Raw genomic sequence first — 58,400 nt, 5'->3', positions numbered from 1 at the left:
TTTATGCACCCCTTGCTTGCCCTACCAATCCTCCTCCTTTGATCAGTGTCAGCGGGGCGGTGACTCTTTAGTCCCTGCCACACAGGAGAGCTGCCTTCATCCTCACCAGTGTCCCAAACACAGCCAGAATGGCACCCCTCCCAAACCAGACAGGGTCAGGCCAGGCTGCTCCCCCTCCACTGCCCTCACCTCACAACAGCCCCTCTGGGTCCCACTTCCTGTCAAAATATTGCAAACAACAGCTGGTTTCATTTTCTATTAAGACTCTCAGGGGGGCTGCCTCTCAGCCCTGAGGCTCTTTCCCTGGTGCAAAGACCCCACTTTGCTCTCCCCACACCTGGTCCCACTGTTCCCAGGAGGTCCCAGGATGGGCAATACTAGCCTCTGTTCTCCGCCTTGAGCCTGCTGGGAGGCCTGGCATCCCCAGTGGCCCAGACAGAGCCCTCCACACCCTCCCACCACGTCTCACCCCACCCTCTCTCCCAGCTCCTCACTGCAAAGCTGCCACCACTGCAGCCTCCAGAGGGAACTTGCCTGGCTCCACAGGCCTCAGGACCTTTGCACACCCCTTCCTGAACAACCTCCTCTGCCCTCTCACCCTTAGGGTACTCAGTTTAAGTGTCATGTCCTCAGGAGCCCCACTCCCACCCCCACCCTCACGCGGTCACAATCGCGTGGCCCTCTTGAACGTTCATCGGGCTCGTTACTCCCTGAAATGATCTACTGGTCACTTGTTTCTCGGCTCTGCGGGTGTGCAACCGTGGTCCCCATTGAGGGAAGTTCCTGGACCTGGCACCCCATAGGTGCGCGGGAGATGTCAAGGCCGCGCAGGGGGCCTGGCCGCCTTCTCCCCAGGAGGGGCTGGGACGGGGAGGGTCGGACCGTTGGCGCCCAAGGGCTAGAGCCCTCATCGCCCCGCAGGACTCGCTCCAGCCCGGCTCTCGGTTTAGCGCACCCAGCCCTTGCCTCGCGTCTCTCCCTCTCCCGCCCTCCCCTGCCCTCCTCTCCCCTCCGTGCGCCCCGGTTTGTTATTGTGCGGGCGCCCGCGGCGAGGGGGAGAGGGGGTGCGTGCCTAGCTGGCGCGTGCCCGTGGGCGCCGCCGCGGGAGCGCGCTGTGCACGCGGGAGGGCTCGGCGAGGCGGGGCACCGCTCCGCATCCTCGGCGCCCCCGCCCGGGCTCGCCAACCCGGATTGGCTACCGGCGCCGGGAGCGCGCGAGGGCGCGGCGCGTAAGGCCGGGCGGGGGGCGGGCGCGGCGCCGCCGGCGGCCGCGGAGGAGCGCGGGGAGGAGGGCGGAGGAGGAGCGCGGGGAGGAGGGCGAGGGGAGGGAGGAGGCGTCTGCCTGGCTCCCTGCAAAGCGGCCTTATTTATCTGGGCACAGCCTCAGCCTCCCCGGTGGGAGGCTCCGGGTAGCCGATCCTCTCCCACCGGGGAGCTCCTCTCGGGGCGCGGCGGAGGGGGCCCGGCCAGGCCGGGTGCGGGGCGCGGGGCTCGGGGCGCGGCCGGGCCCTGCTGGCCAGGCCAGCACCTCAGCCGCCTCCCCGCTTCGCCGGTGCCCATGCCGGGCTCCCCATGACGGGAGGACGCCGGGTGGACAGCGTGGCATGAGCCAGGAACCCGGGCCGAGGTAAGGTGCCGGGCCAGCCTACAGGGCGGGGAGGGGGCCAGGCCACAACACTGCGGAGGCCACAATGAGGAGAAGGCGGGGAGGGGGTTTGGGGCCGCACCGCCGCCACCCCTGGAGGGCTTATGTAACCGCAGCCCCTTCCCTGGCTGCTGCAGCTGGGCTTCCAGCCCTGACAGGCCTTCCCACAGCCCTTCACCCCAATGGCTGGCCTGTTCGAGGCCCCATCCCCATGGCAACTGGACCAAGGCTGTGGGTTGGTGCTACCATGCTGTTTCCTTGTGGAAGCCGAATTGCAGGCCCTAAGCTGCGCTGGCTGGGTGAGGTCCTAGAACCCACTGCACTCGGGGTTCCCCACCCCAGCACCATGAGCCCCTGAGCCTGTGAGACAGGTGTTAGATAGAATTACACTCTGGGAGGAGCTTGTGAACGCGTGGCCCAGTGGCTGATCTGTCCCTGGACACCTGAACCCGGCCCTGTATGGAGCTGCCACAGTGGGAGGACAAGGCGAAGGGAGGGGGATGGCCACATGCCTGGCTCTGGAGGAGGGGTCAGGCGCGCTGGCCAAGGCTGGAGGGCCCCAGAAGGAGAACTGGGCACCCTGAGACTTGCTGGGGGAGGGTCCTGTCCTTCTGGGAGTTTGAGTGGGTGGGAAGAGTCCCCCACCTGTGACCCCAGAAGGAGAGAAGGCCTGGTTGTTGGAGCCTCAGGGAACCCACAGCCCAGTGGCCGCTCCTCCAGCCCCTCCCAGCCTCTGCACAGGAAGCCTTCCCTCCATGGAGCGAACAGATGGCAGATGGCTGCTTCACCTGCCACCTCCCAGGGCCCACTGACCATGGTCAACTCAGGCTTCCCTGGCGCCAGGTGGGGCATGGGGCCCTTTCTTCTAGCAGACTCTTTGGAGGGATACTGGACAGCAGCCTTAGAGCAGAAGGCCCAAGTTGGGTCGGGACCCTGAGAGGTTTGGGGTCCCATGGGCCAGGGCAGCAGCCTGATGGAGACCCACTGGCTCTGCAGGAGGTGGCCATGGGGCCGGACTGAGGGCTTTCTGGGGAGGAGGGAAATTCAAGTCCTGGTCATAAACACGGGCAGAGCAGGGAAGGCTGTTCAGGCCTCAGGGGGCTCCAGGACTCATCTGGCCCCATGCCTGCTGCCTCCACGGCCTGGCTCCTCCACCTCTGCCACCCCTTGCCCTGGGTCAGGCCTACAGGCACCTCTAACGCTGGGGAGGTTCACAGAACAGATGCCACCTTCCAGCTCACACCCACTTCCAGGGCACTTGTACAAGTCCTGTCTCCACTGGTCAGAAGGAAACAAGTGGCGCCAAGGTCAGAGCACCTGGGACACTCAAGACAGCTGGGCCTGGCCTCGGGAAGATCTGCTCTGCTGAGAGCCAGGGAGACACCTCACCTAGAGGTTGGGGAAGGATTCCTTGGCTGGCACTGTCAGCTGTCCGCAGCCCCCATCTTGTCACACGTGGGAGCTTGCTGCTGTGTCTCAGAGGCTGGCTTGGGGGAAGAGTGGAGGTGGCAGCAAAGGAAGCACTACGGGGTAAGTGGGTACCCAGAACCTTCCCTACCAGTGGCCTGGGAGTAGCCTTAGCCAGACCAGCTGCAGAGGGTGGGCCTGGGCCACATTCCTTCCCTTGGCAGTGTTTGAGGCACTAGACGCCCCAGGAGGCCCTGGAGGGCTCAGGTCCTTCGGAGCAGAGAGCCTAAGATGAGAGCTGGAGCCCAACCCCCACCCCCAGGGTGCCCAGCCCCACATGGCTGAGCTGCCCTGAGTTTGGCCGCAGGACTTGGTCTGCTGAGCACGAGCTCAGGTCTCTCCTGAGGCCCACGTGCTCCCTTTCCAGAGCCCCTGGTGCACGGGTGGGGCAGCCCGCACCCCAGAAGCCTCTCGAGCTGGGGGCAGAAGGGGAGCGCTGCTGCTGGGATGTGTGCAAAGTGGCAGGGATGTGAATGTGCCTGAGTCACAGGGCTTGTCATGGAATTTGTCAGCCTGCGCTGTGTCCCCAATCCCAACCTACCTCAATTGTCACCACAGCCCCTGGGGCCGCCACTGCAGATCAACCTGATGTGAGTTTTTCTGGCTACCCATGCCCTGTCCAGCTCCATGGCCCTCAGCTAGCAGGGAGAACTGGTCAGTGAAGGTTCTAGTGGGGCAAGGCCCCCCAGCATCCAGGGCACACTGCATTACCTAGGGGCATCAGGGATGGAGGAAGAGACCTCTGAGCTGAGGGCCATGAGGGGTGGGGGTGGGGGGTTTCCTGGGCATGAGCAGTCCAAAAGAGGAGTGTCCCAGTGGTTGACATCATCTTGCAGCCTCTGGAAGGAGAGCAGGGGCATGACAGGGGCATGCTGGGAGAGACCCCAGCCCAGGGCCCGAGGCTGGGAAGGCACAGGGACTGAAGCAGAACAGGCAGAGAAAGGTGGCAGCAGCAGGCTGGTGGGGGCCCAGGATTGCCCTCTGGACCACCATGTGTGGCCTGAGTTTTGGGAGTCAGACAGATGGGGGTCTTGGGGTCAAATCCCAGCTTTGTGCAACTTCTGAAAATCCTCTCTCTGAGCCTCTCTCTCCCCATTTGTGATCAGGCAGTGTGTGATGGGCTCAGACCAGTAATGGGGGTGGGGAGGTGGTGCTGGGAAGAACAGAGCAGGACCAGGCCTTCCTCCCTCTGGTGTTTCCCATCTGACCCTGGGTCTGGCCAGATTATGGGGAACAGGCAGCCAGCTTCCTTAACCCTGCAGCTCTCAAGGGAGTACTCAGCCGAAAAGGAGACACGAGCCATCCTCTTCCCAAAGGTCTGAATAATGGCAAGGCCCACCCCAAGCCCCAGGGTCTTGGGAGCCTTCTCAGGGACTCTGGCACCAACCTCTCCCTCCTCTATGGACACTGGTCCTGTCACAACCAGGATTGACAAGTTGAGCTACAGCTCTTCCACTAACCCTCCATCCTGCCTCCTGGGCCTCTGGCAGCTTCACCCCTTTCTGCATGACCCTGATAAATGGACTGTCATCCTTCATTCATTCAGCAAGCACTCAAGAGGCCACTCACTAGTCATGCTGTCTGTCCTCAAGGAGTCCCCAGCCAAGGAGAGGCAGACAGGTAGACAGTGATGGTACTCCATGGGATGGTGGAGACTCTGGAGATGCTTTTTTAGTGCTGGGGATCCCACAGGCAGAGGCAGGGGCAGTGCTCACACTGAAGGATAGAAGAGGAACTTGCAGGGTTAAGGAGCAGGGAGGCCTACTGAGCAAATAGGGGGACCAGCATGTGCCCAGGCAGAGAGGAGGAGGGGAGGAAGAATGCAGGACAGAGGGTCTGGCTGAACTGCAGGATCAGGGCTGGAAAGAGGCCAGAAGTGAGGCTGTAAAGTGGATTTGCTGGGTCACAGGGCCCAGTGACTTGACCTGCAGAAGAGGCAGCTCTTTATGAAGCCCCAGCATGGCAATCTGCAGACTCTTAGCCTGAAAGTCACCAAGGTCTGGAGTCCTCCCAGGAGCCCCCAGGACGTCCCCCCCCCATGCTCCCCAGGTCCACTCTGGCCCCCATGCTTCACATGAGTCTGGTGGGGAAACACAGAGGCATAGTTAGCTCTCCCAGGTGGCACCCTGATCCAGCTCTGGCTCAGGGTGATGAGGACAAGACAACTAAAGTAGTGACCATCCACTCCCTTCTTGTCCTGGGGTGAACCCAGAACCTTGAGCCCCTGCAGCCTATCCCAGGAGGAGACCTCCCCCAGAACTCCACACAGAGACACAACATACTGGGGGCCAAGGCTAAGATAGTGCAAGCCTGACCATCTTATTTTAAAAGCCTCTTTCTCTGGTGTTAGCTCCTGGTGCATATTCCTAAAGGGGAAAGTAGTCCCCAGTGGACTAGCAGCTGCCCCTGCTCCATCCTGGCATGAAAATCCAAGCAGATCCTCTTAGCTCCACTAGGTGCAGCGGGGGCAGGTACCAAGAAGGTGGGAGGCTCTGCAACCTGTCTGGCTGGGTGGGTGGGTTGGGCCAGGGTCAGGGCCAGGCAGAGGGACCCTCATCCCAGCCTCCCAGGGACCTCTTGCCTAACTGGCATGAAGACCCATTTCCGATGTAAGCATTCTCCTAAAGCCCTGATCCCTGGGCTAGGTGTGGCTGTTTCTTTTTGAGCTTAAGAGCCAGGGCTCAGGCTGGGTCAATGAGGCTGGAAGATGAAGAGCAGCTGGAGCACAGGCAGACCATGGACAAGATTGGGGAGCAGCAGGGCTGACTCTATGGAAAGGCAGCCCCAACCTAGGGCGGGTGAGGGGGTTGGGGAAGGTGCTGAAAGACAGGCCACCAGTGCCCTCTGGCCGGGGATGGTGTGGGGTGAGGGGCAGCCAGGCCTCAGACACTCCCTGCAGGCTGCTGAGGGCCATCCTTGGCGTGGCTTCTCTGTGGGCTCTTTTCCATGGGCCAGCTCCACTCTGAGGTCTGGGGGGTGGGGATGGGACTGTGGGTGTATGCAAATGTGAGCTCCTGTGGGGGACGGGAAGGGAGCCACGCAGATGCCCCGGGGGCATACACGTGATCCCCCCCAACTCAGGCGCTCCACGTGCACACCCATGGCTGGGAGAATTTTCAACCTAAATCGGCACTGCTCTTGAGTTATTTCTCCCCTGGTGCCGCCTCCGCCGCCTCCTCCTCCGGATCTTAGCCGAGCGGGCGTCTCCTCCCCCCACCCCAAGCCTCCAGGACCCCTCCCAGCTGAGCTGGGCTTGCCGGGCCTTCCTCCTCCCAACCCCATCCAGCCGCTGTCCGTGGTGGAGCGGGCCTGGCCTGGCCTCCCAGCCTGCGCGAGGCGGCTGGAGGGGCGCTGTCCATGGTGCTGCCGTCTGGCGTCAGGCCGGCCGCGCATGGTCTGAGGGAAGCTGGCGCGCCCTGCTCTGGGGGCACAGAAGGTGTTAAGGCTGGGGCTGCCCCTCTGTACCCAGCACAGCCCACAGGAGGGAGTTGCCAGGATAGCCTCTCCCCGGCCCCAGGAGTGGGAGAGGGGGAGTGCAATTGTAGGCGTCATCCTGTCCCTCCATGAGGCACTGCTGTCCCAGGATGGTCCCCTCCTATGCACTGGCATTAAGGGATCTGGGGCAGCCCTCATGTCAGGCCACCCCTGCCACTTTGGGCAAACTGTAACTCCTGGGAGACTCAGATTCCTAATCTGAAAACGGTGGTAACAGTAGTGCTTTCCCCTAAGCCCCCGACCTGGGCTGCTGTGAGGTTGAAATACACAATTATGCCGGTGGGTATTCAGCAAATGTTGTTAGGGATGTCGTGTATCAGCAGTGTGAGGCTGCTACTACCTGTCTTTAGCTGCAGTGAAGGGGCAGCCAAGGTGCGGGAGCCTCCTCTGGGGAGGGAGACTCTGGGGTGGAATGCCAGCCTGGAGGTTCATGGCCAAAGGGCAGGAAGGCCTTTGGACTCAAAGCTGGGTTGGCAGCCATGAGGGTTACATGTTCCAGTAAGAACTTTGGGTCCAGCCCAGGATGCACCCCCCTCCCCAGATGTGGAGTACCGGCAAGTGTTGTCCTGTCCAGGGCTTAGAAGCCAGTCGATGTGGTGCTGAGAAGAGCAGGGCAGGACCACCGGCTCCCCTCCCTCCAGGGGGGCCGCTGTCCTGTTCCCCTTGGGCTAGCAAGCTCACTGTGAGCCATGCACTGCACTTAGTCCTTTTCACATGCTGTCCTGCGGGGCAGTATCATCACCTCCCAGGCTTTGAAGTGAGGCTTGGAGAAGGGAAGAGTCTCCCCAAGGCCAGACAGCCAGGGTAGGGTGAGCCACTGGGTACCTTACCTCTTTGCTGAATGTATGAGGTGGGGATGGGCAAGAGATCTAAAATGTGGGACAGATGGTAGTACTGTGAGGGCCCTCTGCCCCTTCTCTCCAGGGTTGTCTGTGCTCAGTGCCATCTGCCACCCTTTCACAGCCTTGGAGGCCTGAGAAAGGGAGTCGGGGTGGGGGTTGGTCTCAGGCCCCACCCTGTAGGAAGCTTCCTACACAAAGCCTTCCACAGCCACCTCAGTGTCCACGTCTTGGCTCCATCACTCACTGTGACCTCAGGCAAATAACTCATGCTGCCTCGGGCATGATTTCCTCATCTGTACAATGGGTTCAATCATGAGAGCATCGTCCTCAAAGGGCTGAGTGAAGGATTAAATAAACAGTATGTGTGCAGGGCTCACTGTGCTGCCATCACGGTAAGCATCCTGGGAAGACACCTGCCTTTTATTTAGTAGATTCTGAGCCACAGAATCTCCTGTAGCCACTGAGATTCTCAGGGGCTGCTCTGTGAGCCTCAGATGGAGTACTCAAACCACTCCAGAGAGCTACACTGGCACCCTATAGAGGAGTGGCCAGAGAATGCCCCAAAACCTCAGTTCCCCAGCCCCTGCCCAGCAGAGGAGGCCTGGCAGGCACTGACGGTGGGCAGCCAAGGTAAAGGGAGCAGTCACGGGCAAGTGTCTCTTCACCTCTGTTCTGTCATCTGTAAAATGGAAGCCACAGTACCTAGGTATTGAAAAGCTCTGTGAGTGGGTGGAGGTTGAGCTCAGCGCATATAGCAGGTGCTCAAGGAGTGTCTTGGTCATGACCAGCCCTGCCTTCCTGTAACTGCTCAGTCAGGGAGGGAGAGACTTACACTCAGATCTTTTTTGTTGGATGGTTCTGGGAATGGTATGGGAGGGGACACCCAGGGATGGAAAGGAGCCCAGTTCTGCCCTGGCAGCAGACTAACTGCGCCCCTCCTGGACCCTGTCTGCAGACCGAGCGAGGAAGATGTCGAGCCCGGGTGTCAACGGCGACCCCAAGCCTCCATGCTTGCCTCGCAATGGCCTGGTGAAGCTGCCGGGCCAGCCAAATGGCCTGGGTGCAGCCAGCATCACCAAGGGCACGCCAGCTGCCAAGAACCGCCCCTGCCAGCCACCCCCACCCACCCTCCCACCACCCAGCCTGGCTGCCCCGCCACCCCGGGCTGCTCTGGCCGGGGGCCTGTGCCCCCAGGTAGGGCTCCCCCTTGGTGGACCAGCCTTAGCCCCGGTGCCTGGGCCCCCGGCAGAGCGGCCACCACTGGCCACAGATGAGAAGATCCTCAATGGCCTCTTCTGGTACTTCTCGGCCTGTGAGAGGTGTGTGTTGGCCCAGGTGTGCAAGGCCTGGAGGCGTGTGCTCTACCAGCCCAAGTTCTGGGCAGGCCTCACGCCTGTGCTGCACGCCAAGGAGCTCTACACAGTGCTGCCTGGAGGTGAGAAGGAGTTCGTGAACCTGCAGGGCTTCGCAGCACGCGGCTTTGAGGGTTTCTGCCTGGTCGGCGTCTCCGACCTGGACATCTGTGAGTTCATCGACAACTATGCCCTCTCCAAAAAGGGCGTCAAGGCCATGAGCCTCAAGCGCTCCACCATCACTGATGCCGGCCTGGAGGTGCGCACCGCCACTGGCCTAGAAGGGCAGGGATGGGGGGCAGGGCCAGGCAACAGCCACTCAGCACATGCAGGGGGGAGTAGGAAGCTGCTTGGGCACACCAGCAGCAAAGCAGCTGAGGGTGGGGCCAGTGCCCTGAGGAGGAATGTGGTTCTGGGGTGGGGGGAGCAGGACTGGCTACATAATTTGGGGGACCTAGTCCAAAATGAAAATTCGGGTCCCTTGTTCAAAGATGACTAAGAATTTCAAGATAGCAACAGCCAAACAGTCAATTAAATGTGAGGCCCTGCATGCCAGAGAAGCTCGCCTTGGGCAGGGAGGATGCTGGAGGAGGTAGGAGGAGGAGGGGCAAAGGTCAGAGGAGCAGATGTGGAGGCAGCCCCTTCCAAGGACCTGGACTCTATTAGCATCATTAACACCAATGGCTCTGAGCACCTGCTCTGGCCAGGCCCAGGACTCCCAGGCCCCCCACGCCCTGCCTCCTCTTTTAGATGTTCAAGTGTTATGATCACACTGTAAAGTGCACTTGTCAGAGTGCAACTTGATGCATGTTTATACTGTCTACACACCCAAGAACACAGCTTCCTGCCCCTTGGTGGGCTCCTTCTGCCCTGTCTCCTACCAGCCTCACCACACCCATCGGGGAGGGGCATGCCTGGGGAAACCGTGCTAGGCTTGCACCCTGGCGAGGGTGAGGTCGGCACCTCCTGACCCCACGGCTGCCCACCTGCAGGTGATGCTGGAGCAGATGCAGGGCGTGGTGCGCCTTGAGCTTTCGGGCTGCAACGACTTCACCGAGGCTGGGCTGTGGTCCAGCCTGAGTGCGCGCATCACCTCACTGAGCGTGAGCGACTGCATCAACGTGGCCGACGACGCCATCGCAGCCATCTCACAGCTGCTGCCCAACCTGGCCGAGCTGAGCTTGCAGGCCTACCACGTGACGGACACAGCCCTGGCCTACTTCACAGCACGCCAGGGCCACAGCACACACACGCTGCGCCTGCTCTCCTGCTGGGAGATCACCAATCATGGCGTAGTCAACGTAGTACACAGCTTGCCCAACCTCACCGCGCTCAGCCTCTCTGGCTGCTCCAAGGTCACCGATGATGGTGTCGAGCTCGTGGCTGAGAACCTGCGTAAGCTACGCAGCCTTGACCTCTCGTGGTGCCCACGCATCACCGACATGGCGCTCGAGTACGTGGCCTGCGACCTGCACCGCCTGGAGGAGCTCGTGCTGGACAGGTGTGAGCTTCCCCCACCCCTGGGCCATGGAGGGCTGGGGCAGGCAAGGCCTGCTGGACCTCTAAGCCGGGAGCCTAGTGGACTAGTAGACAGGCCTGTAGCTAGACTGAGGCTGCAGCAAGGCGGGCGGGGCCTTCGTAAGAGGCCACCCTAGTGTGGGCTGTAACGAGGGCAGGGCTGAGCTGTGTCCTCCCAGTAGGGATTACCACCAAGGGGTCAGGTGGGGGTGGAGCCTTGATGGGGCAGGGCTATGGGAAGGGTGGGGCAGGAGGGGAGCTCACGCCGGGAAACTTTGGGCAGAGGAGAAAGGGGTCGGGTGTTTTGGAGGTGGGCAGCCCCCTTATGTTGCGACCACAGGTGTGTACGCATCACGGACACTGGCCTCAGCTATTTGTCCACCATGTCGTCCCTCCGCAGCCTCTACCTGCGATGGTGCTGCCAGGTATCAGCCCTCCACGCCTCCGGAGATTGGGGTGTAGGCAGGGGAGGTGGGGGGCGTGGGGAAAGCCCCCACCCAGACAAGCCACTGACCTGCACCCGGCCCACTCAGATCCTGTAAGGAAGTCTGGGATCCCACCACACTCAAGCGGCCGACGTAAGCGGAGCGCACGGAGTCCCCAGGGCGCTCACCGACTCCGTGGGGAGCTGAGAACCCCCCGTTTTGAACCCACCTCCTGCCCCCTATGGCCTGACCTCAGGAGTGGGGCTCCCTCAGGGGGCGAACGGAAATAGTTAACTCGCCCCGCCCTCCCGCCCAGGTGCAGGACTTCGGGCTGAAGCACCTCCTGGCCATGAGGAGTTTGCGTCTCTTGTCTCTGGCAGGTGAGACCCCCCCCCGCGCCGCCCTCCGGGACAGTGACCACCCACCCCCATTAGTCTAACTCCGCCACCCCTGCCAGGTCGCCTGTGCAGGCCCATACCTGGTGCTGACTCGCTGCGTCCCAAGTCCGGGTCAGAGGGTGGAGACGCCCGGCAAAATTTAACCCGTCCCGGCCAGGCGCGGCCCCGAGCCCCGCCCCCCGGAGCCCTCGGGCCGCGCCCACTCAGCCACCGCCCCTCCTTCCGCCCGCCGCAGGCTGCCCGCTGCTGACCGCCACGGGGCTGTCGGGCCTGGTGCAGCTGCAGGAGCTGGAGGAGCTGGAGCTGACCAACTGCCCCGGGGCCACTCCCGAGCTCTTCAAGTACTTCTCGCAGCACCTGCCCCGCTGTCTCGTCGTCGAGTAGCGTGGGGCCTCCCCGCCCCTCGGCCCCTCGCTCTCCTCCCGGCCCCGCCCCAAGCAGGGAGGGCGGCGGGCGGGCCAGCCCCGCGCACGCACGCACGCACGCTCGGGGAATTTGTGCATGCCCCTCGCGCCCGCAACTGCACGCCCGCCCTCCACCGCGCCACAGCCGCCTCCATCGTTCGCCTGCCCGTTGGGGGCTGGGGGCTGGGGCTCAGTCCTGCGGGCGCTTTGAGCTCGCCAGAACGGCCGCCCCTGCTGCCTTCCCCGCCACACCCCGCTCTGTCTCCCCGCTGTTCCCCCACCCCGGGCAGGGCCCAGGGGGATTGAGGGGAGCTGGGTTCCCCAGGACACAGGGGCCCGGAAGAGCCCCCAGGGCTTCCCGCATCTTCCACTGCACCGCGCCTGGAGCCCTCCGAGGGGTGCGAGGGGAAACAGGCCGCCGCCAAAGCCATGGCCCGTCCAGGAGCCCAAGTCCCACCCTCCCTTCTCCCACTCATACCAGCCAGAACCCAGCGACCTCCCCTCTTCCTTGCCGCTGTGAGAGACAGGCCCTGCTCGCCCCACCCCCACCCACAGGCCTAAGGTCCTTGGGCCCTGGCCAGGCTAGGGCAGAATTGGTTTAGGAGAGGGACAGCCAGGCTGACAGTAACCTTGGCATAATCAACATTAGCCCAGCTGGCTCCAGTCCACCTCAGCCCAGGGATGGTACAGCTACCTTGAGAGGCCTGAAGCTGGAGCGACCATCCATCAGGGCCTGCAGGCCTTGGGAGCAGTCCTGGGTGGACTCTGCCCCGCAGTCACTGTAGCCAGCTGGGCCCAGGCCCCTCAGCGTCACACTTCACCCAGGGCAGGTCTCCGTCAGGTGAAATCTGGAAAAGGGGGCCCCAGCCAGCAGCTCTCATCTTCCAGTGGCCAGCTCACCCTCAACACCCCAGAGGAGGGAGGGCTCCTTTCTAGCCGCACCCTCCTCCCCAGCTTCCCAAACTTATACCTGCCCACATGGGCTCCCCGTGTTCTGTCCAATCCCAAGACATTGGGAAGTCCTGGGGGTGCTGGCACATCTTGGCAATTGCTGAGGAGGGGGCTGGGACCCCTTTCCATCCCAACCTTGAGCCCCAGGATATACAGCACCCATATCCAATCTTGGGACACCGTCCCCCCCACTCCCCCCCACCCCCGCAATCCGGTTGGAAGAGAGTAACCAGTATCCAGAGAGCCAGAGAGTGAGAGAGAGAGAGAGAGAGAGAGAGAAAGCGAGCGAGACATGCTGTTGAAGAGAAACAGTTCAACAGCCCAAAGATTTCCCTGTCCCTGGAGCACTGGCCAGAGGCTCCAGGGCTGAGGTGGTCAGGAGCCAGTATCTTCAGCCCCTCCTCCCCACAGCTCCCTAGTGGGGAGGGGCAGCTGTCCATTTGTCCAAAGTATTAATGCAACTGAAGCTGTGATATTTCCAACGACTGTAGGAGGAAAAATTAGGGGGAGAGAGGAAAACAAAACCAACCAACCCCTAAAATCATTTTCTTATTGTACATAACGACCTCATTCTCCTGTATATGCGGAAGATATAACCTTATATTTGGTAAGTGTTTCTTGTGCTATTTTATCACGTGACCTGTTTATAAAAATATATATTAAAAAAGTTGTAAAAACACGTCTGAATTGTTTTTAGCTCATGACACTATGGTGGGGGGAAGGTGTATCTGTCCTTAGTGGCCAAAGTCTGAATTTTTGTGCACCTCTCAAGTCATCAGACTTACTGGTTCTTTCAACAAACATGCAGAGGCTGGCAACACTGTGCCAGAGTGGAAACCCAGCAGCGACCAACACAGAAGGTCCCTAACCTCTCCCTGCTTCAGGGGGGAGAGACACTAAAATCATTACACATAACATTCCCTCCAAAATATCTAGGATCTAGCCCATCCTTCCAGAAGGGCAAAAATGAGGCGTGTTTCATGCACAGGGTAACTGAGGATAGGAAAGGGTCAGGGATATCCTAAAAGATTACACAGTGCAGCAAGGACAGACCAGGGCTCATACCCAGGAGAGAAAGGGAGGCTCAGCGAGAGTCACTGATTGAGCCAGCCGCTTGTGTGAAAGGGTCGTGTCAGGCACTGGAGTTCTTGCAGACTGAGACAGATGTGATCCCAGCCTCGTGGAGTTCACACTCGTGTGCAACAGATGATAACCAGTATGCAAAGGAACAGGTGGTGACAGGCGCTGTGGAGGTGACAGTGGCTGGAGACACCACATTAGATGGGGTGGCCAGGGAAGGCCTCTAAGAACTCTGAAGGATGAGAAGAAGCGTTCTGGAGAGGAGAGCGAGCGAGCACGTGCGATGGTCGTGAGGCAGGGAAGAGCTTGCCAGGCTGGAAGAAGGGCTGGAAGCCGCCATGGTTGGAGGTGCGCGGAGAGAGGAAGAGGCCGGGAGTTTGGGGTTTACTCACAGCGCGGTGGGAACTTACGGGGGACCTTAGGCCAAAGAGTGGCTCCTGGCTGCCGTGCGGGGTTCAGATCATGGGGAATGAGGGACCGAGGGAGAGCCATTAGAAGGCTGCTCCTGGGGTCCGGGGAAGGGCAGGAAAGGAGGCAGAGACGATGGAGGGATTAGGGACTAGCTTAGGGATGCCTGGACTTGCTCATGGACTTTGGGGCAGAGATGAGCACTAGCATTAAAATACTGCGATTAAAAAATATATATGTATATATATATATACTGCGATAAAAAAAAGAACAACACCCGAGGTGGAACCGGGAGATCCCCTCTACCCTAGTCCTGATCAACCCCTCCGCCTCCACCAGCGCAGCTCCCTGATCCGGAACTTTTGTGGTGTGGGCACCCGCTTCCGGCGCGGGGCTGGCAAGAAAAGGACCACGTCCGGCGGGGGGCGGGAAAGAGACAGGCTGCTTCCGGCGCGGCAGTTCCCTCCCTGCCCGGCAATTTTACGAAATGGTTCGGGTGCTCTAAGAAGGAGAGACTTCTCCGTTCCTCTGGCTCTGTTCCTGCTGCCTCTGCTCCCCCGCAACCTCCGCGCCGCCGGCCTCTCCTGCCTCCGGTCCCGCCAGACCCCCTCAGGCTCCTTAAACAGCTCGGTCCTTGAAGTCCCTGTGTGTCCCTCGCGCCTCTAAAGCCTGTTCTCCCGGCCCCTCTAGTCCTTCTGCCTCCTTTCCAGAGGCCGACTGTGTCGACGGTGGGAACCACCTGGATTCCCTGGGGGGATTGACTGACCGAAGGTCCAGTTAACCATCCTGATCTGGCAGTTAGGGGCTTGGAGAGGTGGCCTGGCCTGGGACTGACCAGGTAGGGGCTTCCCCAGAAGTCAGACATGGGACTGACTAGCCTCAGGGCAGCTATGGCGCCTTCTGACTGCCCAGCCAGGGTGATGGAACTTGCCTATCAGACTGACTGACTAATGGTGTACTGCCCTGGACTAAACAGTTTGGGAGGAACCAACCAGGGTAAAGGGTCTGAACTGACAGGCTCCTGCCCCCAGGCTGACCAGGCCTGCCTACTTCACTGACCTATTCCCACCACCCGTACAGCCATGGAGAAGATGTCCCGCGTGACTACAGCCCTGAGTGGCAGCGCGCTGACAGGCCGCACCATGCACTGCCACCTGGACGCACCTGCCAACGCCATCAGTGTGTGTCGTGATGCGGCCCAGGTGGTTGTGGCGGGCCGCAGCATCTTCAAGATCTATGCCATTGAGGAGGAGCAGTTTGTGGAGAAGCTGAACCTGCGTGTGGGCCGCAAGCCCTCGCTCAACCTGAGCTGCGCAGATGTTGTCTGGCACCAGATGGACGAGAACCTGCTGGCCACGGCAGCCACCAACGGCGTGGTGGTCACCTGGAACCTGGGCCGGCCGTCCCGCAACAAGCAGGACCAGCTGTTTACTGAGCACAAGCGCACAGTGAACAAAGTCTGCTTCCACCCTACTGAAGCCCACGTGCTGCTCAGTGGCTCCCAGGATGGCTTCATGAAGTGCTTCGACCTTCGCAGGAAGGACTCTGTCAGCACCTTCTCGGGTGAGGCCCTTGGAGGCGGATTGGGCAGGTGTGCATCTCTGCAGGCAGCTGGCCTGTCTAGGCAGGTTGAGAAATGCTGTGTGCATCAGAGGCCCTCAGATGTGCTCGCAGAGGGCTTCCTGGAGGAGGAGCCAGCCGAGCTGGCACTGGAAGAGTGGGTGGAGGTCAGCAGGGGTGGGCCTGGTGGAAGTGTGAGGGGCACCTGGAGTGTGGTCACAGCTCTGATGCACCTATGGGGCCAGCAGGAGTCGAAGCTGGGTGTGGGACTGGGGAGGGCAGAGCCTGAGCAGATCCACAGCCAACCTGTCCAGATGAGCAGAGGCTTTGTTTTGCTGCCTCCTTTCCTTGCCTCAGAGCTCTGGGCACCTCACCGCATGAAGTTCACCTCCAGGGCCCTCACCCTAGGGGAGCAGTGGGGAGTCTGGTCCCCCCCCAGTTCTTTGCCCAGCAGGCGCAGCTTCCTGACAACCCCCCATGGAGCCAGCTCTTGCTTTTCAGCTTGATGATATCAAGTGAAGCACAGGGCAGAGCCCTGGGAGAATCTGAGGGCCTCTTAAGAGCTACCTGTGCTGGGGAAAAGCTAGGCACTGCATTCGAAGGCTCTTGGTGTGGTGGTCCACAGGAGTGGACATGTACCCTCAAGGTCTTCAGTCCTCTGGGGCTGACCTGGCAGTTCCAGCCCAAGGTGTAGGGACTAGGCAGATCCTGGGATATCCCATCCATGCCTCCTTGGGCCTGCGGCCCCTGAAGGGTTGTATTTGGCCCACTGAGGTTCCTGTTCACTCAGTGCTCTGATACCTGGTCTTGAAGCTGGCCACAGCTTCACACAAGGACTGATGTCAGACACGGAATCCAGGGAAAATCGAGGTCCACAAGTCTGAGTCAAACACCACCTGATGCCTGGTGTCCAAGTCACCAGCCCAGGCTATTATGTCTGCTCTGTCAGGCCTCTCCTCACCCCTCTCCGCCCTGGGCAGGTCTTGGCAGTGTCTACTCCACCCTCTAGGCCTCCTGGCCTGGGCCACGGGCAGGCATGTGACACCAGTCCACATCCATTCCCCTTGGTTGCTTTCCCTCCTGGAGTCCCTATGGACTACCCCCTCCCCCGCCCCCAACCTTCTCCCTCCACTAATGTCCTACCCACAGGCCAGTCTGAGAGTGTGCGTGACGTCCAGTTCAGCATCCGGGACTACTTCACCTTCGCCTCCACCTTCGAGAACGGCAACGTGCAGCTCTGGGACATTCGGCGGCCTGACCGCTGTGAGAGAATGTTCACAGCCCACAATGGGCCTGTCTTCTGCTGCGACTGGCACCCTGAGGACAGGTGTGAGGTGGGGTGGGGGCCGAGGCAGTGGGGCAAGATGGGTGGGGCTTATGGACAGGCTCTCTCACTGCCTCAAGACCTGTGAGACAGTGGGGTGCCCTCCCACCCCAAAATAGGTAACTAAGGCCTTCATGTGCCTTCTACAGGGGCTGGTTGGCCACAGGTGGGCGTGACAAGATGGTAAAGGTCTGGGACATGACCACACACCGTGCTAAGGAGGTGCACTGTGTGCAAACCATCGCATCCGTGGCTAGAGTCAAGTGGCGACCTGAGTGCCGCCACCACCTTGCCACATGCTCGATGATGGTGGACCACAACATCTACGTGTGGGATGTGCGCCGGCCCTTCGTGCCAGCCGCCATGTTTGAGGAGCACCGCGATGTCACAACAGGCATTGCCTGGCGCCACCCGCATGACTCCTCCTTCCTGCTCTCTGGCTCCAAGGACAGCACCCTATGCCAGCACCTGTTCCGCGACGCCAGTCAGCCTGTTGAGCGCGCCAACCCTGAGGGCCTCTGCTATGGCCTCTTTGGTGATCTGGCCTTTGCAGCCAAGGAGAGCCTAGTGGCCACTGACTCGGGGCGCAAGCCCTACCCTGGGGATCGGCGCCACCCAATCTTCTTCAAGCGCAAGGTGGACTCTGCTGAGCCCTTCGCGGGCCTCGCCTCCAGTGCCCTTAGTGTCTTTGAGATGGAGCCTGGCAGCGGTAGCATGAGCTGGTTTGTGGACACGGCTGAGCGTTATGCCCTGGCTGGCCGGCCATTGGCTGAGCTTTGTGACCACAATGCGAAAGTGGCTCGGGAGCTTGGCCGCAACCAGGTACATGGGGCTGGACTGAGGGACATGATGCAGGGTCAGGGAGCTCCTCTGACTTCTGTGCCCAGACACTGCCCTGAGTTCAGTGGTCAGTTCTGGTTGAGGCCACCAGCAGCTCTTGCCCCAGTAACTAAGGGTGCCCCAGAGTGGGGCAGATGCCAGTGCCATTCCTGAGGCACAGGTCTGGGGTACTGTGGGGCTGGAGCCCCATATTCTGGCTTATCCTTGCTTTTAGACTTCCCAAGGTGTGCAGCCCTACAGAGAAGGTCCATGCTATGTCACTCATTACCTCTCTGAGACCCCAGACTCATTTCCACATTTCCTTCTGTGCCCCTACAGGATTGAGGCTAGGGTTTTTGTCTTTCCGTGGGCCTTGGTTTCCCACCTGGGGCAGCTGAAAGCTGAGAGTCTGTGGTTCCATCCAGGCAGAGGGGGGCCTGCACGGGGCACCAGGGACCCAGGACCCCTGTGAGTGACTAGTGCCCACCCTTAGGTGGCGCAGACATGGACCATGCTACGGATCATCTACTGTAGTCCTGGTCTGGTGCCCACCACCAACCTCAACCACAGCGTGGGCAAGGGCAGCTCCTGTGGCCTGCCACTCATGAACAGGTAGACACCTGGGGGCGGCTCTCCCCTGAGGGTGGGATTGCTGGAGCCCACCCACCCATTGGCCCTCCCTGCCCCCAGTTTCAACCTTAAGGATATGGCCCCAGGGCTGGGCAGTGAGACTCGGCTGGACCGCAGCAAGGGTGACACACGGAGTGACACAGTGCTGCTGGACTCCTCAGCCACGCTCATCACAAATGAAGGTAGGCTGAGAGCAGGCTAAGGGCGTTCACAGGAGTGGGCCTGGGGCCTCCCAGAGTGAGCCAGCCTTGCAATGCCCTCCCTCCCTCGGGCAGATAATGAGGAGACCGAGGGCAGCGATGTGCCAGCCGATTACCTGTTGGGCGATGTGGAAGGTGAGGACGACGAGCTGTACCTGCTGGACCCGGAACATGCGCACTGTAAGTGGAGGCTTGGGGAGGGGGTGGGGCTGGGAGGCGGGGCCAGAGGCGCAGACCCTGCCTACACCCCCGCCCCTGCATCGCAGCCGAGGAGCCCGAGTATGTGCTGCCCCAGGAGGCCTTCCCGCTCCGCCACGAGATTGTGGACACCCCGCCCGGGCCTGAGCACCTCCAGGACAAAGCCGACTCGCCCCACGTGAGCGGCAGTGAGGCAGATGCAGCCTCCCTAGTGCCTGTGAACTCTTCCTTCTCACTCATCTCCGTCTCGCACGCACTGTATGACAGCCGCCTGCCACCTGACTTCTTCAGCGCCCTGGTGTGCGACATGCTGCGCTTCTATGCCGAGCAGGGCGACGTGCAGATGGCCGTATCCGTGCTCATCGTGCTGGGTGAACGCGTGCGCAAGGACATCGACGAGCAGACCCAGGTGGGTGACAGGGTCTGGAGGATCTCTCTGGAGCGGCTGCAGCCCCCAGGACTGCCTCTGCACGCCCACCTGCACCAGCACCCCTGTCTGTGCCCAGCACACTTGGGGTAAGCCCCTCAGTGTGCCCGAAACCCTAGTCTCTTACCTTCTTTCTCCCTTCCCCGCACCACCAGGAGCACTGGTACACGTCCTACATCGACCTGCTACAGCGCTTCTGCCTCTGGAACGTGTCCAACCAGGTGGTCAAACTCAGCACCAGCCGCGCCATCAGCTGCCTCAACCAGGCCTCCACCACCCTGCACGTCAACTGCAGTCACTGCAAGCGTCCCATGAGCAGCCGGGGCTGGGTCTGCGACAGGTGCCACCGCTGCGCCAGCATGTGTGCCGTCTGTCACCACGTGGTCAAGGGTCTGTTCGTGTGGTGCCAGGGCTGCAGTCACGGCGGCCACCTGCAGCACATCATGAAGTGGCTGGAGGGCAGCTCCCACTGCCCTGCCGGCTGCGGCCACCTGTGCGAGTACTCCTGACCCGCCTGCCAGACCCGGATGGGTGGCTGGGGCTTGTGAACCAAATAAAGGAAGCCAGAGACGCATCCTGAGGCTGCTTGTCACCCGGTCGCGTCGCTTACGGTCCGGTCCCCACGCGGGCGACTCTGGTGGGCGGGAGGCAGTATCTCCACGGAAGCTGGCGGTAGCCAATAGCAGCTCCTGGTGTGGCCTTCTTCCCACCCTCCGGAAGTGCCCCTTTTCCGGGACGGGCTAAAGGAAGCCGCTTCCTGGAGCCGGCCTGTTACCATGACGACGGAGCTCCCGGCATGCCTCGCAGCGGCGGGCTCATGGCGCCGGGGGCGCGGCTATTTCTGTTGCTCGCGCTCTGGGCGCTGGCGGTTCAGGCCCGGAGTCCAGGGGAGGCAGGCGACGGAGGGTGGTGAGCGGCGCAGGGCGGCCAGGGGGGGCGGGGCGGGGCGGGGCAGGCCTAGGGCACTGACCCGCTATGTCGGCAGGCGGTGGCCCGAGCCCGGGACGTCGGCGGCCGTGGCGGAGGAGGAGCGCTGCACTGTGGAGCGGCGGACGGACCTCGGCTACGCCGAGTTCGTGCAGTAGTACGTGCGTTCTCCCGTGTGGCCACACCTCTCACGCCCGAAAACCCGTCCCTGGAGCCCTGTCACCATGCACGGCTGAGGCCGCGCGCCGATCTCCGACCCGTCTCCCAGACCTCCCTAGGCCGCTTCCCCTTGAGCTCTTGCGAGCGCGTGTGGGCGGGGACGGAGGGTCGGCGCGGGTCAGACTTGGCCGTGACCCTGCTCTTCCTTGTAGCTACGCCTTCTCCAGACCTGTCATTTTGCAGGGGCTCACAGACAACTCGGTGAGTGCTCACGCCCCTCGCGACCACCACTCGCCCGTGCTGGGCCTGGCTCCTAAGTCCTTTCCCCACCCCCGCAGCGGTTCCGGGACCTGTGCTCCCGTCAAAGGCTGCTGGCCTCCTTTGGGGACAACGTGGTCCGGTTGAGCACTGCAAATACCTACTCCTACCAGAAAGGTGAGGTGCCCCACCCTACAGCCCAGCCTGCTTGCCAGCATCCTGCAGGCAGCACCAACCAGTCCTGACCAGTCTCTTTCAAACTGCAGTGGACCTGCCCCTCCAGGAGTATGTGGAGCAGATGCTGCACCCCCAGGATCCCTTCTCCATGGGCAACGGTGAGCGAGATGGGTGGCTGTGGGGTGCGGTGACTTAGGAGTGCCTGGGTGCCAAGATCCCTGCATCCTCCCTTGTTTTCTGCTGGCAGACACCCTGTATTTCTTTGGGGACAACAATTTCACTGAATGGGCATCACTTTTTCGGCACTACTCTCCACCTCCGTTCAGCCTGCTAGGTACCACTCCTGCTTACAGCTTTGGAATTGCAGGTGGGTGCCTTGTAGGACCAGGGGACTTGGGGACTGGGTGGGGGAGGATTAGATTTGGTAACCAGCTGCTCATAACTCACCCCACAGGAGCCGGCTCTGGGGTTCCCTTCCACTGGCACGGACCCGGGTTCTCGGAGGTGATCTACGGCCGCAAGGTCAGCACAGGGTGGGGGCTGAGACTTTGGGTTCACTGACCATAACACAAACAGTGACCTTGCCACTCCCACCTTTAGCGCTGGTTCCTGTATCCTCCTGAGAAGACACCCGAATTCCACCCCAACAAGACCACACTGGCCTGGCTCCGGGACACATACCCGGCCCTGGCACCATCAGCACGGCCCCTGGAATGCACCATCCACGCTGGTGAGGTCAGTGGCTGGCAGGCAGGGGCCAGGCTGGGCCAAGCCAAGGGCCCCCAGTCAATCCCTGTGTACCCCCGCCCCCAACAGGTGCTGTATTTCCCTGACCGATGGTGGCATGCCACACTCAACCTTGACACCAGTGTCTTCATCTCTACCTTCCTCAGCTAGCCAAAGGGGGTGGCTGGCGAGCCCGTCGCACACCAGCACACGCCCCCTATAGTGCTCACAGATTTTATTACAGGGACGGAGGTGGCAGCAGCAGCCTCAGCCCAGCCCACCCTCACCTGCTGTTTCCGGCCCAGGAGGAGGATGGGGGCGGCTCATGGCCCAGCAGAACTGATGGGAGTGGGGTTGGGAACACCAGGATAGGGATCCAGGGACACAAACTATGTACAGAGGCTAGGGGCTACTGCCCCAAGGCCCTTCTGAGCTAGGGTACTGGGCAAGGCTGGTGAGTGGCCCACACACCCGCCCTGCCTCAGTAGTCCTCCACCCAGCCATTCTCGGAGATGAACGCATCGATGACCTCTTTCATGGCCAGGTTGGGGATGAGCTGTTCTTGGGTCAGAGGGCTCCGAGTCACAGGGTCAAAATGGCCCACGCGCTGCAGTGACAACAGGATCAGTATTAGGAAGTGCTCAGTGGGTATGGGTCCTGCTCCCAACTCCCATGGGCCCTCACCTGCAGGTGCTCCTCAATGTCCTTGCGGTCGTAGGTGATGCCACTCGGTGTGATGCAGGGTTCCCGCATCAGCTCAAAGCTGATCTTGCCACACAGGTAGTCGGGGATGTCTCGCTTCTACAGCACACAAGGTCAGGTCAGGGGCTGAGAGAGAGCACTACTCCAACTCCTCTAACCACAAGCCCCAGAAGGCAGCTCACCTTTCTCTTCTCATCTACCTGGGAGAAGAGCTCATCCATGTCTGCTAAGTACTTGTCCTGCAAAGAACCAAGCAGCTACACGTGGGCCTGACACCCTCTCTCCGTTCCCCAGACACCGAAACACACAGACCCAACAGGAGCCAGGGACACTTCACATCACACGCATGCAAATACACACAGGATCCACACTTGGGCTGGGGCACTCTCACATGCTTGGCCTCGATGCAGGCCTGCTGGGCCCGGATGTGGCTATCATCCTCATTGCCCTCATGGTTCCGCTGACACTCTTCCAGCTCCCTGGGGGTTGACCAAAAGCTGGTCAGAGATGGATCTGGCCACGGGAGGTCAGACTCCACTCCAATCTCGGGCTCATTCAGGCCTCATTCCCCTCCATCTCGGGTATGCCAGGGTTAGGCTTCAATAAACACTTGTGTTCACAACTCATAGTTAACCTAAGAGTGGTGACTTGTGGGGGGAGCCTGTCACCACCACAGCCCACCTCTCACGCTCGGCCACAATGAGCCGTGTGAGGTAAGAGTGCAACTCATTCTCCTGATGGATGCGCCGCTCCTCGATGCTGTTCCAGCGCTTCTTCTTCGCTATGCGCAGAGCACTGGGGATGTCGTCCCCAAAGTTGAGCCGCTGTTCCTTGGCCAGGTTGTAGGCTGGGGGGATACAGAGGATTCCGGTAAACCTTCAGCCAGCCCACCCGCCTGGTCCCAGGCACCCTGGAACCAGCCAGCCTGTAAGCCCACCTCGCTGCAGGTTGGCAATAGCCTCATCATAGCTCTCCATCTCCAACTGGCATTGCCCCAGGAAGAAGTGTGCCTTCACAGACTGCCCGTCCAGCTCCAGGGCGCGCCGGCAGTCAGCCAGGGCTTGCTCGTGCTGCTGCATCTTCAGGTAGCACAGTGCCCGGTTGGTGTAATACACCGCCACCAAGGGATTCCGGGTCTGGGGACCAAGGCCGGACCAGCCAGCATGAGGGAGTGAGCTCAGCCTGCCCGCTCTGTCCTAGCTTGAAGCCGGAATCAAGACGCTACAGATTTCTCAGCTTCCAAGACCCTGGGTTCTGAGGGAGGGCAGCGCCTACCCGAGCCCACCCTCTGGACTTCAATGAGTCTTGTGAAGGTAGCTTTTCCAGATCTGTGGAAATTCCCAACTTTAGGCTTGGACTCCTCAAGGGGCAAAGGTCCCTGGCCCCCAGCCCACTGGGCCTCAAGTACCCTGAAGCTCCCACCCACCACAGTTCTCTGGCAACTAGCGCTGACACGGGAGCCGCGGCCTTGGCCCCTCATCATCATCACTGAGTCCTCAGAGCCCAAGCACCACCCCCTCCGAAAGTCCGGCGGGGGCGACCAGACAGGGGCTCCGGGGAGGATGCGGGGCCGAAGCCGCAGCCCGGCCCCTCCCCTGGCCCAGACGCCGGCCCCCTCCCGCGGCGCCGACGCACTCACGATGGCGCGGCCGTAGCAGGCCGCCGCCTCCGGGTACTTGCGACCCACGAAGAGCCGGTTGCCCTGTTCCTTGAGCTCCTGCGCGCTTGGGCTCTTCTCGGGGCTGCTGCCGCCGCCGGCCCCCAGCCGCGCGCCGCCCTCCTTCTCCTCCTTGCCCTTCATGGCGCCGCGCGGCACGGCCTGGGCTCCGCGCCCTGCCCGCCCTGCGCCCGCAGCCCGAGCCCTCGATCAGCTCGGGCCCGGTCCAGCGCTCCGCCACCGGAACTTCCGGCCGTGCAGGTGGGCGGGGCCAGCGGGAAGGACGGCCTGCGGGCGGGGCCACGCGAGCACCAGACGCGCTGCGGGGGCGGGACCGGCGGGAGAGCGTGCGCTCGCGACTACGCGACGCGCGGCGTCGGAGGCCTGAGAAGCGCGAAGGTTGTCAGGGCAGAAACCCGCCCGGGCGCTCCGACACCCCGCCCCTGAGGCCCCACCCCGGCACGAGGAGATGGCGGCGGCCCGCGGGCTCTGGGGTTGTGAGGACCCGAGCCGCTGGGCCGCGGTCCTGGAGCGCCACGGGGAGGTGCTGCGTGCGCGCGCGGGCCCCCAGGGGCGGCTGGAAGCCCTGGACCGATGGTAGGGCGGTGGGGGCATCGGGCGGGCGGGCCGACCCCCATGGCTCGGACTCCCCGTCACCGCCTTTCCCCAGGTATCGAGAGGAGTTGCCCGCGGCCATCGAGGGCCGGGCGGAGAAGCACGTGACACGCGACGAGCTGGAGCAGCTGCTTGCGTGGAAGCTGGAGGTGAGGAGCGTCCCACGTGGGGGGCGGAGCTCTCCGGGGCGGGGCACAGCGACGCGGGCGTGGCTTCCTCTTGGGGGCGGATTCTCGCGGCTTGGGGTGGGGCCCCTGGCGAGGTCCACCACCTGTGACCCCAGACCTGACCTGGTCACAGAGGGGCCGCTTCCGGCCGCGCCTGCAGCAGCTCGTGACCTCCAACTACCCGGAGCTGGTGGTGCAGCGCTCCGCCGCCGCCTTTAATCTCCTGCCAGACATGCACGCAGCGGTGACGGAATTGTGCACCCTCCGGGGCGTGGGCCCGGCTACCGCCTCGGGTTAGTCGGGAGAGTTGGGCTTACCCCGGTGGGGTCGCGGGCGGGACTTGGCCTGTTAGTGTTCTTATCTGTGAAATGGCTCAAAGGCCAGATACACAACACAGAATTGTTGGGAATGGCAGCTGCACACTAAGGTGGGGCTCAGTGCTGTCCATTTACTGCTTACAGCGGTCTTGGCTGCCAGAGCTCCCGAGGTGGCAGCCTTCATGTCTGAGGAGGCAGTGGCCGCAGTGCCCGGTCTGCCAGCCCTGCGCTACACCCTCAAGCACTACCTGCTCTACCTGGGCCTGGTGCAGGAGCGTGCCACAGCCCTGAGCCAAGGTGCGGAGATTGTTCGTGAGCAGGAAGGGCATCCAGGACCCTGGTCAGGGTAGTGTGGAGAGCTGTCCCAACAGGGTAGGGTAACCGGTGCCCCTGAGCCCCAGATTCCCTCTGCCCTTCCCCAGGCAGTGCCTCAGGGCTGTGGACCCCTCACCATGTGGAGACAGCACTATGGACCTGGGCTGTAGGGCAGAAGCTGTGCCCTGACTTGCTGCCTGACCTCGGTCCCAGCCCAGCTACCCCTGAGGACACCAGGCCAGCCAAGAAGCGCAGGACCCAGGCCGACTGAGTTGGTTGTGGCCCAGAGTTTGCTCACCTATTCTGTGATCTCAGGCTATAATCTCTGGACAGGAGGCTGTCTGCTGTATCAGCTCAATAAATGCTTGCTGAACTCAAACCTGACTGCGAGGGCCACGGCCTCTCCCCAGGGGCTCCCACTCCCCCCCCCCGCCCCCACACACATCTCATGCCAGGTGCAGAGAAGCAAGGGGGAAGCCCAGGCTGCCCATTTTGAGGGAAGGGCCCTCACAGTTTGCTCAGTGAGTTGGGGGGACACCAGCCCAGCCCATAGGGCCCTAGTACAGCCACCTGGTGGGTGCTGTGTAAAATATTTATTCATTCTCCAAAAAGGCTCAGACTGCAAGTCTCAGGGGAGAGGCTTGGGTAGGGTCTCCTTTGGGGCCACCCTTGGGGACCTCCACCACCCGGCCCAGCCCAGCAGTCCTATCCCTCCAGGCCTGGGAGGGGGCAGCCAGGGCTGGTGTAAGGCTTGGCCTGGACTCAGTGGGCCACAAGGGCCACCCGCCTCCACCGGGAAGAAGCAGCCTCGAGACATACATTCACAGAGGATAAACATGCAGGCCTGCCTGGTGGCTGGCCCACAGGTGCTGCGCCCTGGCCAGTGTGGCCCTGGGGAGCCTGTCAGGGTGGCGGGGGAATGTGGGCACCCAGCAGGTCGTAGGCAAAGATGTTCCAGAAGATGGCGAAGAGCAGGAAGGTGCCATAGGCAAGCAGCACCACCCACCAGCCGCACTGATCCCGCAGGCGCTCCTCGTAGCTGCGCAGGATGGTCAGGCCCATGCTGACACCCACCACCGCTCCCGCCAGGTGCGCCATGAAGCTGGGCTGCGGGCCCGAGGCAGGCAGTGGTGGGGAGAAGCGCAGCCACACGGCCCGGCCCACCTCGGAGCTCACTGTAGAGGGAGGCAGCAGGTGAGAGGCACCCTAGCCCCAGGCTGAGGTCCCCACCCTGGCTCCGTACTTACTGCACACCAGGGCCAGCACCATCCTCAGCAGCTTGTAGGGACACCTCATCCCAGCCCAGTTCTGATAGGGTGTGAATAAGAGAGGCTGTGAGGCAGGCCTTGTGGGCCCCTCCCCACACCCCACCCCAGGGGCTGCCCCGTTACCATGACGACATTGGCCAGGTGTGCAGAGCACAGGGCGTAGACCCCGCCGGAGCCCCCCACCACAGGGGCCCGCATGTCAGTAATGGAGACGGTCAGGGAGCCTGTGTGAGCAAGGGGAGAGCCATGAGGGTGAGGCCCACCCGTGAGATGGCCAGGGCGCATGCGCCTGCCTCACCTGCCAGCACACCAGCCAGGTAGAGTAGGCTGATGCGGAGCAGGCCGTGCACCATCTCCAGGGGCACCCCGATCATCAGCTGCAGGAGCGCGTTGAACCCCAACTGCTCCAGCCTGACCGTGTGGGGGCAAACAGGTGTGAGGGGTGGGGTCCGCGATGGGGCTACCAGCCCCCTGCCTCTGCTTCAAGGGGCCAAGCCCTCCCGATCCAATCCGAGGGGTGCCAGAGGTGGGCCCACTCACCCAACGTGCATGAACATGTAGGTGAGGAAGCGCCAGGCCCGAGCACGGTGGCCAGGATGGTATACAAGGGGGCTCTTCATGTACTCAGGGTGGTAGGTCTGCAGCACCCACTTGTTGAGACGGGCCCCGTAGCACAGGAACACGATGATCTGGGAAGGACAAGCGCTGGGGCCAGACAAGACCAGGGATGTGGGAGGCTCCCAGGGTGGTGGACGGTGGATAGGCAGGCCCACCTGGGCAAGGGTGACTGAGGCCATAAACACAGGGGGTGGGCAGCTGCGGTGCCTGTAGAAGTACCAGTGGCGGTCCACCTCTCGAGGCAGGATCTCGTAGGCCACGTAGCGTACGAACCGCTTGTAGACACCCAGGCCCGGCTCATCCAGCAGCCCATCCCGGGGCAGTGCCCGCTGTCCATTGGCGATGGCCCGCTTGAAGCTGCTTGAGCGCTTGCTGCTGATCTGGGGGGCGGGGCCTAGGCATAGGCCAACATACTCCCCCCATGGCCACCCCGCCTGAGTGGTCCACCCAGCTTCTCACAGGGTCTGAGGCCATGCACCATGTCGACAGCCCTCCCCCATGGGAAGGGCAGGGAGGAGGGGCCGCCTGCCCACCCCACTCCAGCCAGGGCACTGAGCCTGCCCAGGCCTGGGCCCCCACTCCAGCTGCCCACCCACTGTGGCACTGACCAGGTCCACCAGCTCCTGGTAGCAGACCTGGCCCCGCTCGTTGCTCTGGGCCAGGGCCACCAGCATGTCCAGTTTGGCCGGGTCCAGGGGTAGCTCATGGCGGTGCACCAGGCCGGTGAAGGTGTCTGCACCGATGAAGCCTGTGTTCTCAGGGTCCAGCTGCTGGGGTCAGGGGGCCAGCGGCCAAGGCCTGAGGGTAGGCCCAGCCCCCAGACCACAGGGCTGGGCCAGGTCAGGTGGGAGAGGCAGGCTCCAAGCACCCTGGGTCCAGGCCCCTGTGCCCACGTGGTCCCAAGAGCTGCAGGCACCGGTGCCTAGGTCCCTGGCCTCCAGCTCCCCTAGTTCTCCAGGGATCTCCCCACCTCATTTCTGCCCTGCCCATCCTGGAAGGGGAGGGCCAAGGTCTCAGGATAATCACCCTCTCTCCTGCCCCTCCTTAAGCGTCCTGGTCTTGCTTGTCCTTTCCTGGGGTCTCGGGCAGGGGGACAAAGTCGTGTAGGTAAGGGGACCGGGCTGAGGGTCTCTGGGAGCTCCGTCCCCTGCCCGCTCCCGCCCCCCCACCGGCCCACCCAAGGGCGGTGGGCCGGCGACGGGGGCGGTGCCGGCGCCCCCCACCTCCGCACGCACCTGCTCCTGGATAAGCTGCAGCAGCGAGCTCCTGTCCATAGAGCCAGGCCGGACCGGGGGCCGGGGTCGGCGGCCGCGGCCGGGAGGGGCTGCTCTGCGGACGACTCCGCTCCGCCCCGGCCCTCCGGCTCCGCCCGCTCCGCTCTGCTCGGCGCCGCGTCACGGAGCCGCCCGCCCCCGCCGCACACGCCGCCGCCGCCGCCGGCCCAGCCACGCGCGGTCGGGACACGCGCGCACCCCGCACGCGGAAGTGCCCGGGCAGGAACAGCGCTGGGTGCCCGGTTCCCATCCCGCTCGCCGAGGGCCATGTGCTGGCGCCCCCACTCCGCCCGGGGCTGCAGCTGCTCATCCCGCGGGGGAGTAGCCGGGAAACTAAGTCACGCGCGGCACCCAAGCCCCTCCTGAGCACGCCCCTTTGCCGCGGGCTGGGCCTCAGAACGGACACCACCTCCTGGGGAAGGTTTCAGGGAACAGCCCACTGCTGGGACTCCCCAGGCTGCGCTCCCTCCCTGCCAGTCCTGGCAGTAAGAAGGCTCCACAGCCCCACCCCGGGGAGCACTGAAGCCAACAGCACAACTACCAAGGGTGAGGGAAGTTCTCTGCAGCTGGCCCTGCTCAGTGGCTGGGGACCAAACTTGGGCTGCAGGCTCCTGACCACTTCTGTGGCCTCAGTGCTAGACTGACCCATGGACATGGGGGAAGAGCCCCCAGTAGACAAGGCCGCAGCTGGGATGGGGAGGAGCCCTACTTCCCAGAGAGAGCAGGTAGACCCCCTGCAATAAGGTGACAGACTATAATCTGTGCAGCCACAGCAAACACTTGGAACCCCATGCAGCTGGGCCTCAGGACAAATGCAGCAGCTAGAAGTAGCCTGCCCTGCCCAGCTTTAGTGAGAACTGCACCAGGGGTCCTCGGCTCACTGGAGCCAGGGAGCCTGCGGGATGGTTGAGACAACTTCAGGATCTGACCCCCTACTGGGTCAGGCCTGAGCATCCCTGACGGGTAGGCAGCTCCCACACCTCTAGACACAGCTTGTCAGGCCTGAGGGAAAGACCCTGGCCTGAAGGCCTGCCTTGCACAGAATGACTAATTGCAAGAAGAGGGGACACTTGTGTAGCCAGGGTCCTCCACCCAGGCTCTGCTCCAGGGCCAGAACACACGCCAGAGTGAACACCTAAACTCCAAGCAGAGCCCCCTCCTCAGCCCAAGAAAGGTTCTGTCCTCTCGTCCTTAGGCTGGAGCTCTGGCTGTCTCCTGCCCAGTGGGAGGGTCAGAGGCCTCTGGGTGAGGTGTGAGAAACAGGGCAGCTCCCCCAGACCAGGGCCACCTTGAACACCAGAAGCAGGATACTGCAGCACATCCCAGAACCCCAGGTCGTTAACATACCTCAGCCAAGCTGACAGGATGCTGAGGTTTGGGGAGTGGGTGCACCTGGCTGTGGGGAGGGGTCACATCAGGGGGACCTCAGGTATCAGGCCCCCCTCTACCCTCTCACTCTCAGGCCAGCAAGGACCTCAATGGACCTAAAGGCTCTGAGACTGCAGCTGGGCCATAATTGGTCCTTACCCTGGCCTGACACCTCAGGACGGTGACCCAAGACCAGAAGGGAGGCGTGGGGGTCAGGAGTAACATTTCCAGCCCACACTCAGACCAAGGACTTGTTTTAGTTAATTCAAGAATTCATCATCAGAAAGCAGCACCCAATATGGAAAAGACCAAATGAAGTTTAATCAGGAAACCCAATCTCATACGTCTCATGTGAGGGACACAGCCTGGGACCTGTCTTCAAATTGGGGGGTGGGGGCACACACCCACAATGGTCCAGCCATTTCTTGCCTCCACCCCCCTGCCTTTGGTCCAAAGCTCTGCATTCTTACACCCTTCATACCCTCTGGCCGCCTGGGACCAGGAAGGAGGAGTGGAGCCCTGAGAATTTGGGTCTGGGGTCACTGACTTCCTCACCCACACCCCTCGTCCCTCTAACACATAATGCCCACAAAAGAGGGTCATGCCCGGCACCTGCAGCAGGGCCACCCTCGGGCCTGAGGCAGTGGCAGGGCAGTGGGTGAGCTGTCCTCAGGAGGAAAACTGAGACAGAAGGAAGCCTCATTCCTCACCCCCTAAGCAGGAGGCCCCACATCAGCACCCTGAGATCAGACTGCAGGGTCCGAGGCCTCATCGGCTCTTCACCAGGATCCTGTAGAGTGAGAAGCTGAGGATGGCAGCGACGGCAGCCCCAAAAGCCCCCAGCGCCACCCGGAGCCAGGAGGTGGCATGCAGCTCCCGGTGGATAAGGTGTCTGCAGGAGAGAGGAAACCTTTGCTGATGTACGCCCACCTCCGTCTCCTAGGACGTCCCGAAGCCCCACTCAGCTGCTCCATGTCAGTGCCCAGCACGGAAGGACCCCCAGTCAAGGGGGCAGCCTGTGAGGCCAGGCCCTAAGGGCCCCACCTGGGCATCGGCACAGGCACCAAGGCCCACCCTGCAACCCTGACCGACTCCAGTCCTGACCACAGCTGTGCCACCCTCCTGGGACAAGGACAGGTGTCCCAACCCAAACAAGGGCTATGATGCTGGTACCCACGGGAAGGTAGCCATGGTGGCAAGCCGGGTGAAGATGGCCACATGGGGCTCTGATGGGCCGGTGCAGGAGAACGGGGCAGGGGCAGGCAGCCGGTGCCTGTGGCAGAACTCAGTTGGGGACAGGCCAGGCAGCAAGACACCTTCAGGCAGGTCAGCCTTGGAGGACACGAAGAGGCAAGGAGTCTGCCCATCCATGTAGTGACGCTGCAGGAAGAGGAGCTGTGTGAGCATGCTGACGGACACCTGCCCATGGCCCTGCTACCCAGCAGGGCCCCCACAGTGGGTGGGACCTTGCCTTGTAGACACTGGCACACAGCGCAAAGGACCTGGGGTCACTGCCGTCAAACATCAAGCAGGCGACGTCACAGGTAGCATCAGCCGAGGCGGTTAGGAGGCTGTCTGCACCCACCTCGCACAGCTAAACAGAGAGGGTAGCCTCAGAGGCACAGGGCTAGGTCCCCCAGGGCTGAGCCGGGTGGCTCCCCCAGCATGCACACTCTGGGCCTACCCTAGGGACCCCCACACTCACAATCAGGTACTTCTCCTGCCCGTTGACCTGCACTGTGTCGATGGCGTAGGCAGAGGGCTCCCCAGCATCCTGGTGGAGGAGGGAGGCCCCTAAAGCTTGCTGCTTGGACTCCTCCCCAGAGCCCCAGCCCCCCAGGTCCCGTCACGGCACACGCTGACGCTCACCCCCAGGCCACGGCCGAGGAAGGCCTGCAAGAAGGAGGACTTGCCCACTCCACGGGCCCCCACCACCTTGCACAGGAGAACGTTTCTCTGCGTTTGTCCCTTCTCCTGGTCCAGCCTCTTTTCCCGGGTGACTGTGGGCAGGGGGCGGGGATGAACACGAGGGAAGGGCTGCCAGGGACGGGCTGGCCTGGCCGGTGTCTGGTGTGAAAGCGGGCACCCACCTGTGATGGCATGGGACTGGGAGTCCTGCTCACAGAGGGTGGGGTAGCCCAGGTACCCAAGGTGCTCGAGACAGCGCCGGACGTCCAAGTAGGTCACCAGGCTGGGGATGGGAGAGGTGGGGGACGTGGTGTTGTGGTGGGGCAGAGGGTGTGGCCACGTCTTGGTGTGTGAGGACTGTACTTACGTCCACTGGCAGAGGTACCCATGTAGGGGCAGCCGACTGCCCTCGGTGCGGACTGTGCGGGGTAGCTGGGGGCCCCAGGGAGCGGCAGGAAACACGCTGAAGAGGCTCTCCAACTCTGCTGGCGAGAGGGCACCATCCTGGTCCTAGGGGCAGAGAAGTGGTGGTGACACATGCAGGCAGGAGGCCAAGGTGGGGGCTCAGTGGGGCCCAGTGCCCTCACCTGGTCGTGCTTCTCAAACATCCTCTGCACAAACTGGTAGCCACAGTGGTTGAGCTCAGCGCTGCAGCCCGGGGGCACGCGGAGCCTGCGGGTGCCGGGGTGGGGTTGGGGCTGTATACACCTCCCTGTGCACCACAGGGCACCTCCTCCCAACACAGGCCATCCAGGCAGGCAGCCAATCCCCACCCAGGGACAGACGCCCCGAGGGGCCCCAGCGCAGGGTCCAGGAGCCCCAGGCCCCATCTGACAGACGAGAGGCAAGCCCAGAGCCCAAACGCCACTCACGGTGGGCAGAGGTAGTCAGCGGTCAGCTCAAGCGAGTCGCCGTAGCCAAAGCGCCTCAGGATGGTCCACGTGGTCTCGTGGCGGCCTCGCTGGATGAAGAGCGTGTTCAAGAAAAGGAAGCCTGCTCAGGAGAAGCAGAAGAGGGAGTAGCACCGGTCACAGCGGGCCTTGCCCCACACCCCACACCCCACACCCCACACCCCAGGCAGGCAGGGTGTTGGGCCTCACCGTCTAGGGTCAGCCGGTCCTCGCGCACGCCTCCCGCCACATTCTTGCTCACCACCATCTTCACGTCTTCCAGGGCTTGTGGGGCCAGGGGTAGCCCAAAGCAGGACGTCTGCTCCCGAGAGAAAGTGGCCGTCAGTCAGCCAGCTGTTCTCTCCATCCAGTACAAGGGCAGCTGAGGAAGGCAGTGCGGGAGACAGAGAGGGCCGCACCTGGAAAGCGTTGAGCTCTTGATCACTGAGTGCCTGGTCCATGTCCTGGTCTAAGAGCCTGAAGATGCGTGTGAGGGCCTGGGCACACGCGGGCTTCAGCTGTGGGGACAGCAGCTCAGCACCCCCACCACTCCCTGCTGCTCACCCTGCCCACCGGCACCTGTGGCCCACCTGCTTGGCCTCGGGGTCATACAGGGGGGCCGTGGGGTGCAGCACGGCCTTCTGTGCATAGTAGAACAGCTCCGAGATGTTTTTCAGGTTCTTAGCCGAGCACTGGGACACATGGGATCAGACTCAGAGAGAGAGGCAGGGAGGCCACCTGCCCTCGCCTCTGTGGTCTTGGCATCCTGGGGCCCCACGAGCTCACCTCCACGCAGGTCTCAATCTCAGGGAACTGGCTCATGATAGGCAGCACGGCCTCCATGGAGCCCCCCGGCCGCAGGTCCGACTTGTTGCCCACCAGGATGATAGGGACCCTGGGGGAGAGGCCCATGGTCACCGGGGATCAGGGAGCCGGCAGGGCCAGCCCCCCTCCCCAAGCCCTGCCTATTACCTGGGTTCCCTCTTGGTATCCCCATTCACCAGCGGGATCCATCTCGTTCGGATCTGAAAAGTAAAACCTGGCCATGAGGATGAGGGCCTGCGCAGCCCACAGCTCCCATGTGGAACTCTTCCTCGGCTCAAGAAGATGGGGGAGATCGAGGCACTGATGGCCAAAGTCACGGCCACTGGCAATGAGGCCAGTAGGGGAGAGCAGCTGGCAGGCAGGACCTCATCTGATCCTAGCAGTTCCCAAAATATCCACAAGGGATCTGGGGTCAGCAACCCCTCCCGCAGGCCTAAAAGATTCAGATGCAAAGCCATCCACTCTCTCTGCAGGAGACAGGATCACAGGAACTCAGGGGACACTTTGGGGGCCCTGGTCAGGGTGAGGCTCCCCAAAAGGACTGGCCAGAAGTGCAAGTGGCCCAGAACCTGGGTGAGCTGAGAGTCTGCATGGGGTGCGTGCAGAGAATGGGCAGATGACTGGGCTAGGCACCAGTGACAGGAAGCTGAGATAAACAGAGAGCTCCCTTGCTCACCTTCTCGATGGTAGCCTCCTCAGACACATCATACACCACGCACACCACGTTTGCCTGTTGGGGGCAGGGGAGGGATTGCATAGCACGATCTGAAGCTTCCTGCTTCACTCACAGGCTGGACAGCACGAAGTTCAGAGACTGGAAAAGCCCACCCTTCCAGCTGCTCCCAGGCCGAGTCAGTGGCTGTTGGCCAAACGAGCCCTCCCCTGACCGCTTCTTCCGCAGATGCCTGGCCCCAGTAACGCAGCTCTGGTCAGCGAGACCCCTGAGGGCTCAGGACACAGCCACCCTGAAACTTGGCACCCCAACCCCAGCCCTTCGCTTCCTGGTCACTACAGGCAACAACGGACAGAGGACAAGAGCATAAGGAGAGAACGATGCCCAGACAATGACTGCAGCCTATACCCTTGTCCAGTGGCACCCCAGGACACCGCAGAGGCTGCAAAGGCAGCGCCACCGCCAGGAGTCCAGGCACAGGTCCTTCTGATAACAGGAGAGCAGAGAGCTGTGCAGCCCACAGTCCTGGTCATGACACCCAGTGCAACCCAGAGGCCTGGGACAGCAGACTGGACTGAGGGGTGGGGGATGGGGGTTCTGGGCACAGAGCTGACCAACGGATCACTTTCAAGGACTTGGCAGCTACTCCCCAGGGTCCACCATTGGAAGGCTAGGCGAGGAGGGCTGTGGGCTGGCCAGTCACCTGGGCAGGCAGAAAGGAAGGTCCCTCCTCCTGCCTCCCAGCAGAGTGCATCACAGGGACCCCAAAGACTTTCAGTGCTGACAGGTCACAGCGGAATTAGCGAGGCTGCGGCCACTCTGGGCACCTTAATCCAATCCCTCAGAGAATGAAGCCAATCAGGCCAAGGCAGCCACACCCCCAGTGCCAAAACTCCCTTCCCCAGGACACGCTGTACCTTATGAATCTCGTCCTGGAGCTCCTCGACTGTCTGCTCAGCTTCTGGATGGAAAAAGAGACCCCACTGCAGACCTGTCGGAAACGCCCACACCTGGGCGGAACCGCGGGCGGGCGGGCCGGCGCTCTACCTGAATAATCTACGATGTGGGTGGGCACCTTCTCTGGCGTGACGTCCGCGGGAATGGTTATCTCTTCTGCCCGGGGGGGTACCTGGGGCAGACGCGGCCGTGAGGGCGGTCGAGAGGGGCGGAGGGCGACGGCGCCCGGGCCTCTCCTTGGGCGTGGGGGCGCACTCGGCCTTACCTCCTCAGGGAACTCCTCGCCCACCAGCGACAGGATAAGCGACGTCTTCCCCACCTGGGCTGCGCGGAGCGGCGGGGTCAGCGCGGCGGCCAAGGTCGCGGTGCCCCGCCACGGCTCCAAGACCCCCGCCCAGGCTCTAACGCCGCCCGACCCAGGCCCAGGCGCCTACCTTCCCCCAGCAGCAGGATGCGCACGTCCCGCTTCATGGTGGCCGCCGGAGATACCGACCGACCCTGGTGTAGACCCGGTCCCCGCCTGCGACCGCGACGCCGGCCCGCGATCTCCCTGCGCCCGCACTTCCGGCCCCCGCCCACGCAGCCGCACTAGCGAGCCGGGCAGGCCAGAGCGGCCCAGAGCGGCCCAGCTGTGCAGCGGCCCCACCGCGTGTGCGCGCCGGGCACTGCAGGCGCCCCGCGCCGGCCAGAGGGGCGGAGCCTCCGCCGGGTGCCGCCCCCCGCTCCTGCTCAGGCTGCAGGAAGCAGGGTCCCTGGCAGAGAGCAGGAGGTCTGGGGGTTGGGCAGAAGCTGAGCAGTACCAGTCTGGAGTGACTAGGAGACAATGCCTCAATGCAACACCCACATTTATTTGAACTGTACAAGGTAGAAACAAAAGCCCCAAGGAAAAGAGGCAACAACCACTTCACATGTGTTCAAAGTCTGGATAATTGCACACACTCCTGGGCAGCCAGGTGTGGAGGGGTGGAACCCATCGAGCTATCCTGGCCCAGCACAAGGCCCTTGGCCAACCCAGCTTCTCAGCCAAGCCTCTGCCCAAGCCAGGTGCCTGGCTGAGCAGCAGGGCAATGCCTGACCCCACAGTCCCCACCTTGGCTCAATGGCCCGTGACTTCCCACACCAAGATCTCGTTGTGGGCCGCAGTGAAGAGCAGCTGAGCAGACGGTGCAAACCTGCACAGCTGCACCGAGTCATCATGGCCAGCAAAGTCCTGCACAGCCCCCGACACACAGTCCACCAGCCTCAGCACATGCTCTGCAGGGGGACAACATGGGGTGGGCTGGGGCAGGTAGAGTGCCGTGGGCCCTGTGCCTGTGTCTACAGTTCCAGGACCCAGGGGTCCTCCAACCCTGGCTCTGTGTCCAGCTGCGGCCGGTGCCTCATTAGGGAACCTGGCACCCCGCCCCTCCTCATCTCCTGACCCTATCTATGACCCCCCGGAGAAGGTGTCCTCACCCCACGTTCAGGGACAAGGGGTATGACTCAGTGTGGGGACACAGGTGTACCCACTCAGCCCCACTCAAGACACCAGCACTCACCAGCAAAGCCAATGGCCACAAGGTGGGCACGGGGGGAGAGGCTCATGGACACAGCAAAGAAAGGCAGAGGGATCTTCTCCACCACCTGTGGGCAGCAAGCGTGAGGCACTAGGTGGGGGTTCCCATGGCCACAAGACTCATCCCTTCCCAGCCCTGGGTCCTTTGGGCTCCCAGCATCATGTGGAGGGGTGCACATGCCTGCTTCTGGTGGAGGCTGTAGAAGACCACCTCACGGTGCACACCAAGGCCTGCACACACCAGCAGCGCTTCATCCCAGGGGCAGAAGGCGGCGAGGGAGGGTGGCAGGCAGCCAGGAGCCTATGGAAGGCACAGCATGTTGTGGTAGGGTGGGGGCACCCTGCCCACAGGGCCACCAGGACTCTTACCTCTGTGAGGGCGGGTGCTGGGAAGCTCAGCCAGTCTACGAGCTCACAGTGGTCCCGCAGCCAGTCAGAGGCCCAGACGCTGACCCGCTGGTCTCCGCTGGCGGCCAGCCACAGGTCCATGCCCTCTGCTCCAAGGTCTCCATACTGGGGGGATAAGGGCTGGTGGGTGCCGCCTGCCCTGCTGTCCCATCCCCTTCCCTGCCAGTACCCTTGGCTTGGGCCAGGCCCTGCAGGCTCACGAGGCCACTTCACCTCTTTTCTCGTGCTCTGGATGGTGCAGATCGGGGCACCTCGATGGTCACTCAGTACGCGGAAGGTCATCCCTGTACGAGGGTGGCTCACGGCCACGAGCCCATCCTTGTCTCCAGAGAGGAGGGTCTGACCTGGGCCAGGCAGGGACCATGCTGTTACTCGTGAGCCCCCAGCCCTGAGCTCAAAGGTGTGACTGGGCCAGAAAGAAGCCGTACTGTCACCCTGAGCCCAGCCTCACCGTCAGCAGAGAAGGCGATGGCTGTCAGTGCAGCCGAGTGGGGGTGCATCTTGAGCTCCATCGCTGTGCGGGGGATACTGAAGACCCGCAGTGTGCCGTCGCTGTAGCCTGCCGCCACCCGCTGCTGCTCTGGGCGTCCGCAGGACAGGGGGCTCCAAGCCAGGCAGAGACAGCTCTGGGGACCCATGGTGGGAAAACATCAGCACTCCCCTGGGGAGTGAGGAAGGGGCCCAGGCCCAAGACCACAGACAGACACCAAGGCTATAGGGAGAACGCGGAGCCCAGCAGGGGACAGGTGGGACTGGAACCTGGCTTGGGCTCCACCCAGGGGTGCACCCCAGCCCCAGATGCCCCCTGAGTACCTGGCTGAGCACCTGGAACTGGATCAGGAGGTCCATGCTGGCCAAGCTCCACACCCTCACGCTCCCGTCATCACTGCACGTGGCACAGTGGGACTCGCTGGGGCTGAAGACCACCTCGTTCACCTGTAAGGAGCCACCACCCTACCTGAGGCCCATGGCCCTCAGGCAGAGAGGGGACACAGCGCAGCCAGGTCATTCACGAGAGCGTCTATCTCTCCCTCAAGGCTGCATGGCCCCAGCCCCCAATGTAGCACAAAGAAACTGTCCTAACCTCCCTCCCTCCCAAGTGTCCTCACAGTAGACCTGGGTGGAATCCAAATTGCAAGAAGCCCAGCGGTCAGTTGAACTGGACTGTCCGCTTGCTGAGACATTACGGAAGGAAGTGTCCTGACAGAACCCAGAACAAGGGACTCCCGGGGGCCACTTCTGGGCTTCATCACAGCTTGGGCGGGGGCGGGGAGGCTGAGACTGTCGTCTGTGTGTCACGTGTGTCGAGGGAAAAAGCAGTCGTGTGATTACACAGAATCAGGATCTCTGGTGTAAGAAAAAGGAGACAAGGCCATACACCAATGAGGTGAAAAAAACAGCTGAGTCCTGAATTTGAATTACAAATGTATGCATGAACCCCTGATGCATTTTATCTTAGGAAAATAATAACAGCTCTCTTTGGCTGAGAAGTGCTGGACCCCTCTGGGCCTCAGATCATGACCTCTAAGCCCATTTCCCACTGGAGGGACCACAGGCTCTGGAACAGCCAAGTCTGGTCTTGGGCAGTGCTGCAGAGGGAAAGCCTGGAACACCTGCGGTCCACAGGAGAGGGGGACCACTAGTGACCACCAGCTCAGGTCAAGGACTTGGCACCCTCAAGCCCTGGTGGGTGGATAAACATATCCTATCTGTACCATGAAAACATATTTGGCAATAAACAGAAGTGAAGCACTGACTTTCAGTACAACTCAGGTGGCCCTTGAGAAAACGATGGTCAGTGAGAGAAGGAGACAGAAAGCACCAGAGAGTGTGTTTCTGTTCACAGGGACCACACAGAACAGGCAAAACCACAGGGACAGAGTTGGTGAGCACCTGCCAGGGGCTGGATGGTGAGTGCTTAATGGGTGGGGGGTTTCCTTCTGGGATGAAAGTGACTGCAGTGATGGTTGTACGGTTCTGTAAATATTTCAAAACACCGATGTAATATGGGTATGTGACACACAGATTATACCTCAACACAAAGCCGTTACCAAAGAAAAGGAAAATGTAATCCTCACCACCTCACACAAGACTTTCTTTGACAGCTACTGTTATGCCTGAACAAATGAACACAGATTTTAAAAAAAAGACCCAGGAGCCAACCTGAAGACCTGCCACCAGCCAAGGCCAGGACTCCATGAGCATCAAGAGAAAATGACGGTGGGTAAGCCAGACCCACCAGCCCTTAAAGGCTCTCAGAGACTAACATGCTGGCTGCTGCTGGGGAGCCTGGACCACAAAGGAGACACTCATCGACCTGTGCCCTGTCCCAGCCCCAGGGCAGAGGTGGAGAGCTCTCGAGGCTGCTTCCCTCCTGAAGGAACAAGGTTTCCAACTACTGCCGCCTGCAACTTCTGCCACCAGACAAGGGCATAACTGGTGGGAGACTGAGGGCTCCCAGGGGGAAGTGACACTGGGACTGACTGGCCCTGACTAGACCCTGGCCCAGCCTCCAGACCCCTTGGGCCCCAAAGAAGCACATCCAACCCTGGTGGTGGAAGACCCCAGGGCAAATGACCAGTTTTCTTCACAAGTAAATACAAGGGAAAAACGTGGCGGCAAAGAGGAAGGGTCGAGAAGACCACAGGGCCTGGGGCTGCCGCATGAGGACCCGGCACGGACCCTGGGCCCACGAGGAGGGGGAGGGGTGCACGGTTCCAGGTATGCAGCTTGTTCTGGGAATGCCTGGACATTCGCAGCTGAGCTTGGGCTGGGAGCACCTGGGGGGCAGGGATGGAGGGAGCACGTGACGGCTGCCCAGCCCGTGAGGGCTGGGATTCCCCTCAGACATCCCCTGTGGCAAACCGACGGCCCGGCGGCCTCACCTTGCTCCTGTGGCTGCTGATGAGGCGCGTGTGGGTGCCCTCAGCCCAGCTGACATACCAGAGCGTGCCGGCCGTGGTGCCCACCACACCCATGTCCATGCTGTCATGGAAGACTGCACTCACGATGGCCCCATCAAGGGTCAGCTCACGCTCCATAAACACTGAGCTAGACCTAGAGGGGCAGGGGAGCAAAGAAGTGGCAGCAGTAAGAGCCCAGGAGCCAGGTGGTTGGGCCTGGAGGCCCTGGCCTTGCCCGAGCACGTCCCCGGGGGACGCATCCAGCAGGCAACAGAGCGCTGGCTCCCAGACACGCCGTGGATGCTCACCTGGCCCCGGAGCCCTTGCGCCTCAGCTCCGGCACGGCCCCCACAGCCCACAGGCGCAGCCGCCTGGCGTTGCTGCCGCTGACCAGCCGCGCACCCGAGCACAGCAGCACTCCTGGGGGTCAGGAGAGCGCGTGAACCACGTCCCCAGATGCCCCAGCACCAGGACTCCCAGGGAGAACCGAACCCAAGCTGTCAAGGGCTGCAGGGACTCTGTCAGACACCCACCGATCTCGCCGTTGTCTGCCTCCCAGGCCAGGAAGCAGCGGCCGGCATGCGTGTCCCAAACACACACCTGACCAGCACTGGAGCCGCAGTAGAGCAGGGGTGCAGCCCCGTAGCAGAGCGAGGTCAGCTCGCACCCCCCCACCTCCTTGGGGATGGGCTCTCGGTGGACCTGGAGGGACACAAGGGCAGTGTGGATCAGCGATGCCCTGGGGCTCAGCCAGACCCCATCCTCCAAAACCGCCTCTGGACCCTGGTACCTGGAGGCTGACATCACCCCCACGTGGCTGCAGGAGCCACAGGGTGACAGCACCCTGACCCACACAGGCAAGCTCGCCAGCGTCCCAGGGGTTGAAGGCCACACCGTGCACTGGCTCCAGAAGGCGTGTGGAAGACATGAGCTTGTAGGTGGCCGTGCTCCACAGCGCCAGGGTACGGTCCGCATAATCCCCTGGGGGAGATGTACAGTGGCTGCGTCAGGTGCCCAGGGGCCCCAGGACAGGCAGGGAGTCCGGAGACCACTGGCCTCCACCCCCGCCCCACTGACCCAGCGTGATGAGGAGCCTGTCGTCTGGTGAGAAAACCAGGGCCTGGACAGCAGTATCATGGTAAGAAAGGAGCTGCTGGCAGGAGCCCCCCGGCACGCCCCAGACGCGTATCTGGCAGCGGGAGGCAGTGCTGCTTCGGCCTGAGGCAGAGGCCAGGACCTGGAGGGCAGGCGGGCGGGTGGTCAGCAGGAAGGGCATGGTCCACAGGCCTGTTCCAGCTCTGGGTAAAGGGCTGCTCTGGACGTGAGAGCTGGCCGCGCACACCTCAGCCCTGGGTGTTCAGGGTGGGCACCTGGGCGTCATGGCTGAGGGCCAGCGTGGAGATCTCCTCGGGGTGGCCGAGCCAGTGCTGCTGGGCACCAGAGTGCAGGTCCTCCACCACCACCAGGCAGCCACACGTGTAGGCGAAGAAGCCTGTGGCAGGGGGGTGGGGGGATGGGGGCACCTGTCCCAACCCATCCTGCCCGCCCCACAGCCACGTGCGCTCACGCCCACTCCTCCCACGCCCACCCCAAAGAGAACTCTTGCTCCGAGCAGGAAGTGCCACCAGGAGGATACAGCCACCCTGCAGCCCAAACCACCTGCGGGCCCCTCCCTGGGGCCTGGCCTAGGGGTGGACAGAGCTGAGCCCGCCTGCCGCGTCTGGGCCGTGGCCCCCACCTGTGTCTGGCCTCCAGACCAGGTTGGCGTGCCCGTTCCCATTGTAGCCCATGACGGCCTTCAGGTGCAGCCACTCGTGGCCGGCAGGGGGTAAGGAAAGGCCCTGTGAGGAAGTGGACCCAGGACACTGGCGCCGGCCCACCCAGGCCAGCACCCCCACCTCAGGTTCTGCCTGCATGCTGGGCCTGGGACGGAGCCTTGGGAGGTACGTGCTCCTGGGAGGAGGCAAACGGCAGGAAACGTGGGCACCAAACCCTGCACACAGTGGCCAGCAGGACTGGGAGCGGGGCGTGCAGAAGGGGAGGCAGGAGGAGGAGATGGCTAGGTGACTTGAGGTGACCGGGGCGGGGCGGGGCGTGGGAGATAGGGAAGAGGAGGGAGGGAGCCAGACCGTGGGGTGAAGTGCGTGGGCTCAGCAGGACACACCTGGGTCTAGCTGGTGTGACAGCGAGAGCCTTTACCTCGCTGGAGAGACCATGGGGCAACTGCCACCAAGGCCTGGGCTGCCGTCAGCTCTGGGAGCTGCCCCCAGAAAACCCCAAGAAGCCTGTGTTTACTAGGGAGAAGGAATGCCCCCTGACACCACACAGCCATGCCGCCCCAGCCCCTGGGGTGGCAGGGGCCGTGAGGACCCCCCACCCAGCCAACCTTGGCCAGCGGGGAGGCCTTGTAGCATGCTGTGAAGTGCCAGGAGGAGTCCCGGTGAGTGGGGGGCCAGGCCCTGGCTCTCCCAGGGCCACCGGCACCTGTCAGGGAAGGGAAAGAGGACGCGAACCCCCAGGGACTCCACAGGGACCCTCCCTGCAGTCACCCTGCCCTAGCTGGTCAGACGTTTGGGGTCAGGAGGCACAGATGAGCCATGTCCCATCCCCCCCCTGGCCCAACAGGGGCCCCAGGCTCTCCGCTTGCCCTGTAGGTGACCATCCCTTATCTGCCAGGAGTAGCCCGGTCTGTCCTTAGGCCATGTGGAGGCCATGTGGTACGTGCACCTGGGCCCTGGCCCAGTTACGAGGGACCCTGCCCCACCCTGCCGCCCCTCCCCTGCTTACTAGGCCAACCACGGGGGTGGGGTGGCATGCCGAGATCCCAGGGGCCCCCTGCAGCCCCCCAGGCCCCATCGCTGGCCTTGCCAGCCTCCTTCTGCACCAGCACAGATGGGCCTGAGGCCTGGTGGAGACCCTCGGGGCCATGGCTCTCATCTGACTTGGAAAAAGCACCTGGGCAGGGGGAGCAGACAGTGAGGCGAGGGAGCAGAGCGCCCCCATGCCCCTGCCCCTCCCCCAGGCCAGGAGCAGCAAAGCATGTCAGGATGGAAGCCGGGCACTCATCCCCTCCAGGCCCTCCCAGGACCCCTGCCCTCACCATCACGGCCCTCAGGGGGCCTGGCACAGATGACCAGCCCGGGTGAGGACGCCTGGGATGGCACAGGCACCTGCTGCCGGGGAAGCCCATCGGTCCCAGACGCCACGTCCTCCAGCTGTCTTGCACCCGGACCTGAGGACGGAAGGAGCTGGGCTATGCTCAGAGCCTGGCGAGGGCAGAGCAGGAGGTGTGCCCGGCCCTTCACCCCCAACCAGCTCTGCACTGGGACTCCCCCAGGAGAAGAACAGCCTTGTGCACCCACAGCGGTTACAATGCCAGCATCAGACATCGGCACGGAGCCTGCCAGCGCGGACGGACCACTCACCAGCTTCGCGGGTCAGGGAGGCCCCAGGAGAGCCTTGCACACTGCAGAGGCGAGAAGAGAGGCAGTCGGGGGGTGGGAGGCATGCAGGGGGAGGCCTGGCAGATGCACGTTGAGGGCAGGCACTTGCCTTCCTTGGGGGGCTCTCTCAGGGGGGGCCAGAATGTCCCAGAGAAAGATGGCGTCTCCCACGCTGAGGAGCTGCTGATGGTCAGGGGTGAAAGCCACGGCCCGCACGGGCTCTGAGTGGCCGATGTACACCTGAGGGCAACAGCATGGCACACAGAGACCCCTGAGGCACAGCCAGAGATGCCTGGCTGCCAGACTGGGGAATGACCGAGAGGCTCTTGTGCAGCGTCAGGCTCCAGCAGGCATGGGGAATCTGGGGGACCGTCCTCCACCCTCCTTCCCTCCTGCCTGCCCGGGCACACACCTGGCAGCCAGGGCTGGCCTGTCCTGAGTAGTCCCACACCTTGACGGCCCGGTCAGCAGCCGTGAGCAGAAAGCGGCCGTCCCCACTGAGAGCGAGGGCAGAGCAGGCCGCGGGGTGGACAGAGGATAGCTGCGAAAGAGCACGCTTGCTGGGGGAGAAGACTGGAGCACACAGGACTGCCAGTCGGGGAAGTCCCCTTCTCGGAGAATGCCACCTCTTGGGAGCAGCAGGTGGCCCAGGGCCTCCCCTCCTCTGGGCACTGTGGGCACCAAAGCCAGAGCTGGGAAGGAGGCAGAGGCCAGGCCGCCGGCCGTGGCCCTGGGCTCACCTCCCGGACCACGCGGCCCGAAGTGGTATCTAGTACTGCAACCATGTTTGAGGACGTGGATACCAGCAGGTGACCAAGGGGTGTGGGACCAAAGCAGACAGCTACAGCAGAGTCCAGGCGGCTGCCAGCCAGGTCCAGGGAGCTGACATCCACCCTCAGCAGCTGGGGGAGAACAGCAAGTGTCCCCACCACGACCCCTGGGCAGAGCTCAAGCCCCCAGAGCTGGGGCCCAGGCAGCAGGCGCCCTCAGTCACCCTGCCTGGCATCACCCCTCCGCCGCCCAGCCTTCCCACAGCTCATACATCCTTTGTGACGTGAGTGTGGCCTCCTACCCAGGGGAACCATGCAGCCGCCAGGGCTGGGGTGCTCATGGGGTCTGTGGGCCAGGCTGGCGTGGCTCCGCCTGCACTGGACATACAGGGGGTTCCAGCTGACTCACCTCATCCAGTGAGGCTGCGTCCATGATGGTCACCGTGTACTTGGAAGGGCCCACGAAGGCCAGCAGGTGGCTGTCCCCACTGACTGCCAGGGTGCTGGGGCCCAGGCAGGCCTCCTGGTACACCACATTAGCTGTCGGCACGTGTAGGCAGGCAGTCAGCTTGGTGAGGGACGGGGCACCAGAGTAGACACCGGTTGGGGACCTACACCTGCCCCAACTGCGGGAAACACCGGCCTGGGCCGGACAGATCCCACAGCAGCCAGCCCGTGGGGTCCGGATGTGAGGGCACCACGGACTGCCAGGAAAGCTGGGGGCTCTCCCGGAGTGACTGCCAAGGGACCGCCTGGCTGGCCCAAGTTACAGTGGCCATGGGAGGGGACCGATCCTCCTGCTGGCCTGGTGCTCAGGCTGCATGTGCTCACTTTCTCTTGGGGCAGGGCGGGCACAGATTCTCATTGACCTTCAACCTTGCGGGGCTGGTGAGTCTTAAAACCACACTTGACCCTGGAAATCTCGGGAGTGCGACTGTGGAACACAGCACTACGGTCAGGGGGCACTGCACACGCCCCACCTCCACAGGGACCTGACCAGGGAATGGCTGGGAGGACAGAGTGGGGCCGGGCCTGGGGGCCTGACCTGCCACACGCAGGACACGGCACCGGGGTGCACTGCTGCGGTACTGGCACTGGGCCAGGGTGCCCCGAGAGCAGGAGCTGAACAGAAGGCTGCCGTCAGGGCTGGCAGCCAAGCCTGTGATGGCTCCAAGGTGACACCTGCACACAAGAGACGTGCTGCCTTGCCCCAAGCTGCACCATCCCACACCTCCCACAGAATCCCTGAGGGGCAGCAGAGGGCGAGGCTTCCTGTGGACAGCCCTCCCCCGCACTGCCTGGCCCCCACACACCCCAGTGAACATACAAACCATCCCAGCTTCCACTGGGGGCGTCTGTGGGGCACCCACCTGTGCTCCACCAGGACCTCGGTGACCTCCAGGCTGAAGGAGCGGATGGCCCCACTGCTGAAGCCACAGAAGAAGGTAGGCTCGGTGGGGTGGAAGGCGACAGCACACGGGGCCTCGTCCGGTGACTCAAAGTCATAGAGCTGGGGGGCGGGGCCACGTGAGCACAGACAGGCTGGGGCAACCAGCTGGCCACAGGCCCGAGAGCCAGTCTCTCTCCAGGTGCCTTGAGCCTTCAGGCCCCAAACACAAGCAGGACCCAGAGCTCCGCCCACCAGGCCCCAGCGTAGCCTATGGCCCTCCAGGCCCTCCCCCCAGGCCAGCTCCCCTCCGGTCACACCCCACCTGCTGCAGGGTTGCCAGGTCCCAGACGCGGACAGTGTGGTCCTGGGACACAGTGGCCAGCTGTCCCCGGCTGCACTCAGTGGCAAGGGCCAGCACCGGGGCGGCATGGGAGCGCACCAGCACGCTGTACTCCCGGGACGGCATGTCCAGGAAGCCCAGGTGGCCTGAGGACGTGGTGGACAGCACGCGCAGGCCGTCGGGGCTGACGCAGACGGAACTGACGGGGCCCTCGTGCTCTGCGGGCAGGGTGGGTCACTGACCACCCAGGCCTGAAGTGGGGTGGACCCGGCACCTGGGCCAACCTGGGCAGGCTGACCATGTCCAGGCTGCGCCGACCCCCAATTCCCCTCACCAGGACACTGAGAAATGCGTTTCCCTGTTGCCTGGAGTCCCACCTCCTTATGGGCTATGGCAGGCACCTCCCCCAGGACCATCCACTCCTAGGCTCAGCAATGGTGGACCCCAGGCTCAGGACACAGCCGCCTGGAGCCCCATGACTGCCGTCCAGCCTGGGGACGCTGCCCTCCTGTAGCGACCCAGATGGCGAGGTCCCACCTGCCTCCAGGAGCACAGAGGAGAAGTCCGGGGGCCAGAGGCGCAGGTAGCCATCCTCGGAGCCCACAGCGCAAGTGGCCTGGGAGATGCTGAGACTGCTGATGGCGATGCCGGGGCCTGGGCAGGAGGAGGCTCGCTCAGCCCAAAGTACCAGGGCTGCTCCCCTCAGCACAGTAGGGCCCACCTACCCAAACTGAAGCTCTGCTTCTGTGGGAGGGGGTCGCCAGGGGTCTGCGTGGGCAGGAGGCGGCGAGCATGCCGCACAGCCATGCGCTGGTGGTCAATCTCCAGGATGTGGCCGCTGCGGCTGCACACATAGCTGCCCAGGGAAGCAACAGGTGAAGGCCGAGGGGCAGCAGGGAGTGGGTGTGCCCTGGCCGTTAGGGAAGGGGGGGCGGCGCTCACAGTGTGTGGCTGTCTTGGACCCGCCTGAAGGCCAGGTCAGTGAACTCCAGTGCGTGGTGCTCCCCCAGGTCCACAGGGCAGGAGCGCAGCTCCCCACCTCGCAGCCGCCACAGCCGCACACTGCCCCGCCCACACGACGCCATCCTGCAAGAGGTGGGAGGTGAGCCATGGAGGAGGGGCCAGTCCCAGCACCAAGGGTGGGTACATGGGCAGCCGGTCACCTGGTTTCATCAAAAAAGGCGACCTCAAATGCCTGGACGTCCACATCACTGTGCGCCTTCGCAAGGATGACAGCCTCTCCACCTCGCCCCACCTGGGCCGTGCCCCACACCACCACCATCTGCAACAAGCCCACACTGAGCGCCCGCCACCCACCTGGCCTCTCCTACAGAAGCCAGCCCGTTCAGCTGAAGGGCGTGGAGAAGTCAGCCCCCTCGACCTGGAGGAATCTACATGTGCCCACCCCGAGGCTTCTGCAGACGTGTCAGGAGCAGAAGACACAACCATGAGCGTAGGGGAGGCCCTGGTGAAACACCTGACTTCAGTGATGCTGGTGTGTGAAACACATCCAGCTCAGGCCTGCAGGACTCGCCACGGAAGAGGGCAAGGCTGGTCGCTCAAAGGTGAGCTCCGTCCAGGAGGGAGTAAAACAGGTGCTCTTTGGCGTGTGTGGTGCGGGGGTGCCCAGCAGGGCTGGGAGAGGCCCAGGGGACCCTTGCTGCCTGCCTGCACCCCGGGATGGGCTGCCCCACCTCCCAGCCCGGCCCCATTACCGTCCGCCCATGGCGGTCCTTGCCGACGCCACAGAGCAGCTCCCCGTTGTTGGCGAAGCTGCAGACGGAAAGGCAGCAGTCAGGTCGTGGGGGCCAGCTCCCACCCCCCCAGAGGCCCTGCACCCACCTGAGGGAGCAGACGGTGTGGACTGGGCTCCGGAACAGGGACAGGCAGACCCCGGTCTGGACATCCCAGAGGCGCAGCATGCTGGAGGGCCGTGCCTGTGCTGAGGCCAGCAGCGAGCCGCTCCCGTCCAGCGCCAGGGCAGAGACCTGGGGGGCAGCAGGGTGAGGGAGGGCATGTGCCTGAAGAACAAGCCACCCCTGGGCCAGGGTGCCCACCTTGTCTGTGTGGCCAAGGAAGAGACGCTGCTCCCGCGTGTCAACATGCTGGATGACAATGACCGCGTGGCAAGGGTACACGACAGCGGCCCCGTCCTGGGTCCACAGGGCCTGCGCACAGGGGCCAGAGACTGAGGCCACAGGCTGGTCGGCTTCATCCCCCCATGCCTCTACTCCTCTGCACATCTCCCAATTCCCACACATGGAAGTCAACGGGATGCGCGCACCGAAAGAACAGAAAGAGCTCAGGTGCATGCGCGCACAGACAGAGCTTCCTCTAAGCCCCATCTGCAACACGAGAAACTCTGCGGTTCAGATAACAAACGGCCAAAGAGCCCACAAAGCTGAACCAAAGACTTGGAGCCCGCATCCAGGAGGCCCTGGCAAGCACACAGCGTCCTCTCCCACTGCTGCCCCCAGGGGGACCCACAAGTCTGGCCCACACCCGGCCCCACCCGGCTGAACGATGGGCGTCAAAGCTTTAGAAAAGGAGCAAGGGCTCTCAGGTCTCTGGAAGCTAGAGCAGTTGGACCAGCACCGACCCGGCTGGTGCTCATGACACGAGGATATGCCTGCGACGGGATGTCATCGCACCAGGGAAGCGCTGAGCACATATGCACGTGCGCAGCGCTGGGCGTCCGCAGCAGTGAAGGGACCTGATGCCCACAGGAGCTTGGCTGTCCACGCAGCCAGCTCGGGGAAACGCGGGGTCTGCCCACCGTTCCCTCTGTGCATCTGACACTTGTAAGACCCAACAAGAGCACAGGTGCCCTCACCCATTTGGTGCTATGACCCCCAAAGCCGATGACCCCCTTGAGTCTCAGGATCGGATCCGGGAGGAAGCTCTGGAACAGGCAGACTCACAGTGAGACTCCCGGGTGGCAAGGCCCCTGTTCCACCAGGGTTGCCCCACCCAGAGCTGGTTTCTGCCTCCCAAGAAAGCCACCTGGTCCTGGCGGCTTCTGCCAGCTGCCCTGTGGCAGGAAGCCAGGATTCCAGTCACACTCCTGGACCCTCCATGTACCCCAGTCCTGCCCCTGCCTGAGCCCAAGCCCTGCCACAGACCACTGGGGCTGGGGGCAGAGCACCAGCCCCCTCCTTACTCTTTGTCGAAAACGATTCTTGCCCAAAGCCTCCTCTTGCTGGCTCTGCTTTCTGCTAGGAGGCTGGATGGGAAGAGACCATCAGAAGCAACCATCTGCTCCATGCATGTTCCCAGTGGGCAGAGGCCCAGCAGCCCTCTACCCACACCTCATCCACACACACACCCCCCCCCCCTCGGTGGCACAGCTCAGCCCCACCTTCCTTGGGAAAGGCACTCACCTCTTGTGAGGATGCACCCTCTGGGGCTGTGCACTCCACAGTCGGCTGACGCGCACACAGGTGAAGGCCGTCACCGGCCACGTGCTTGTCAGCGGTCTCCACCCACGCCAAGGGCTCCTGGCTACAGCCACTGGAGCCACCCACACTGGAGACCTTGGAGTACTCACAGGACAGGCTGACTTCTGGAAGGGGCCTGGGCATGGAGGGGGCCTGACGGGACTTCAGGAGGACAAGTGTCGGTCAGCACCCTGAAGCCACCACCTCCAACCCCATCTCCAAGGGCACAGGGCACTCACGGCTGTGGGGCCATGCTTCTGGACCATGGTGGCCAGGCTGTCCCGAACAGGCTTGCTAAAAGCTGCCGGGTGAGGGAGAAGCCACGACACGGGTCCCACTAAGACTGCAATGGAGAAGAGCCCACTAAGCAGAGAGCAGACGCGCCTGTGAGGACGTGGCCACAAGGCACCGGACGGGGGCAGCAGTGGGCCCTGGCCTTGTCCATTTTGCAGGAAGGAAGCCGCACCAACAGCTGCAGCTCACCTTACCACGGGCCCCAGCACCCCCTCCCAGTTGGAAAGCTTGAAGCCGCCAGGTACTCTAATAGCAACCCCCCACACTGGTCTGGGGCCTCGGGACAGCCTCTCCTCACCCTTGCAAGCACTGCACCGTAGGGTTCACCTCCCCAGTTGCAGCATCAGGCCCCGCTCTCCCACCAAGCTCCATGGGCCCTCCAGACCCGAATCAGGGTAGCCACTGGTCCCACAGGCCCACCTGCCTCAGGAGGGGAACAGCTCTTCTGAACCAGCTCCAACGGCGTTTCTGAGCTGTCGCTTGGAAACCTCGGCAGAGGTAGGGAGAGTCAGCTTCCAGGGGTGGCCCTACCCTCCCTCCACCTGGCCTCCCTCAATAATGGGCAAAGCCGTTCACCGGATGTGGACATAATGGTCGTGCCAGCTCTCCCCTTTCGGCACCGGGAATGCCATTTCTCGAGGTATGGGGGTGATGGGCAGTTGTGCACGCCGGGCTTCAGCGACACTGACAGCTACGAAGAGCAGAGTTGTTCCAGGTCCAGGGAAGCCCACCCAGCTCCTTCTCCCAGCCCAGGCAAGACTCAACACCAGGTGCCGGCAGGGTACTGCCTGGCCACCAGCCCAGCCACCATCTCCCCAAGCGGCTGCCTCGGGAGCTGGGAGGCTCAAAGACAGTACAGCGTGGGAGTTTTCTCCACATGCCAGGGAGGGTGTGGAGGCCAACACACAGGGAGTTAGAGCAGGTGGACTACAGGCTAAGCACAGACACAGCCCTCACCGGGGTCAAAGCACAGGTCACTGGTATAGATGCTCCTGACCAGCAGGCTAGCACACAGCCTGACACTCTTGAGGTGGCTGTAGCGTCGGTTCAGGTAGATCAGGAGGATGTCACGCAGGTCGAGCTGCAGGCAGGTCCAGCGGGCACCAAGGAAGCCCACACCTACCAGATGTGCAGAACAGGAGGGAAGGTCAGCGCCTACTCCCTCACCAGCCAGCCCACAGCACTCTCTGTCCTCGGCCTGCCCCCACTCTCATGGCCACAGCCACGTGCCGTTCCACTCAGGCTGTCCCTAGCCCGCCTCCCCCTAAGCCTTCAGGCTGGTTGCCTCTCCCAGACCATCCGTGTCCCATACACACCTCATCTACAAGTTACCTTTCTTGAGTGTCCCAGCCTCACAGATGAGAGGGAACTGAAGCCACGTGGCTGTGGACTTGAACTCCTTGAAGATGTTGGAGAAAGACACTCGGATTACCTGGCTGTCCTGTGGGGACACAGAATGGCCGTGAGGAGAGAAGCCTGCAGCAGGAGTGCAGGGCCCCCACCAGCAGGCCCCACTCCCCAGCTCCGCACCTCTGTAGACACGTCCAGGTGAATGACAAAATGCTTGGCAGGCAGGGGCCTAAAGAGCACGTACAGGTACCGTCCGGTCAGCCCCAGCGATTGGGTGCTGGTTTTGGGAAGCTGGATGTAATTGGCAGCAGAGACAGAGCCCCGCACGCGATACACGGTGCACTTGAGGGTCTTGTCCTGCAGAGAGAGATGGGAGGCGCGGTGTCCGGCACAGCCTCACGGAGCGCCAGGAGGGCTGCAGCAAAGCGGCTCAGGAGACACACTTACCGTCACGGCAGCCACGTCGCCCTCCTTAGTGGACCGCTTCCACTCGTCCACCTTGAAGTATCTGAAGACGTTGAGGAACGGCTGCTGCCACACTGGGGGGACACGGGGGCGTGAGATGCCAGACCCACCGCGGGTCCAGGGAGGGGGCCGGGGCAGGGTCTGCGCACCCCGCAGCGGTGACGGCCAGCGCAGCGCGCGGACTGGGCTCCGGGCGAGTCTTAGCACCAACTCGTCGCGGCGGCGCCGGATCTCGGGCCCCAGACCCCGGCTCCCGGCCCCCTGCCCCCGGCCCCCGGCCCGCGGCTCCTGACCCCGGGCCCTCCCACTGCGCGCTGCTACCTCGCGCCATGGCGCCGCCGCTCGAGCTTCCCGCCTCGGCCGCCGCGCGCCCCACGCAGAGCACGCAGTACGCGCCTAGCAACGGCCGCCTGGCAACAGCACCGCTTCCGCCGTCAGGGCAGCAGGGCGTGTGATCGCGCTTCAGGGGGTGGGGCCTGACACGTGACCGCGCGATTGGGCGGGGCCTGGAGAGTGATCCGCGGCGGGGCAGGACCCCCACCCCGACGTCTCTCGGGGCGCCCCAGGACCCTGCCCCGCCACGTTTTCTCCTCTGCTGTGGTGTTCCAGGGCAGAAGGAGCCTTCGCCACCCGGCCTCTGCGGCCACTCCCAAGCCGGGACCCCCTGGGGGTGCTGTGGCACCACCAGCTGTAGGATCCAGGGAGGTTTCAGACTCTCTGGGGCCCATCGTTATATGGGGAATGAGACACAGCCCAGAAATTGTAAACTGCACTTGGCAGGAGCTGTCCCCACCTACCCTGTTGCTATCTAGCTCTCTGGAGGCATGTGTGTCAGCCGCAGGCAAGGTCACCTGGCCCCGCAGGTAAAGCAATGTCCCACAGGACCCCGAGGGCTCCCCACCAAACCTGGGGGATTCAGAGACAGCACCAGGCGTCCTGAGACCTGACCCTAATCCTTGGGTGGCTGGGATGCCATCTCAGGGCCAGTTATGTAACATCTCTGGGTCTTGAGGCCAGGTTCAGACACCTGGGGGGTGGGGGTGGGGGGGTCACGTGGGGCAGGGTGGCATTTACAGACTTCTACACAAAATGGCCTGGCCCAGGACACAGGAAGGCAGCTGGGCAGCTGTGGAGAGATGAGGCTACAAAGGAAGTTTGGGCTGGGCCTGGTGCTGGGACACAAGTGCCCCCTCCCCCATCCACCTCCCACACCCACCAAGTAAAGACCTCTCCAAAGGGCAGTTTCTCAACTTTATTAGCCTGGAGCTCCTCCCTGCCAGCCCCATGGGCTGGTCCCCGGGCACAGTGAGCAGGACTGAGGTCAGACAGGTTCAACCCCTGGCCCCTGGCAGCCTGGAACAGCTGGGCCCAGGGGTCAGCAGGGGCAAAAGTCCAAATGCTGGCACTTCAGGTGTGGTCGGCGCCTGGCCAGGCCCAGGGTGGAGCACGGCCCGCAGCAGCAGGTGGACAGGGCACCGTGGTCCTCTCCTGGCAGAGGGTCCAGCGTGGGGTAAGGCCAGGCCCTGCATGGGCAGCATTCCTTCCAAAGCTGTGACTAGGAGCAGTTGGTGATCCTGGCCAGGAACTGCTGTGCCCACCACTCGTCCAGGTCGATGGGCACAAAGTCTGTGGGGGAGCAGAAGGCTGGGCAGTGACGCGCCTCCCAGGCTGACCAGTGTCTCCCCCCTCGAGCTGACCACAACCCCCTCACCCGCACCCCAACTGTAGCATATGCTGGGAAGAATCAGGTCAGGCTCCAGTCCTCTTCCCAACCCCCTGGGGCTAGAACCTGGCTGAGCCAGGTCAGAGTTGGAGGAGGTAGAGGGGACTCCCTGAGGGTGGGAGAGGGCTCACTCTGCAGCCGGGGGTTGGGGGTCCTCTCCACGTATTGCACAGGCCTCGGCCCGCTCTCACCGGCTGGGCCACCACCCAGCTGCTGCTCCACTTGCTGCCAGGCTGTGGGGAGAGGATGGTCAGGCTGAGCCAGGCCCCTGGCACTCTGTCTCCCACCCCAGGGCCTGGTGGCTTCCCTGGACCCCAGCCTAGAACTGGGAGTGGGCAGCCTGCTGGATGGTCACAGGACCTAAAGACAGAGGGCCCAAGAAGAGCCCAGCCCTCTGGTGACTTCGAGTCAGGTTACAGTGGGAAGAGGACCAGTGGCCCAGGCCACACCCTCGGGCCTCAGCACTACCTTCGGACACAAATCGGACGTTCTCCTCGTGGGCAAGCGTGTAGGTCTCCTGGGTTCCCTCGAGAGACGGGGATATGGCAGGTGGCCGCCGGCCATTCACCCGATTGAACACGAGCCTCGGCCCTGGACTGCAGGAAGGGGAGGAGATGGTCAGCGATTGTTCCAAGTCCAGATGCTACCTGGCAGAGCTCCAGAACAGTGTCAGGCTACCCCCACCACCCCCTGGGCCAGGCCCAGCCTGGGCACTACCCTGAACCACAGGGAGGCTGCATGCTGCAGCCAGTGGCTAAGGCCTTTCTCCTGCAGGCCTGTGCCCTCAGCAGCTCAGCTCGCACCTGCAGCCCCTGGCCCTGAGGCAGACCTAAGACTGAAGGGGTGGGGCACTCTCTGTGTCCCCTGCAGATCTGTCCCTGCAGATCCCCTGCAGAGCACCATGCTCAAGGCACATAGGCGGCCCTCCAAGGGTCTCTCAGGCACTCCTACTGCCACCTGCCTCCCATCTCCCCTGGACCAACCAGGCCTCCAGAAGCCCAGGTTTTGACCTGAGTAAAGGTCACTTGGCCCAACCCCACCCACCAGGTGCAGTTCTTGGTCACTTTCTCCCCCACAGAAGCCTCTTCATCTCACGATGTCCCCAGTGTGGGAGGAAGGACCCAAACAAGCGCTGGCGGCCTTTGCCTTTCCCTCCCCCAGCTGCCCCAGGCCCCCAAGGACAGCTCCTGGTCTGGCTAGACAGTGCCAAGTGCTGAGTGGGCCATCCTGGGTAGGGAGGGTCTGACTGCAATCCTGGGCCACCCCTGTGGGCCCCAGACAAGGGGCTGTGCTTTTGCCCACAGAGGCAGAAATGCTGAGTGAGGAGATGGCCCTGGGTGCTGGAGCCTGGCCTGGTGGGCATTTGATGCCCAGGTGGCCACTGGGGCCATCCTGGCCAGCCGGGCCCAAGGCATTGATGGGCTTCCCTGGCCGGTGGCAGCCGGCCCAGCCCTGTGTACACGGAGCCCGGGACAGGGCCGTGGAGAGAGCGGGGCCCACACCTACAGCAGGAGGTGGGAGCCGGGAGTCCTGGGCTGCACGTGCCACTCCGCCAGGCACTCGCGGTCCCGCCGGCCCGCTCGCCATCCTGGGCTCAGGTGCCCCACCGCCGCTCGGGGTTCCTCCTCAGTTGAGAGGGGCACTAAAATAAAGAGGAGCGTCTTGAGGGGCACCGGTCCCGCCAGCTCCAGGCTGACAGGGCCGGGTGGCCACAGAGAATGTGGAGGGGCAGGGCTCCTCCCAGGCCTGAGCTATACCAACCAGAGGGCATGGATGTTTGTCCTCAACTGGGACAGGCCCTCGCCTGCTATCCTTACCCCTGCAAGGCCGCAAACTCTAGGAAAATTTGGAGACTGAACATGAAAGCAGGAAAAAAAAGAACTGCAGTCAAGGGCTGTGAATCACAAGAACCTAGGCGGTGGCCTGGCCAGGGCTGAGAAGGAGCCCCAGCAGGCAGGCACATGCCCGCCCCCTGCTGGCAGTTATGTAAGGCTGCTCTGCAGGCCCTCTGGGGGAAAGGGCACAGCTCCCCTGTGCACCTATGGAGGAGTTCGTTGTCGGTCCCCTCTCTTTCTCCCAGCTAGCATCCCAGGAAAAGCTCTGCCCACAAGCAAGCTCCACCCAAGGCACTGGCAGCCCCAGAGTCCCTACTCAGTGCCTGTCCACAGGGGCTTCCTCTTACTTAATCTCCTTCACTACCCTCCAGAGTAGACCGCACATCTGTTTTCAGCCCAGGAACCTGGGCTCAAGAGGGAAGTGACCTGTCCAAGGTCACATGTGGTGAGGGGGTGGCAGCATCAGAACTGTGTGCCTGTCTGACCCCAAAGCCCACAACCCAGTACAGCTTCAAAGCCACCTTCCCTGCACCATCAGGTGGTCATGTGGCCCCATTTTCTCTTCTCCCCAACAGTTGATCTTACTCTCTGTCGCTGGGAGGGAGAGCTCGTCAGAGGCACAGACTCAGGTGGCCTGTTTACCACCACGGGCAGTGCCCAGACCCATGCCTGGCCAGAATCTGAGCCAGGACGTTTAGCAGGTCAGGCGCTTTGAGCACCTGGGTACACCAGGCACAGAGGGTGCAGCAGTGGCTCAGACTCCCTTCCAGGTGAGTCTGGGTAAGGGAGGGTGGACAGGAAGTCTGGGTGGAGTGATTTTTAGAGAGTTGCCCCTGAGAAGTTTCAGGAGCAGGGGTGGGAGCTCCAGGTGTGGAGGACCTGCTAGCTGCTCTGGCCTCCCAGCAGGGGGCTCTTCAAAGTCCCTGAGACTCGGAGGGGGGCAGCTCAAGGAAGGAGTGACCTCAGAGGGAAGGGGGGACAGCATGACCAGCACAAATTCTGCCTTCCTGCCACTCCCCTGCACCCTCAGTGCCACACAGGACTGCAGCAGGCCAAGGGGCAGGGCTCCAGCATCCCCGTGACCCCCATAACAGCTGCAGCACCTTAAGGGTTCTGCACTATCTTTCCCATCTCTCTCCCGAACTCCCTGATCCTGCCACAGGTGCACCCTTCCGTCCCCATTCCCCAGCAAAGGGACCATGCAGAAAGCAATGAGTTTCCCAGGTAAAAGAGTGGTGGGGCTCCCTGCCTGGGTGATCAGGGGGGCTACACACCTATGTCTTGTTCCCTCCCCTGGGAGGTAGGAGAGCTGTGAGGACCAAGGCTGATGTCACAGGCAGTGTCACAGCACAGCCGGGTCCTGGGACGTGCCCCCTAAGGTCCCACTCACCCCTGTCCCCAGGAGGGACTTGTGGCCAGCCTGCAACATTTTCCTCACTAGGACCAGTCTCAAAATGTCAACATGCTCCTAGCAGGAGGCCCCTGGGAAGAGCCTCAGCCTAGAAGGGCCCTCACAGGCTACCCCCACCTGTGGCATCGAGGCCAGTACTGAGGGGAAAGGGCAGGCTGAGGGTGGCCCGCAGAACACAGCCCCCACCTCTCAGCCAACCCTGGAGGCTGTTTGTCCTCAACTTGGGCAGAAATCCCAAGGCCTCATCAACCTTGGGGCCCTGAGTCTGCTGCCCCCACCCACCCCAGCCCAGCGCGGAAGCCCTCAGGCCTGTGTGGGCCTGGACCAAGCTCTAGGCCCAGAACATGTATAGAATATGTGAAACCAGAGGCCAGGACCTGAGCCAAAAAGTTAAAGGTTCAGTCCCAGAGGGTGGAGAATCTGACCTCCAGGCCACAGACACTTGGAGGCCAAAGTGTTTGGACTGAGTCTCCGGTGGCAAAACTGCTGGTCAGGAAAGAAGGAAAAACCACAGGGCCAGCAAGCCCCGAGCACCTGTGGGGGAAGTGGGGGGAGGTTTCCACACCCAGCCAGGGTGTTTGGGGTGAAGGGCAGAGGAGAGCAGTGGCCTGCCAGGGCCCGAGAGAACCACGTGCACCTTTCCCCAAGCACGGGGCTGGCAGCCTCCTGCTGCGGGCAGAGGCAGGCTGCCTGCAGGCCAGCGTCCTGGGCCACCCTGCTCCCGCCCTGAGGGCGAGTCCAAGCAGCTCGTCTCAAACCTTGGCCCCGCAGCCCAATGTCGGCCCAGGCACCTGACTCAGCCGCCTGGAGCCCCTCAGATCCAGGAGCTGGTCGGCTTTTCCCGACTCGGGGTCCGCGGAGTCCCACAGGGCTCGGAGGTGTGTCACGCACATCCGGCCTAGCCCCCTCCGACCCAGCCAGGCGTCAGGTGAGGCGGAAGCGCAGAGGTGCGGGGTGAGAGCTGCACGCGCAGGCGGGGTCCGCGCGCTCCGCCCCCTCCGCGCCTGCCCGGAGCCTGTGGCCCGGTCTCCGCTAACCTTTCCCCAAGGTCACCCTCGCGGTCCCGCGGCGGCCGGCGGGGGAGGGGAGGGCAGGGCTGCGGCCGCGGCCGCGCGTCTCACCTCGACAGGGGCCAGGGTCCCGGCGGCTGCGCCCGCGGGGGCTGGGGGGGCTGCGGGGTCGGCGGCACGGGATGCCGGCATTTCAGGAGCTCACCGAGCCTGCTCTCCACCTGCTGCTGCGTGGGACCTGCGGGCACGGGCAGGGCGCGTCAGCCGCCGCCGCGCCGGGGGCGGGCAGCGCGTGCGGACCCCCGGTCGTCCCCTCCCTACCTTGCCCGCCCTCGCTGCGCACCTGTGCGCCGCTGCGCGACCAGCTTGCTGGGTCCCTTGGTGATGGTGTACATTGTGCGGAGGGGCCGCAGCGAGCCCGCACCCTCCGCGCCCTCTCCGCCCGCCGGCCCGTGGCCAGATCTCGCGCCCTCCGCCCGGCTGGCACTCGGCGGGCTCCGAGGGCGCGGCCCCTTTAACGGGCGGCCGGCGCTGCGGGGAGGGGGCGGGCCCGCCACACACCCCCGGCCCTTAAAGGGGCCGCGCCGAGGCACGCGGCAAGGGTGGCGCTCCGGCCTTTGAGAAACTGGCAGGACCTGCGGCGAGGCCCGAGGCCCGGGCGGGGTGACCGCAAACAGCGCCCGCCCCTCCCCGCCCAAGGCCTAGGCCAAGGAAGTTCTCTGGGCCCTGGGCCGCCGTCCGCCACAGGCACCCAGACTTGGCGAGGCTCCGGCCCAGGCCCTTGTGCAATTGGCAGTGATGTCCGAGGAGCCGAGGCATTGACAGACGCTGGGAGTGATGTGTGGACCCTGGAAGCAGAGATATTCCCACTCACGTCGGAGACCCTCCACCAAGGTGCCTGGGTGGGTCTGGGCCAGTATGCCGGTTCGCTCAGTTATGGGACTGAGGAAGTAGAGATGAGAAAAAGGGGTCAGCCCCCTGGATTTGAGCAGAGACATGGCACCCTGGGAATCTCCCTTTCATCCCATGGGATAGGAGCAGTGGGTACATTCTGCTACGGCTCATCCTCCCATGCTGATGTGGGCCCGCAACCCCAGGGAGGCGGGAGGCCCTGTACCAATC

At 63.0% G+C, this 58,400-nt stretch overlaps 9 protein-coding genes across 24 annotated transcripts; 4 read left to right on the top strand and 5 right to left on the bottom strand.

Moving 5' to 3' along the window:
* Positions 1-1,330: 1,330 nt before the first annotated feature.
* FBXL16 (F-box and leucine rich repeat protein 16) lies at positions 1,331-13,176 on the top strand. The gene is made up of 6 exons (XM_057747887.1): positions 1,331-1,627; positions 8,405-9,060; positions 9,794-10,302; positions 10,660-10,744; positions 11,061-11,124; positions 11,378-13,176. Exons 2-6 carry the CDS (start codon positions 8,419-8,421, stop codon positions 11,524-11,526), a joined length of 1,449 nt encoding a protein of 482 aa, XP_057603870.1. The 5' UTR covers positions 1,331-1,627; positions 8,405-8,418; the 3' UTR covers positions 11,527-13,176.
* Positions 13,177-14,449: 1,273 nt separating this feature from the next.
* WDR24 (WD repeat domain 24) lies at positions 14,450-19,718 on the top strand. Its single transcript, XM_057747879.1, has 8 exons — positions 14,450-15,548; positions 16,695-16,872; positions 17,019-17,691; positions 18,182-18,300; positions 18,379-18,500; positions 18,594-18,698; positions 18,785-19,125; positions 19,299-19,718. The coding sequence occupies exons 1-8, from the start codon at positions 15,068-15,070 to the stop codon at positions 19,650-19,652; spliced, it is 2,373 nt and encodes a 790-aa protein (XP_057603862.1). The 5' UTR covers positions 14,450-15,067; the 3' UTR covers positions 19,653-19,718.
* Positions 19,719-19,807: 89 nt separating this feature from the next.
* Positions 19,808-22,718, top strand: JMJD8 (jumonji domain containing 8). Of its 4 annotated transcripts, none has more exons than XM_057747904.1 (9): positions 19,808-20,052; positions 20,129-20,227; positions 20,442-20,490; positions 20,568-20,664; positions 20,754-20,822; positions 20,912-21,031; positions 21,119-21,186; positions 21,265-21,394; positions 21,481-22,718. In XM_057747904.1, exons 1-9 carry the CDS (start codon positions 19,940-19,942, stop codon positions 21,495-21,497), a joined length of 762 nt encoding a protein of 253 aa, XP_057603887.1. In that variant the 5' UTR covers positions 19,808-19,939; the 3' UTR covers positions 21,498-22,718. The 4 variants fall into 4 exon arrangements, with proteins under 4 accessions (XP_057603887.1, XP_057603885.1, XP_057603886.1 ...); XM_057747902.1 differs by having other exon boundaries at positions 21,265-21,399; XM_057747903.1 differs by having other exon boundaries at positions 20,129-20,231.
* On the bottom strand, positions 21,611-23,997 carry STUB1 (STIP1 homology and U-box containing protein 1). Its single transcript, XM_057747900.1, has 7 exons — positions 23,732-23,997; positions 23,030-23,228; positions 22,774-22,939; positions 22,484-22,571; positions 22,275-22,331; positions 22,075-22,191; positions 21,611-21,997 (listed from the first exon to the last, which is right to left on the bottom strand). The coding sequence occupies exons 1-7, from the start codon at positions 23,891-23,893 to the stop codon at positions 21,872-21,874; spliced, it is 915 nt and encodes a 304-aa protein (XP_057603883.1). The 5' UTR covers positions 23,894-23,997; the 3' UTR covers positions 21,611-21,871.
* Positions 23,998-24,090: 93 nt separating this feature from the next.
* Positions 24,091-25,542, top strand: LOC130860096 (uncharacterized). The gene is made up of 5 exons (XM_057747912.1): positions 24,091-24,346; positions 24,420-24,513; positions 24,665-24,824; positions 24,993-25,145; positions 25,271-25,542. Exons 1-5 carry the CDS (start codon positions 24,219-24,221, stop codon positions 25,432-25,434), a joined length of 699 nt encoding a protein of 232 aa, XP_057603895.1. The 5' UTR covers positions 24,091-24,218; the 3' UTR covers positions 25,435-25,542.
* A 395-nt stretch (positions 25,543-25,937) lies between these two features.
* Positions 25,938-28,373, bottom strand: RHBDL1 (rhomboid like 1). 2 transcript variants are annotated; one of them, XM_057747898.1, is made up of 8 exons: positions 28,285-28,373; positions 27,658-27,819; positions 27,205-27,429; positions 26,972-27,120; positions 26,730-26,842; positions 26,555-26,655; positions 26,411-26,471; positions 25,938-26,338 (listed from the first exon to the last, which is right to left on the bottom strand). In XM_057747898.1, exons 1-8 carry the CDS (start codon positions 28,321-28,323, stop codon positions 26,067-26,069), a joined length of 1,122 nt encoding a protein of 373 aa, XP_057603881.1. In that variant the 5' UTR covers positions 28,324-28,373; the 3' UTR covers positions 25,938-26,066. The 2 variants fall into 2 exon arrangements, with proteins under 2 accessions (XP_057603881.1, XP_057603882.1); XM_057747899.1 differs by lacking the exon at positions 27,205-27,429.
* Positions 28,374-29,580: 1,207 nt separating this feature from the next.
* On the bottom strand, positions 29,581-35,532 carry RHOT2 (ras homolog family member T2). 4 transcript variants are annotated; one of them, XR_009055370.1, is made up of 20 exons: positions 35,379-35,532; positions 35,210-35,268; positions 35,035-35,116; positions 34,905-34,948; positions 33,991-34,044; positions 33,462-33,514; positions 33,276-33,384; positions 33,080-33,181; positions 32,909-33,007; positions 32,700-32,808; positions 32,472-32,592; positions 32,187-32,271; positions 31,967-32,109; positions 31,782-31,882; positions 31,561-31,691; positions 31,397-31,465; positions 31,163-31,285; positions 30,869-31,071; positions 30,402-30,583; positions 29,581-29,719 (listed from the first exon to the last, which is right to left on the bottom strand). XR_009055370.1 is itself a non-coding variant. In XM_057747880.1 (19 exons), exons 1-19 carry the CDS (start codon positions 35,413-35,415, stop codon positions 30,460-30,462), a joined length of 1,848 nt encoding a protein of 615 aa, XP_057603863.1. In that variant the 5' UTR covers positions 35,416-35,532; the 3' UTR covers positions 29,993-30,459. The 4 variants fall into 4 exon arrangements, 2 of the variants coding, with proteins under 2 accessions (XP_057603863.1, XP_057603864.1); XR_009055371.1 differs by having other exon boundaries at positions 29,696-29,715; XM_057747880.1 differs by lacking the exon at positions 29,581-29,719 and having other exon boundaries at positions 29,993-30,583.
* Positions 35,533-35,771: 239 nt separating this feature from the next.
* On the bottom strand, positions 35,772-52,663 carry WDR90 (WD repeat domain 90). 7 transcript variants are annotated; one of them, XM_057747872.1, is made up of 43 exons: positions 52,551-52,663; positions 51,282-51,373; positions 51,015-51,191; positions 50,817-50,925; positions 50,442-50,603; positions 50,061-50,175; positions 49,905-49,972; positions 49,430-49,533; positions 49,134-49,352; positions 48,914-48,976; positions 48,587-48,655; positions 47,811-47,921; positions 47,596-47,741; positions 47,469-47,526; positions 46,917-47,035; positions 46,696-46,839; positions 46,479-46,609; positions 46,291-46,407; positions 45,736-45,971; positions 45,394-45,533; positions 45,069-45,205; positions 44,433-44,563; positions 43,994-44,155; positions 43,666-43,794; positions 43,363-43,493; positions 43,236-43,276; positions 42,911-43,042; positions 42,598-42,765; positions 42,197-42,294; positions 41,549-41,651; positions 41,181-41,302; positions 40,888-41,047; positions 40,601-40,791; positions 40,344-40,512; positions 40,119-40,230; positions 39,793-39,964; positions 37,721-37,843; positions 37,359-37,533; positions 37,121-37,251; positions 36,869-37,012; positions 36,681-36,800; positions 36,483-36,567; positions 35,772-36,198 (listed from the first exon to the last, which is right to left on the bottom strand). In XM_057747872.1, coding segments are annotated over exons 1-43 (5,475 nt in total). In that variant the 5' UTR covers positions 52,552-52,663; the 3' UTR covers positions 35,772-36,040. The 7 variants fall into 7 exon arrangements, with proteins under 7 accessions (XP_057603855.1, XP_057603854.1, XP_057603856.1 ...); XM_057747871.1 differs by lacking the exon at positions 52,551-52,663 and adding an exon at positions 51,621-51,645; XM_057747873.1 differs by lacking the exon at positions 52,551-52,663 and adding an exon at positions 51,621-51,645 and having other exon boundaries at positions 49,905-49,963.
* MCRIP2 (MAPK regulated corepressor interacting protein 2) lies at positions 52,537-57,956 on the bottom strand. 3 transcript variants are annotated; one of them, XM_057747915.1, is made up of 5 exons: positions 57,622-57,940; positions 57,390-57,516; positions 53,491-53,618; positions 53,154-53,255; positions 52,537-52,925 (listed from the first exon to the last, which is right to left on the bottom strand). In XM_057747915.1, the coding sequence occupies exons 1-5, from the start codon at positions 57,671-57,673 to the stop codon at positions 52,855-52,857; spliced, it is 480 nt and encodes a 159-aa protein (XP_057603898.1). In that variant the 5' UTR covers positions 57,674-57,940; the 3' UTR covers positions 52,537-52,854. The 3 variants fall into 3 exon arrangements, with proteins under 3 accessions (XP_057603898.1, XP_057603896.1, XP_057603897.1); XM_057747913.1 differs by lacking the exon at positions 53,154-53,255 and adding an exon at positions 54,529-54,683 and having other exon boundaries at positions 52,705-52,925; positions 57,622-57,956; XM_057747914.1 differs by lacking the exon at positions 53,154-53,255 and having other exon boundaries at positions 52,705-52,925; positions 57,622-57,956.
* Positions 57,957-58,400: the final 444 nt, after the last annotated feature.

This window comes from Hippopotamus amphibius, chromosome 9 (genome assembly GCF_030028045.1).
Source record: "Hippopotamus amphibius kiboko isolate mHipAmp2 chromosome 9, mHipAmp2.hap2, whole genome shotgun sequence".
Lineage (NCBI taxonomy): Eukaryota > Metazoa > Chordata > Mammalia > Artiodactyla > Hippopotamidae > Hippopotamus > Hippopotamus amphibius.
The sequence above is the reverse complement of the archived record's forward strand: the minus strand, read 5'-3'. Positions and strand labels throughout refer to the sequence as shown.

Coding starts and splice junctions, on each gene's coding strand:
- RHBDL1 (XM_057747898.1), bottom strand. CDS start 28,323: ATGGACAGGAGCTCGCTGCTGCAGCTTATCCAGGAGCAG. Junction 27,121..27,204: donor CCTCAGTCACCCTTGCCCAG/GTGGGCCTGCCT, acceptor TGTCCTTCCCAG/ATCATCGTGTTCCTGTGCTA. Junction 26,339..26,410: donor GGTGCTGGCCCTGGTGTGCA/GTAAGTACGGAG, acceptor CTCCCTCTACAG/TGAGCTCCGAGGTGGGCCGG.
- WDR24 (XM_057747879.1), top strand. CDS start 15,068: ATGGAGAAGATGTCCCGCGTGACTACAGCCCTGAGTGGCAGCGCGCTG. Junction 18,301..18,378: donor GGCCTGCCACTCATGAACAG/GTAGACACCTGG, acceptor CCCTGCCCCCAG/TTTCAACCTTAAGGATATGG. Junction 18,699..18,784: donor GGACCCGGAACATGCGCACT/GTAAGTGGAGGC, acceptor CCTGCATCGCAG/CCGAGGAGCCCGAGTATGTG.
- FBXL16 (XM_057747887.1), top strand. CDS start 8,419: ATGTCGAGCCCGGGTGTCAACGGCGACCCCAAGCCTCCATGCTTGCCT. Junction 9,061..9,793: donor TCACTGATGCCGGCCTGGAG/GTGCGCACCGCC, acceptor GCCCACCTGCAG/GTGATGCTGGAGCAGATGCA. Junction 10,745..11,060: donor ACCTGCGATGGTGCTGCCAG/GTATCAGCCCTC, acceptor CCTCCCGCCCAG/GTGCAGGACTTCGGGCTGAA.
- JMJD8 (XM_057747901.1), top strand. CDS start 19,920: ATGACGACGGAGCTCCCGGCATGCCTCGCAGCGGCGGGCTCATGGCGC. Junction 20,823..20,911: donor TCCCTTCTCCATGGGCAACG/GTGAGCGAGATG, acceptor TTCTGCTGGCAG/ACACCCTGTATTTCTTTGGG. Junction 21,032..21,118: donor TTACAGCTTTGGAATTGCAG/GTGGGTGCCTTG, acceptor CTCACCCCACAG/GAGCCGGCTCTGGGGTTCCC.
- STUB1 (XM_057747900.1), bottom strand. CDS start 23,893: ATGAAGGGCAAGGAGGAGAAGGAGGGCGGCGCGCGGCTGGGGGCCGGC. Junction 22,940..23,029: donor TATTGCCAACCTGCAGCGAG/GTGGGCTTACAG, acceptor GTATCCCCCCAG/CCTACAACCTGGCCAAGGAA. Junction 21,998..22,074: donor ACATTGAGGAGCACCTGCAG/GTGAGGGCCCAT, acceptor TTGTCACTGCAG/CGCGTGGGCCATTTTGACCC.
- WDR90 (XM_057747871.1), bottom strand. Junction 47,922..48,586: donor GGGGTCATAGCACCAAATGG/GTGAGGGCACCT, acceptor CCCTGTGCGCAG/GCCCTGTGGACCCAGGACGG. Junction 41,652..42,196: donor AGGCCTCCCCGCTGGCCAAG/GTTGGCTGGGTG, acceptor ACTTCCTCACAG/GGCCTTTCCTTACCCCCTGC.
- MCRIP2 (XM_057747915.1), bottom strand. CDS start 57,673: ATGTACACCATCACCAAGGGACCCAGCAAGCTGGTCGCGCAGCGGCGC. Junction 57,517..57,621: donor GGTCGCGCAGCGGCGCACAG/GTGCGCAGCGAG, acceptor CCGTGCCCGCAG/GTCCCACGCAGCAGCAGGTG. Junction 53,619..57,389: donor GGACCCTGGCCCCTGTCGAG/GTGAGACGCGCG, acceptor CCCTTCCTGCAG/TCCAGGGCCGAGGCTCGTGT.
- RHOT2 (XM_057747880.1), bottom strand. CDS start 35,415: ATGAAGCGGGACGTGCGCATCCTGCTGCTGGGGGAAG. Junction 31,072..31,162: donor TGTGTGCCAGTGTCTACAAG/GCAAGGTCCCAC, acceptor CTCTTCCTGCAG/CGTCACTACATGGATGGGCA. Junction 30,584..30,868: donor GCCACCATGGCTACCTTCCC/GTGGGTACCAGC, acceptor TCTCTCCTGCAG/ACACCTTATCCACCGGGAGC.
- LOC130860096 (XM_057747912.1), top strand. CDS start 24,219: ATGGCGGCGGCCCGCGGGCTCTGGGGTTGTGAGGACCCGAGCCGCTGG. Junction 24,514..24,664: donor TGCTTGCGTGGAAGCTGGAG/GTGAGGAGCGTC, acceptor ACCTGGTCACAG/AGGGGCCGCTTCCGGCCGCG. Junction 25,146..25,270: donor TGCCACAGCCCTGAGCCAAG/GTGCGGAGATTG, acceptor GCCCTTCCCCAG/GCAGTGCCTCAGGGCTGTGG.